General features: G+C 44.3%; 1 protein-coding gene and 2 long non-coding RNA genes across 8 annotated transcripts; 1 reads left to right on the top strand and 2 right to left on the bottom strand.

The window, feature by feature from the left end:
• Positions 1-19398: 19398 nt before the first annotated feature.
• Positions 19399-55877, bottom strand: PDGFA (platelet derived growth factor subunit A). Of its 6 annotated transcripts, XR_015699048.1 has the most exons (8): positions 54936-55877; positions 53653-53749; positions 46148-46252; positions 43800-43987; positions 36141-36267; positions 34424-34506; positions 33320-33433; positions 30002-33207 (listed from the first exon to the last, which is right to left on the bottom strand). XR_015699048.1 is itself a non-coding variant. In XM_087733483.1 (7 exons), exons 1-6 carry the CDS (start codon positions 54996-54998, stop codon positions 28122-28124), a joined length of 714 nt encoding a protein of 237 aa, XP_087589609.1. In that variant the 5' UTR covers positions 54999-55877; the 3' UTR covers positions 19399-21923; positions 28082-28121. The 6 variants fall into 6 exon arrangements, 4 of the variants coding, with proteins under 4 accessions (XP_087589609.1, XP_087589610.1, XP_087589611.1 ...); XM_087733483.1 differs by lacking the exons at positions 30002-33207; positions 33320-33433; positions 34424-34506 and adding exons at positions 19399-21923; positions 28082-28255; XM_087733484.1 differs by lacking the exons at positions 30002-33207; positions 33320-33433; positions 34424-34506 and adding exons at positions 25249-25502; positions 28082-28255.
• An 87-nt stretch (positions 55878-55964) lies between these two features.
• LOC148052032 (uncharacterized) lies at positions 55965-57645 on the top strand. The gene is made up of 2 exons (XR_015699345.1): positions 55965-56057; positions 57334-57645. It is a non-coding gene; the product is annotated as an uncharacterized LOC148052032 (long non-coding RNA).
• Positions 57646-58388: 743 nt separating this feature from the next.
• On the bottom strand, positions 58389-60287 carry LOC148052033 (uncharacterized). The gene is made up of 2 exons (XR_015699058.1): positions 60196-60287; positions 58389-59656 (listed from the first exon to the last, which is right to left on the bottom strand). It is a non-coding gene; the product is annotated as an uncharacterized LOC148052033 (long non-coding RNA).
• Positions 60288-60948: the final 661 nt, after the last annotated feature.

Here is a 60948-nt window from a genome sequence, read left to right on the forward strand (position 1 = left end):
AATCTTGAGAAAATCTCATTTCACAGTTTCCCATAAAACCAGGTGCAAAACAGCTGCTTTGGGCATGGAAGGATTCCTGAAGCACTTCATTGGTATCAGTAGCCAGTGAAAAACCATGAAATTGAAGGGATTTTGATAGGTACATTCACAATCCTCCAAGAAGGTGCCATGGAGGATAGTATGGCTGAGCTAGTGTTTCCCACATTTGGAGGAAGGACATTCACGCGGTCTAGTTTTCCAAACTCTGTGAAATTATGCAGTAATGGCTTCATTCGACTCAGTGTTATTGTTGAAAACACCCTCGGTTTGCTCTGCGGGGATGATATGGGTGGCTGCACTGATATCCCAAAGCTCACTGAGACCATCCACTGGAGAAAGGAACTTTCCAGTCTTTCTTTAATGACCATCGCTAAGATAAATGGCTTTGGCTATCTCGTGTAGCATTCGTGGGTTGTTGCTGCCTTCCCCATACACCTTCCACTGAATCACTTGTTCATATATGTCAACTAAGACCTTAGGTAAGAGGGGGATTTTACCTATAACTGTATCCAAAGCCAATTTAAAGACAAAGTGTCTCCATAATTCATCTTCTCAAGCAGTGCTTTGATTGATCACAAGGTTTCCTTCCACTGATTACCTGTCTTACTATGAGCCTTGCTTTGAAATTGTTCTCTCCAGGCAGGTTCCACAGGAACTGTAATTTAATTTAGCGGTAGTATCAAGAGCCAGGTGATTCAGTCCTAGAAACATTTATCACCTATGCCCCATTCTTTCTCCACCAAACTGAGTTCTGCAGCTTCACGGGAAGATCATTTCAATGAACATGTTTTCATCCACCTGGAGAACGGAGAGGGTGAGATCATGTAATGTAATAAAGCCTGTAAAATTAATCCTAAATCACTGAGGAAGCAAAAGAAGCAGCTGCAGGTTCCAGGTTGCTAGCTGTTGGGTTTTTTTTTTTATTAGAACTCCATTGAATTACTTAGTGTTCAGCACTGATTTAAAAATATGCCGTTCTTAACTACTGGTTAGGCATTTCATTCACTATGTACAGTATTTGAGGAAGACAAAATGATATGTGCTTAAAAGAGTCAAAACAGTGGATCAACTGCTGATATTTGAAGAATGACAGTTCTTTTTTCCAACCCAACTTTAAATTATTATTTTAAAGAAGAACGTTGAGCGAATTACAATGGCTTTAAGAAGACAGGTCACCTACTGGGACAAATTCTGACTCCACTGTATTGTAAAGGATGTTTTCCAGGGCTGGGGGGTAGATGGCCATTCTGGCTATAAGACTGATACCAGTGATATTCCTACTGTGAGGAAAGTATTCAATTTTCATCATTTGCTTAAAAAAGTACCTTTTTGTTTTAACAAATGGGAACATAAATGAAAGATATTTCTGTGTGCTCTGCTTACATGAATATTTCCCAGTGTTTTTATATCTCAGTTCTCTAAGGAATAATGTTTTCCATTTCCTTCAGTCTTGTACTGAAATGTAAAATAAGACCTCTGGGCTTAAGGACTCCATAAACGATAGTTCTTACTCGCTTTCTGTTTAATTAGCGTGCAACAGATCATGTAATCATTCAGGCATAAATCCTGACCTCTCTGGAGGGAGAGGAGAGAAAAGAATAAAGGAATTTTCTTCTCTTGTCAATAGCAAACAAACAAATGCAGAAAATGTATGAGGGTCAACTGGCATATATTGTTCTATCGAAAAGTCAACCTCTAATCGGAGGGGCAGGCTGGCTGGTGAAAGTATCTTATCAGCGGTGATTGGAGAAGGCATTTAAAATACTGTTCCCCATGTTTTGTGCCATTACAAATCTTACTCCGAGTCAACAAGAGTTTTCAACTGCTAAACAAGAGGCATTTACCTTCCACTGGCTACGTTACCAGAATATTCCAAGTTGACTTTTGGTTAAGAAAAGGCCACAGATGATGAAGAACCATTATATAACTATGTCCATAGGCAAGAAGAAACCTTGGCCCAGTGCTCTCAAAACTGCCATTATTTATTGACACTTCTCACAGTTTTCCATTGAGAAACCTACCTCTGGAAAAGCAAGCAGTAATGTTAACACAGCCCATAATTGGTTAGAGACGCACAGCTGAGCTTTCAAACTCACAGGCTCTGGAGACCAGAGCTCAGGGACTAAAACCAGGACATTTTCCATGAGCAATTCTCACATCCAAAGCCGTGTCCCCTACTTTTCCAAGGAGAGGACGAAGTCGGTGACACGGGAGGCTTTCTTCACAGCTTGGGTTAGCCGTGAGCAGATGAGGTTGGAAAGAAGCTTTGAGATGCTGTTGTGTGTAAGGGATTATTTTAAATACTACTATTACACTGCTTATATATCATTTGCTTTAACACTGGATAGCCAGACATCTCTGGATACAGAACAGGTTTAGCTTTGACCGCAAAAAGGAGACTGTTCCTCAAAGTCTCTGCTTTTGCAAGAGCTGCATACTGGTTTTGGTCCAGGGATTTGTTGGATGTTATGAACCTGACCTGCTGTTCTCCTGAACTCCAAATAGCTGTTTGTGCCCATGAAGTGCAAAGCAGGTACAAAGCCAGCCAGCCCGGTGTGCTAGCAGTCTGCATTTATTTTTCCCTGGAGAGACTACTACAGACTATAGATGCAGCAATAAACATCTGAAATGCCAGGAGAGATGGTCTACTAAAATGCACGAGGGTAAGGACATAAATGAGTGGAACAAGCAGGTATTGGAGAAGCAAATTAGACACTTGGCTTCCTGTAGCTAATTTAAATGGGAAATGGGAGTTGTTCCAGGTATTCAGTAAACAGGCTTGCAAATTAGCTTCCCACAGTTTCCTTATGCTGCTGTACATGCATAAGGAACATGTACTGCGGTTCATTGCTTTAACTCACTTTGCTTCAAAAATCAGTGTATTGCTTCATTATTTTCAGTTACTTACTTATGTTACAGAAATGTTTTCATACCTGGTTACAAGCAAATAGGATAGGAGATTACCAAAAGCGAGTGCTGGACTGTTAATAACCAGGTAGCCAGATTCTTTATTTGTGAAATGTTTCTTGAGCCTGGTGTTACTAGGGGATACAAAACCGCTTTGCAGTAGCTGATACCACCCTGTATGAGAGAGAGGCTCAGAACAGCTTCCTATCTTCATCCCCTTCTTTAATTCCATATGGAGGCCAGTTCAGGCTTCAGAGGAGAAGCGCAGAGGGAAGGGGACTGCATGCCAGCACTGAATCTGCTCCTCTTCATGGGGAAAAGGGGTCTGGAAGGATACCCATTATTTAATATGGAAAAAAATGGTATAAACCAACCAATTATTTCAGACTCCAATTTTAGCCCTAAATTAGCTTCAATCCTTACCCCAAGATTAATCTATATGACAAGAGATCTAACTGCCTGTGCTTGCCTTCAAAATATCTGTTCTCTGGCTAAAGACAGCAATGAAGATGGTGTTACTGAGCTGATGATTGTCTTTGGCAAGTAGATACATGTCCCATGAGCTTTAACAAACAGTCCCTTCCTATGTGCTCCCTACCCTTACACGGGATGTAACACAAGAGTGGAGGAGCCCTGTTTCCCTTGCTTTCAAATTGGTCAGGGACTGATACGTTTCAGCAATATGACGTCAAACTTATGGTTCTTGGCTGTTGAAGTACTGGCAAACGGGCCAACAAAGCTCAGAGCAAGATACAAGAACACCAGAACTACACATAAACCGTTTTTGCTGTGAATATTCAATTTGCTACATTGACCATTTAATCTGAATGCTAAAGGCAAAAAAGAAATCAGCATTTCCAGTTCTACTCATTCCTTATATGGCGAAATGTTAGATAACTCGTGTTATTTATAACCTGCACATTTGGTATTTTTTTATAACGGGGGGAGGAGGAGGACATAGCGGGCAAGAAGACTCTGGATTTTTTTCAGTCTAACTGAAGAACTAAGAATTAAACTGTGTCACAAGAGCAATCAACTTTATACCTATGCCTTGTAGAAGGGCAAATCCTGAGCTGGGCAATTAAAGTTGATGTGGTTTATGACTTTAAAAAAGGGACTTACAAGCTTACCACATACAGTATGGTAAGAGGTAATGAACACTAACCCTAAAGCTTTGAGCTATAAGGTGGTCTTTAAATGTTTGTATTTCAAGACTTCCACACTTTCCAACTCAGTAACACTTCTAGCAATAGGTTTTTTGGACTTACAGAGATGGAAGATGTCTCATATAAGCTCCTGACCTTCTCCCTGCCATGACGGTGTTGCATTTTCAATCATGACGAGCTGCCTAACATGGCTGTGCCACTGCTCGTTCCCAGGTAAGGCGCTCTCCATCCCTCTTGTCGCTGCTGTTCGTGCTGTGTTGTGTCATCTGGTCATTTTATTTTTCATCGGTGTCATTGTTCCAATGCTAAATCCTGCCAAACCACACTAAAATTACTATTTCCCCCCCCATGGTGCTTATGTCATGCATAGTGCCGAGCAGACCCATACCGCAGCCCCAGGTTTCACAGACATCACTCACCAGCCCCTCTTCCACACCCCAAGAGGCTTTTGTTTCAGATGTGAAGTGAAGGTCACACCATTACCCCGCCGCTTACCTCGGTCCCCTGATCAGCATGTAATGACATTTCTCTGCCATATTCATGAACTGGACCTTTTTTTAAAATTGGGAAACAGGCAATTTTATTTCACAGAAATCGCTTTAGGACAGATGACCTTTACCTTAATGCATGTGGCACAAAGCTCTTCCAGGCATGCTGCAGGGGTACGTCACAGAAAACTCAGAGGGCACATAAAGCTGCCCTACGTTATCTTCCCAAAATGTCAGTTATTTTCTGCCTAACGGCATTTAACTTGGGGGGGAAACCTCTTTGCATGCAACAGTCTTTGTCCTAACTCTTCCTTCAGGAATAGCAATGATATATGGAAGATCACAGGTTATTTCTAAACTAAGCCTAAAGCAAAGGTAAGTAGGGCATGACATATGTGAATTTAAAGACAGTCTTTAGCTGTGGTTAAAGATTGCTTGCAGATGTTGACTACCGATTTTTTTTTTTTTTGCCTTGCTCTGCCTCTTAGAATATTGTTTTCAATGTCCTCATTGTCTTATTAGCTTTCCCTTCCCCCTGAATCCAGCGACATGCAAAAGGAATGACGGTAGATGTTACTTTTTCCTGCTCCGTGGCAGAGAGGAGTGTAGGGTTTCAGAGATTGTAAACTATTTCTTCTGCACTGAGAGATTGACTGCATGGGTAGAGGCCATTAAATATAGCTATGCTGACAGTATCGCTTCGGAGAGTTCTGTGGGAAAAAATCTGTCTGCACTATGTTGGTACCTCCAGCCAGGCAGAGAGCTGTCTTGATAACTCATTCAGATAATGAATAAAATGTGGAATGAATTCCATGCAGGATCAGCCCTCTGTTGATGTGAGAACTGCTTGCAAAACGTACGACAGGATCCTCCTGTGGCTGTTGTTTTAAGCTTGGCAAATACCGTGGATTGTATATGCTAACGTCAGGATATTATTAAAATAAACCCCCCCAAAACTCCAGAGAGTTAAGATATGATGCGGCCTCCTTTGAGCTCAGGTCCCCTTATCGCTAAGATATGTTGTATGTGAATGCAATTTATATGAAGTTCTTTAAGACTGGAACAGCCTGTTATTTTTCCATGCCCAGGAAAATCAGGAAAGGTATGTAACAGTAATAAATCAATTATTTCTTACAAATTAGACCAAGATAGCATTGCCTAACAGCAGTCTTCCAGATGGTCGGAATGAAAGGTGAACTGGGCTGGAGGGGAAGGGGGGATTTCTAGATAACCAGAATAAATGGGATACAGTTTAGCGGGAGATCTGAAAAGATCCAGAGGAATGACACCTGTGTGCGAGGAAGCAGATATCTGAGAGCTTAGGTTATGTCAGTCGGTTGGCAGAGCAGATTTAAACAAAGACATTTCCTAGATATCATCAAGGAGGCAAATTCTTTACAGTGTTGAGTTAGGAGTAATCATGGGGATAGGAAACGACAGATTTAAATAAAACTGGCGTCATTTATACATATTAGGGGCAAAATATACTTTTCCCTAAGAGAAAAGAAACAGTCAAGGGAGGAGTGGAGGGGCAGGCACTGAAGCAGGCGGTAGGAAACTGAGGAAATGGGAGGGCAGCCCCAAAGCCAGCTGCTCCGCTGTGCAGATATCAGCTGCCGGCCGCCTCCGATGCTGTGTGTTCCTGTGGCCAGGATGAGGATTGAGTGTTTTCACTCGCTCTTCTTGGGCTAATTGCCACTCTGCCATTATGCGTGTGGTGGAAACCATTCCCTTGACACACAGAGAAGCCTGTGATGTGGCGTGTTTGTACTCACCCAGTAACCCTCCCTCAAATCACACAGGGTGCCTTCCAGCTATGGCTAGGGGAGATGAGTCCAACACTTCCTCAGACTGGGATGCTGAAAACAATAGTAATTACCAAAAAAAAAAAAGGTTTTGATACTGCAAGTCTATTACAAACGTAACTCCCAGAAGCAGTAGGCTTTTCAATGGAGCAAAGCCCGTAAGCAAAGAAATCTGATGCTGATTAGCTAGAAATTAATATTAACTCATTAATATATGTATTTTGACATATAAAATATGAAATATATTAATACTAATATATTAATATTAATTATTTTAAAGTTCACCTGTTCCTAATCACGGGAGTAAATCATTACTGTTACTGAAGAATATCTATACATCGGTTCCCAAAAAGCAGCACAGTTCGTTGAGCAACCTTGATTGTCAGCAAAATGGGCGATTACATGAGTCCCTCAAGGATGCGGAGGTTCAAAGCCCAGAAAAGTCCCTCACTACCCACCACAGGTGGCCAAAGGGGGAGTCCAGGTAGCTGAATCCAGCTGCTGAAGTAGTTTTGTATGGTTCCTGTGACAAGTCAAGTGGATAAACAGTATTTTTGCATGTATTTGTCAGTGAGGACTGAGTGGGTCTGGTGAAGCACCGCACAGATGCCGGGCCCACCTCTGAACATCTGGCTGGGAGTAAGAGCGGCTCTGGAGTGTAGGAAAGCTGACTGTGATAAACCAGATAATCCCTGCTAACTCTCTGCGTAACAGGCCAACTTGTCTCTCCCTGCTAAGTCCAAGAGGGAATTAGTCACACAGATGATTTGGGATGAACCTGAAGGAACAGCTTTTCACTCCGTGGGAAGCAAGAAACAACATCATTTTGTTCCTACACCTAAAATACTGGTGAAGAAATATATGTTTTACCAGAGACATGTTTTCTAGTGTCTCTCAAATCCCTGCCACTTTCCCAGCACTCCTAAGACAACTCTTCAACATAATTCTTCCCTCCGTCACTGGGTTTGGTCCAGTCTAACTGCACTTGGGCAGCTGCTGAGAGCATGCAGTGCGAAAGCTATGTAGCTCATGAGGGACACACTCCAAAGGAACAGGGAAAAGACAGACAAAACTTTTATGTCACTTCTACCTTATGTGGATTCTGGCCTGACCTTGGTCCTGGTACAACATGGAATAGCACCGGGTTCTGCTATAATTTAATTACAGCCTCCCCACAGCTGCCTCCAGGATGACGTGAAGATCAAAATCAACTGAGGGCTGTCACCAGGTACTCAGGTCTCACTCTGCACTTTGCGTATGCTCTGCATCAGTTCCACTGTCCTCATCAAAATGGCTATTTTTCTCTTTTCAAAGACAGAAAACACCCACATCTGCTATATTTGGATGCTGGACATCTGAAAAAAGAATCACCCTTGAAAATAGCCTGAATGAACCTGCTGAATGGCAAACCACTGCCAGCTAGACTGAATGATTTTTCTTGCAGAGATGTTTTTGCTATTTTCTCTTCTGAAAGCAACAGAAAAGGATGGGGGAAAGAGCGGGTTTCTTTTCTCATGCATGCACCCATCATCAACAGCTTTGTTAAGTCCAAAGAACAGAATCTCTTTTCCCAGTAATGACGCAATAACTAGCAACCCAAATCCTACATGTATTACTCAGAGCTGGCAGGCAAGAAAATGATTTCTGGGTTGTTTTTCTTGTTCTTAAAACTTGTAAATTCAACAAAGGTATTTCAGATGTTATTGCAAGGTAATAAATATGGAGCCTCCTTACCTCACAGTCCAGAAATTTCAGGGACAGAAGTATTTAACACAGACATGGTGAAACAGAAACATGAATCTCTTTGAGAACAAGGCAAGGGAAAACCAGAGAGCAAGGCAAGAGGACAGAGGATTGTTCTGAGGTCCCCTTTGTAAGTGAAGAGGGTGGGTGCTGCAAGACAAAATCAGGAATTTGACTTCTCAGGACAGATGGATTTGAAAAACAAAAAAAAAAAAATCTACAGGCCAAACTAAAAGTGGTTATCATGGTGAAGTTATGGGCTGTTTCAGGCTGCCAAAACAAATAGCTTGCATCCCAAAGCAGTAAAGGTTATATGGATGGAAACTGGAGCTATCCCTGAGGACTAACTAATGTACTGCAATTATTATTATAATTTTTTCAGAGATCTTTGAGAAAACCAGGGCACATTGAGCTACCCAGTCTGACTGCATCTACAAAAGTCTTAAGAGGAGATGTTCCAGACTAGAAATGTTTTCCTATTCCTGGCTTGGTTAAAATCAGCTAATGCTGTTTGAGAAGCGAAGGCAGTATTACTTCAGCAATTAACAAGAACCATTTGAGGTTACTGATATACTAAAAATGCTTTGAATTTCAATAAGTTTCAAGTTATTTCCTAATACAGCTTGTGCCACTTCTGCAGGAGATATACCCAAGTAAAATGCAATCACTTCTGGAATTTCAGCTAAGTGTGGGTACTACAGGGAAAAAAAAATCCGCACTTCTGACAAGGTTGTATCAATCTCCACTTATCTGCTGTTTTGGTAAGACTGCCAAGGTATTCTGAAAGGCACAGTCTCCAGCCTTGCACTTGTGCTTAATGCAGCCTTTCTGCAGAGTTTACTGCTTATTAGTTATATTATTATATAATTATTATTGATTTATATTAGTTATTATATAAGAACATTGCTTCTTTTTGGAGCAATCTGCACAGTTGTGTGAATTCCCCCATGTCCCATTTTTCTTCTAGGAGAAGTGTAGCCTAATGGTTAGAGGAAAGGACGGGACACTAGGATCTCCTGGGCTTCTTTCCCAGCTGTGCAAACTATTTAGGGGCGGCTTCTCTTCCACAGAAATCAATGAAACTGTACTGAACTTTCCTGGGAACATGATAAAATCCTTAATCTCTCTCCGCCTTCCTACCCTATCCTGCAAGATATCAAGCACACTAGCTCAGCCCGTCCAGCAAAGCCCTTAAGCATATTCATGTTAAGCGCAGAATTGCTGTAGCCAAAGCCCGTGCTTGCGGTAAGCATGTTTCTAAGTGCGCTGCCATTTCCAGAGCCAGGAATGAGTGGGGGGCGATTATATTCATCTACCTCCAAAGGATGTTTCAAACATTAAGTAACAGGATTCTTGGAGACTGGGCACAGGATTCAACAGAGTGAGATTATCATTTCTATCCCTGTTCTTAATACCTATTAATGGAAATAGATGATAGAGTATCTATATCTATACATATACAACATCTCTCCCATCCTGTCAAGGCAGAGCATTATCTGGTAAAGAAGCAGCGGTTTCAGGTTTGAGGAGGGGGAATAAGAAAAAGGAAAAGCTGTTTATAACACATTAAGCAGATACCATTTGGAGGTTTACACTATCATTCTCCCAGGGGAAGCCAGAACCTACCTACAGGGTGTGTTGAGTTAGTTCCTCATTCCTTCTTTCTTTTTTTTTTTTTTGAACTTCTTTTGAAATCACTGAGTGTGGAGCATGCCTTGCCCTGGGGGAACATATTGCTGAGCTGTTACTCACACTATAAAAGGGTGCCACTTCTCGCTCCTCCCTTTCTTTGAGGCCCCCTTTTTGAGGTGAGGAAAGGGCTGACTGGCCAAACCACCAGACCCTGGGGCTTATCAACCCTGGGGCACTCAGGGGGATGCTTTGGGGGGCTCAGCCTTGGCGCCTGCCTCTAGGAGTGCTCCAGCCTGGGGTCATGGTGGGCTTCAAAAGCATAGTCGGGAGGTTTGGTGTAAAAGTTGTTCTAGCCTGGAAGCTGGGATTGGCTTAAGAAAGAGCTTTCTTTGGGCAGAATGGTCTCCTATGAGAGACTGTAGTTTCTCTCTCCTGAATGACTGGCTTTAGACAGGCTGGGGACTAGGAGGGGGAAAAGAAGGGAGTGTCCTCTGAAATTTAAAGCTAAAATCCCTCGCTCTCTGTTTCAGTGGACTCTGTCCCTCTTCTGTTTGCTTTTCCCTCGGCATGTGCCAGAGGTTGGCCCACAGCTAAGACCGACGCAGGGTCACGTTGATGCCCAAGTATCGGCAATCTCAGGCACTTTCCCCTTCCCCTTCAGTGCAGCACACAGGTGAGGCACATCACAGGCCTCAGGGCTGCAAGGAAAAAAATAAATTCTTTACAATTTATAAACTTCATTGAGTTCATACATCCCCATGAACCTGCAGCCTTCCAGCTCCCTAACACACTGCAATCCAAGCTATGTGAATGAGGAGAAAATCATCAATGTAGTTTGCAACCTACCATGAAATTCACTGATTAAATTACTGGATAAATATTTGAGTGGATCTAGCTGACAGGTATGTCATGCATGCAGTCTTAAAATAGGAAGGTAATGGGAAATGAGGGAGAAATGAGCCAAGGAACAGGAACAGGAATGTGATTTCTGGTAATACAGCTTGTGTTCATCAGTGCCTTTTTAGCAATATAGAGGACGTGTGTGGTGAAACTGAGAGCAAGGCACCATCGTTAAAATAAACTGAGAGAAATTGCAGCTATGAGGAAACAGAGCGTTAAGCAGCAGTTCTCCGGGAATAAAGCTGGTGAATGAATTTATGGGGATTTACATCAGCTGAACCTGGCAGGTAGTTCTTAATGTGCTCGCAAGGAGTAGACATAACTATTTCCAGTAAAATCTTGGGAAGTTGTGGCGGGTGTGGGCTGACTGGAGAGGCATGATGCTCACACCGGCCTCTGACGGTGCGGGGCTCGGGGCTCCACGCTGGCTCCACCACCTGCCATCTCCACAAGGGGTTGTTCCTTCTGCAGCCCAAGGATCCTGTGTTTAGTTTAAAAGATGAAAGGAAGAGGTCCTCCTGTTGTACAAATGCATCAGGCCAGCACAGGGCAGCGAGCCAGACTCTGCTCATGAACTGTCAAAACACACACATGCATGACTCCAGGCAGCATCAGCAAGGGCAGGATTAGGCATCACCACATCCATCAGGTCAAGCCCATGAAGGTCTCTAAGGACAGGCTGATCATATTTGTGTCATTCAGAGTAAACAGTCTGGAAAGTAATTGCTTTAAAACACATCTAATTCATTTTTGACCGATTTTGCAAATGTTTCCCCTTTCCTCAATGCGGCATTGACTGGCCCTGCAAACCATTTGGCATTGGCCTGTGTGGTGTGTGCTGTCGCTTTGCTCCTTGATGTTACCTCATCAAAGAGCAGCTGAAAATGATATTTCCAGCCAGACGTTTTTCAAGAGTGGCCGGTGAACTCGCTCTGCCCTGTGCCCTCCAACTCGTGATTAGATAGGTTTCCTGTATGTCAATTCAGCTACAGATCAGTGATAAATTTAAGATTGTGACATGCTGACCAAAAAAAAAAAAAGAAAATCATGACAGGCTATTTTTGGTTTCAAAAGAAACTCCTCTCGCTAGGTCCTTTCAGGCCCTCACCTCCACATACAGCTGCAGCGGATAAGGAAAACAGGATGCAGGGCTGTAGTGTTGGAGGAATGGAGTGTAAATCAAAGGAGACAAGCTGGTCCCTGTGTGTTGCCTGGGTTAGACCTCAACCTTTGAGCAAGGTGAGCAGTTGTCGCTTGCTGGGGACTCTCCCAGTAACAGCATTGCCCAGCTGACAGAGCGTTTATACTGGGCCATAGCCGCATCTCACTTTTTCCTCCCACTGTGTCACCTCCTTCCCTTGTGCTGACAAGTGATTTAGACAGCCTGCACTGCTGGCCCTGCATTTGAAATGTAAATCAAACACATGGGACATAAAGCTGGGTTTCAAAGTTGACTATTAACTAGGGCGGAAGGGGTGGCGTAGCAAAAACAAACAGTTCCAAGTTCAAGTCTGAAACCATAAGAGCAGGCTGAAAAACCTTCCTCCTCTTCCATCACCAGCCAACGTGAGGGCAAGCACTTTCCCTAGGGCAGAACATATTTAGTGGTTCCCTGATTTCCTAACCCAGGTGTTCAGACTCCAAATCAAGCCTGACAACCGACTTCAAATGGAGGAGGATGCCACAGTGCTAAGGCTGGCCTTACACATTAGTATGCAGTGGCTTTAGTCAAGGGTTTCTTGCAGTTCTTGATGTCCTGAAAGCTTTTTGACGTTGAGCTCTGTGATGTGCTTGGGCCAATATGTAACACCTCAGAATGCTAAATTAACCAGTCTCTGGTATGGAAAATCTGGTGTTCAAAAGTAGTGTTTACTCAGCTTCCCCCAAGAGAGTTAATGACCAACCGTACCTCGTAAGACATGGGAGTCTCCTAAACCTGGAAGCCCCCTCTGATGTCCTAATGCTTTCAAAACCAGTGGAAGTTTTGCCCCCAAAAATATTGGAGGCCCAAAGCAAATTGGTATGAACATGGTTTTTATCAAGCAGGAATGTACCTCTACCATTACAGAATGTAGCTTAATATTTCTTTACCTGTCACCCCAAATAATTTTGGGAGGAAAAAAAAAACCTGCAAATCCTATTTTGTTTGAACTAACTTCTAGCATGACGTAGATAATTTATCTTCGATAATTCTATAGTGACACTCACTATTAACGTCTAACTTGGAAATTGGAGACATGAGCAACTGATAATATAGAGAGGTTTGAGTCAGCTCTGCTAAGCCCACCCATTCAGGAGCAAAGCAGTTTCCTGGGTTTGGCCAGGTGAGAAGCAAATCCTGCCTGGATATGAAGCAAGATTTCATTGCTTTCACGGACAATCCTACAGGAAAGAAAATCCTGATCTTTTTCTGAAATCCTTAAAGTAGTACTTTTAATACAAATTTTTTGCCAGTGAGAGATGGTGAGAAGAGCAGCTGTGAGAAGTGCTGTCCTCCAGAGAGTAGCAATGGTCCCAGCGATGCTGGGCACCAAGCTGCCTGAGCAGGGGACGGCTCAAGCCTTCAAACACCTTACTCTGATAAATGGGTCATGGCCCCCAGTAGACGGGGTGGTGTCCTGGGACTCCAGGGAGCACCTTTGACTGTCAACTGGGGCAACCTTGCACACATCGTTGCATCTTTCTGCACCTCAGCCTCCCTGTATGTGGAGTGACAACACTTACACTCTTGAAAATTGATTTTGGGGAGGGAAGCAACGCTGTGGCACTGCTGAGTGATGTTTCCCCATAGACTCAGTTCTGTATTACTGTCCGCAACGCTGTCAGCAATGGGAAGGGCTCCGCTGGCATACGTGTATGCACAGGCAGCTTTTCCGTCTCAGGGATCAGCTCCACCTCGGTGCTCTCTGAAGGCAGAAAGCACTAAGTGCAATTTCACATGAGCTGCTAACCAACATATCTGTTAATAACAGTCCTTTGTTGACAGCTTGGCCCGTTTTCAAACAGGCTTTGTCATCTCCTCCAATATGGGAAAACATTGTCCGAAACCATATAGGATTATAACTATGTAGTAGTCTTCCTGTAAATAATGCGTCATTCTAGTGAAGTAAACTGCTCTGCTCCTCGTTAGGCTGCATCGCAGAGCAAGTGGAAGCCAATTTACTTAGCTGTAGCAGCGAGGATATCATTGCATGATCTTCGTTTCCATTAAACAACTGGATCTGACTCTTTTACTTTTAGGCTAACCATGCTGAGCTTTAAAATTGCCTTGATTATAATGTAGCTTTTAAATGATTTGTCATGGCTGATTGTTTTGCACATGAAAGTTGCTACTAGCCGATTAGGAAAAAAAATCCACCATTGCTTCTTCGATTGCTTAGGAAATTGCAATCCTCAATCTGCAGCTTGAAAAGCATGTTGCCATGGAAATGATGCTTATGCTGTCATAAATAAAAGTATTCTAGGGTCACCGGGGTCTGCAGCATAAACAGGGGCACAAACACTGCCTGGAAAAGTGCCAGAGTGGTTTAAACATATAGGAAGATAATTTCAATGGTATTTCACTTTCAGCATTATCGTCGGAAGGACTGATGAAGGTTAACATGTAGCTGTAACCTTTGCATAAAAACAAAGCAGAAACAGTCTTAGTTATTGGTATTAATATCAGAGTAGAGAAAACAATATCATAGCCCTCCTGACCAGTATTTCTCTGCTCAATTGGATCAGTGTTCCTCTTCGATTGTATTTCTCACACATTCAACAGTGAAATCTAATTGTATATTCATTCAGGGGCAGTTCTATCAAATTCATGAGCACAGCACACGAGAGCTCAGGAAAGCCAGCTGATGTTATACAATGCTGTATCGTGGACTACTGGATCGTGCAGTGAATCTTCCCTGAGTCCCCGGCTACATCCCACCAGCAGCCCAGGAGCACCCATGGGAAATCGGCCTTTCCTTGGAGGGGAAACACTTTTGAACAAGAACCCGTCTGAGGGAAGGAGCCCGTGTGCCTTGTGCTGCTCCTGTGGCAGGGCGATGTGAAACATCTCCACACAGGGCCAAGAGACAGCAGTGGCACTGTTTCAAAGGAGAAATACAGAGGCCAGCGACGGCGAGGGTTTGGGATATGCCGGTTTGTGTGAATTTTCAGGAGGAAAGCAGGCAATTACTGTTTCTGGTGGGTTCTTAATTGTTCAATGGACTGCTCAATGGCATTAAATGGGCCATACCGTGAAGCTGCCTTGGGCAGTATCAGATCAAGGATACAGGCTTTTCTCTTTGTATTTTTAATACCCACACAAGCATTTAAAGCACAGGCAGTCACTTTAAATAAAACTACAGAGATTGCAGATGCCACAGCTTGCTTATTTACTTACTGTCTCTTAGTCTGCCCAAAATGTGGAAATAATAATGGAATTCATGTGCCTGCTGAGGATCCTGGCTCCTGTCCTGGATGATATTGCATATTCAAGGGATGATACGTTCCCTCCTGAGAGGGAGGAAGGACTGTACCAGCTGTACCACCTCTCCCCTGACTGACAGCGTGGTGATGTTTCCACAAGGAAGCCTCGTGCCTCCAGGTTAAGACAGCAATTATGGAACAAACAAAAGAGAAATGAAACGGAGAGTTGATTCACGGGGAGAGAAAACAAAAGAGAACTGGAAAGGTGATGCCAAGCCAGACTGACAACAAAATTTTCATTTGTCTCAGCCCAAAATGTGCATACAGGATTCTGCATTTCTTTCGTCTGTAAATTAACAATGTCCTTTGCGACCTGCATGGGAGGATCCAGGAGGGAGCTGCTCAGCTTCCAGCGCTTTGCCACCCCACTCCTGCGAAAGGGTGGTAAAACCTACAGCCAGCAGCCCTGGGTTAAAGACGAGTTAGACCCTACCCCAATCCCCTTGACTGCTCTGTAAAGTGACTTAAAAGTTCAAGAAATGGGTTTTCCCTTTTGTACTCCAATTTTTAAAAAAAATTTCTTCCCTGCTGGGACAGGACCTGTGTGGGATACAGGGCTGATACCACACGCATTACACACCTCGCCATGGATTTATCACAGAAGGGCTGGCTGAGGCTTTGAAGGCAGCTGACAGCTCCCAGCTGGCTGGGGGCTTGCTCGCGTGTCCTCTGCGGCTTCTTAATGGGAACAGGGTGGAAAAGCTGGGCGCAAAGGTTGCCCAGAATGACCAAGAGAGAAAAAATTCCTCCTGCCACTCCTGTGCTAATCAAAGGGGTGTGGAGAAGAAGTTTTGATCTCTCATGTCCCGCACTGCCAAACAGGAAAAAAAAATGTATATATATTAATTACACAGCCAATTCCTGTATTAAGGAAAAAGCCTCCACGCTATCAAAATCAGTATTGAAATTAATCTTGCCTGTGGTATATGGAAACTGAGCCAGATAGATAGTCCAAGTCCCCTTAAAACATCTTTCAAATACACCTAATCTGTTTACTCCGCGCTTTTACTGCTGGCAGTACCTGGGACTTCGCCTCAGAGATCTCCTACAGTTTGTGATCTTAGCAGGTCAAAGTTTCCAAAGGTGGGGAGAAGAGAGGCAATCCCTTCCCTCCCTGTACGAAAGGTATGTGCCTCTGAGCTACTAATTTAGGACCAATGAATCAGAAATAAGTAACATAAAAACTGTCTAACATTTATGTTTACAGAGCACCTCCTCTAAGCAGACAAAAGCATGTGTCAACAGGGAAACCGCCATGTAGAGCTTGCGTGGCAAGCAGCTCGGCATATTTAAACGGCTTTTGCAAAGATGTTAACATGTTGCTAGGGAAGCAAGAGCCTGCACAGATATAGGTGCCCTCCTGCACCGAGACCCGCCATCCGTACAGTGGGAAAATGGAGCTGCCCCTGTGCTCACAGCTTTCTGTTTTCATCTTTGCAGCCTAAAAAAGGCAGTTCTTCCAGCCGCTGATTAATGGGCCTGCTGCAGAAACTGCATTTTGCGCATATTTAAAAATCTTGGGCTAGATAACACTTTGACCTAAAATATAATAGGTTCTTTCTTTTTTTCTGATAATGTCTGACATTTTTAAGTTTTAATACCTTATTTTTGAAACGAGTCTTTTCTAACTTGAAGAACAAAGGTGGCCAGGCTATGGCTCCGTATGCATGTGCACCCCCCTGCACGCGTGTGGCTGGTGGATGCTCTGAGCACATCGCTAGACCAACTCTGGGACACACAGCCTCATCTCAGACCAAGAGAGACATCCCAGTCTGGCACCAAGAGGACCTCCTGGGCTGTGGAAATATGCCCAGCACAGTTTCCCCTCCCATGGGGTGCGGTCCCTGAGGAAATCAATGTCATCCCCTGCCTGTGAACCATTCCCCAAATTTTCTCTTCCCCTGAGCTCTCCATGTGTGTGATACAAGTCTCGGTTATATTAAGCCCATTGCTCAAAGGACCAGAAACGATGGCTCCCATGGGCACACAGCAACTACACTACAGAAAAAGTGAAAACTTCAGGGAGCAAGTGGCACTGTAATATATCATACCCACCCGGAATGTATCTATCCCTGTACCAATCTCTATAAACACACCCATTTCTCCATATGGGTGGGTATATGTTTATATGTGCCGGTCTCAAAATACCAGTAAGTTTTTATTAGCCCCATTTGCAGATGGGGTAACGATGACAGACAAAAGTCCTGGGATCCCTCCAGGCTGCTCTTTCTCAGGAGGAGAGAGTTTGGGTCTTCTCTCTCTAGGACAGGTAAGAGAGGGAGTTGAGCTTTCCCCAAATCCAAGTAGCTCTTTGGTGCAGGAGTCTTGTTCAGCTCTCACTTTGAATCATGCTGGCAAATAAACATGAAAGTGAAAACGGTATTGTGAGACAGTTACGCAAGAGCGGGCGGATCCCGGGACTGAGCCATTGTTCCAAACGTTTAATTAACATCATGAAAGCTGATTAAAGGAAAATCTTTAACCTCCAGGGAAATCCCATTTTCCCTCACTTCCCATACCTCTGCAATTTTCACAATGTAAGAAGGAAAGTGTTATTTCAAGGCATGATTCCTATCAGCTACAACCTGATCTTTGCCACAGCCATGTCCTGCAGCCTAAATAATCGCTAGCAGTGACACTAGATGGGGACGCTTCTGAGGCAGCATTTCTCCCCCATTATACCATGACCTGAATTGCCATCATAATTTCCAGACTTTGTGTCATCCTGGCACGATGACAAGCGTTCACCCACGCTCAAGAACTAAAAGTTAGTTCGCAAGGACAGCGATACCTTCCCAGACACAGCATCGCAGATACAAAGTGTGAATGACACACCACGGTCCGGCTTTGTAACAGCAGGGGCTGTTTGCTTTGGTCACTGCAGTGAATTCCTTTGAAGGCAGGAGACTGAAGCTCCATCTCCAGCGACTCCCCATCTAACCTTGAGCAAATCACTTACCCTTTCTCTTCTTTCAGAGGTGGGGATAAAGGCAGTGTTACCTCTCTCGAGGGGCACTACAAACATTCACGAATGTAACCAGGCACTGGAGATGCTTAGGTGGAAAGTGCTATTCCAAAGTTATGTTAGTGGAGAGATTTGCTTTCAGCTGCCGTGGGTTTGTGAGCAAGCACAGCCCCCCCACTATTCAGCTGTGTATGGGTTGCATATTGCCTCTCCGCTCTCCTAGGCCTATTTTAATTATATGGCATGGCCAGCCCGTCAGAGACCTAATCCCAGGATCTAATCTTGGAGGCAATGGACAGCTGACTGTCTGCACTGTTTACTCAGAGGAGCGCCCTTGGGGCTGCATTGAGGGCCACGCCGCCGATGGGGAGGGAAGACACGCACCCACCCAGCACGCAGAGCCCAGCTAAGCAGGGACCTGCCCAGGGGCCAGCCAGCACCCTGCTCACCCCACCTGGCCCGGGCACCTCAAGCTCGCCAGCCTCTCTGACACTGGTGGCACATGGGTGGCATCGGGCAGACCCCATAGCCCTGGGTCCTCCCCTGGTTAACAAGGGCCTGGGTGGAGGATGCATCTACAGACACCCAGTTCTAATTCTTGAGAATATACACGGCTTCAGTCCTTCCCAAGCATCAGGCTTACATAAATACATACACATATAAATACATGATATAAATACACACCCTGGCAGCAATAACAATCTCATATGCAGCTCTTCAATAGTTCTTCCCATCTATAGATCTTGCAGGACAAAGACGTCGCAGAACTTCACAGACCATTCTGAAAAGGGGAAAGATTATCTTTTCCCACTGTTGCCTGCATTCGTCTGGTGCAAATACCATTTTAATTATGATATAACAGGATCATCCTCACTACTCTGGCTATGAAGAACAGGCGCCACTTTTGCACACACAGAGACATCAATAAAGTAGAAGCTTTATTTACAGGATGAAATTCCTCCTTCAAAAAGTGCTAGAGATAAACCAAAGGAATATTAATGCAACATCGTGAATACCAAATGCATGAAATTCTGACTCAATAAAAGGCAGACAGCTGAGTACTCTGATAAAAATGGGCCTTTATTTTTTTTAATTCTTCCTTTCATTACCTGGATTCTGTGTTTGTCAGAGCAACAAAATATAGTTTCTTTGATAAGCAGCAAATCTGAAAACAATCCTCCAAGTAGCACAACACAAAAACTCCCACAAAAAAGGGAAAGCTATAAAATTTGAGAGGCGACGAGGCTTTCAGAAGTGCCAGTTTCCCAGTGCAATGGCTGGAAGGGTGGCCTGGCCTGGCGGCAGTTCAATCATTTTGTAAGGAAGGACAAATACTTTCAACATCCTGAGAAAGAGGGCGGGGGGGAAGGGGGGCACGGCTCCCTTGCTTTCCCTCCTCCTGCTATTCTTTCTCCTCCCTCCCCCCACCCCTTGGATTTTCAATAGCTCTTTAGTGTTTCCATCAAAGGCTTTTACCATTCATCCTCCCTTCTGGTGCCTGCCGTCCACCTGTCTATCCATCACAGCCCTAACCCAGGTCCTTTTTTTTTTCCCCTTTGCTATTTTTCATGCGGTGGGATTTGTTTATAAGCTTCTGTATTACCTAAGCTCAAGGGAAGGAGGCTGCTGGAAGGAAAGTGAGAAAGCAGGATTAAGGAGTAATAATTCAGCTCCATTGCATTTCCATCTGAACGGTTATAAAATGTGCAAATCCTGTTCCTGGGAATTTCATGTCAGAGGCCTTCCCTGCCATTGCCCTTCCCGTGCCCCCTCTCTCTCGCCCTCTCACACAAAAACAAGCATCAGGAAAGATGCTTATAACTCCACGGACACCAAAGCCACAACGTGTGCGCCGGCAGGGAGAAGGCTCCGACCAGCGCGTGTGCAGGGCAGACACTTCAGATGTGGCCATACACTACAGACGAGGGGGTGGGAGGCAGCAGGGATTGAATCCAGCAGCACGACAGGAGTAAGCAGGCAAAGGCCGTTTAATACGACAGCTCCCAACACCCCCAGCTATAATTAATTAGCCTGAGTAAAAAATAAAAATAAGGTAACTTTCCAGGCTTGTTCACTCTGTAAGAAAACGATACAGAAATTATATGCGATTCAGACTCCATCAGCTTGAAGAGTTTCTACTATCTCCTTTTTAGCTCATCTACCATCACAAGGCACCAAAACAGACATGGGCTGGCTTTCTAGATCCCAGAGTTCCACCAACAATCCATCTTTGCTCAAACTGCAAGACAGAAGAAGGGCCACTGCCATATACAGGTCAATAAAGCTTTGTCATTGCTTCAAGCAGAGGTCACCGCAGCTGGATGTGGCCTCTGTGCACCCTTGCTACCTGAACAAACGCATCCAGAACAGCAAGTAGTGCTGAAAAAGGGAGTGTCCCTTAACCTGTCCCCAACCCTTGTGAGCCCACAAACCTTGTCTTGGTGGAACTTCATGTCATGTCTGCTGAACCTGGCAACAGCTGGCAGCTTTCTTCCACTTACGGACACATCTTGGAGATACTGAGGATCACCCAACAGGTAGCACATGTCAATATAAGTCCCTTTGATTGATAGTTATTTATTATTTTTAAATAAAATGAGAAGAGATTTAATTGGTTGCCCATCAGCAGCTCAGTTCTTTGTTTGGCAACTTCTTGGACAGTTTGACCATACATATGACAACACAAAATAAATTTCACTTGCTTGCAGTAGCAGTTTGCTATAAACTCAGTCCATCAAGGATTTATAGTGCTAGCAGCAGTGGGATATATGAAATGAGAAGCCCTTTCATCCTTAAACTGCTCTGCAGCCTGGTCGAGATGATGAAAGTCATTGTTTGTAAGGCCAGAGGAGAGCAGGAGTTCATTCAGCCAGTTCAGCTGTGCTAGGAGGAGGCGTGCAAATTGGGTCCAAAGATGAGAGGAGGCCCAGGGAAACAGCAGCCCTTGGTTTTGCAGAACAGTCAAAAAGAAATCCTTAATGATGTTAGCCTTGCTTTGCAGGCTGGAAGGGAGCAGCATTTCCATCAGCTAAATGATCTCAACTCCTTGGCTTCCCTGAGGGCACTGCAACAGGACAGACTGCAATTCCTCACCAGAGTCACTCTCAGATGTTTGTGTTCTTCCCACCCACCAGCAGCCTCGAACCTGAGCATGTCTTTGGCACAGCAGGCGGTATCCTTAATCCCACAGAGGGCCAGCCCCAAGCGAAGATTAGCAGAAGAATTTGTTTTCATTAAAATCCAACCTACCATTACCATCCTATCTGATGGTGTGGGTTTAAAATGCGCATGTCCAGCTATTCTAGCAGCTCTGTTTCTGCAGGGAAAGGGCAGTTCAGCAACCTGCCTCTTCACTTTCTAATGTCTTTCTTTCTTTTAATCGACAAGTAACCAAGACAGACACAGCGAGGAATGTTAAATGCAGCTCCTCCTGGAGAATTTTGCCAGCAAGGTCAATGGAATTGGGATTTCACCTTTATCATGTTTCTTTTGACCATGGAACTGGTCTGATTTTCCTCCCAGAGAAATTTTTTTAATGGGCCCGTGGAAAAAAAAAACAAACAACAAAACAGAAAGAGACATACAAATAAACACTAATACGCGCAGGAAAAATACAAACCTTAGCACCATGCACTCCCCTCATTATTAGACAAAGGTTGGGAAGGGTTCACAAGTGTAAAATGCTCATGTGAATTATGAGATTACTGCTCAGTTTTCTTTCAAGTCGTGGGCTGGAAACAGATGGTGGCTGTAGCATTTATGACGGCACAACATGTTACTGCAAGCCTAGCCATCTCTCTCCTCAAAAATGCAGCTGCAAGGAAAGTTGTGGAAAATCACATTAGTAGTCTCTTCCACCACACAGTTTTCCAGCCCTTCATCCCTGGCCAGCACATGGACAGAGCCATCTCGTATCCCAGTAAGAATACTCTTCTAATCCCTGTCCTGAATAGTTACCACTGACTGGCTTATTTAATGGCTAGTTAAAATGTGGGGTTTGTTAGCATTGTAAAAAAGCCTCCAGAAAGGAGGTCCTTAAGGTCAAAGCAGATGCCATGGGACCCCAAGTGCTCCATAAGGGAAACACTCAGAAAGAAGCCATCAGACTGTCCTTCAGCTGTTTATTATTTAAACATTCAGTTCAGACCAAGCAGGTTGATTTACAGAGAAACAGAAAGACAGATACATTTGCAAAAGCATCTTTGTGACTTAGGAGTCCAACTATCACTTTCAAGCATGAGTAGAAACTTTCGCAAGGGCAAACATCTCTTGATTTTCAGTAAGACAGCCTTCCAGTGACCACAAGTTTAGAAGTATTTGGGTGCCTGAGGACACAAAGAACAACTAACCCAATATTTAAATATCTTGCCTGTATTGAAGAAAAAAATGCTCAAGCTTACCCAGCTGTGTGCTTCAGTCCTAATGGAAACACCTTGCTGCCTAAAATATGTTCCAACATACAGCAAAGCTACCCTTACAATCCGAGTGCAATACAAGAGCTGGCGGGCAGACATATTCCCCCATGGTGGAGAACAGCAAGGTAAGCAGCCTGTGTGCAATACCCTGCACGTGACAGAGGTGCACCCAACACTGGCTGGTGTTAACGTGGGGACAGCGCATCTGGACTTGAAACCATGAGCCTGGGGCACAACCCCTCAACTCTCTAGTCACCATCGAGGGGCCTGCTTACAGCAGGGAACTCTTTAAATAGTAGAAAACTGTTACTTGTCGCCCGTAGGATCTCTGGGTGCTTTACAAATATGACGTATTCTTGTTTCACAACATTTCCGAGAGCATCAACTCACTAACAGTAAATGCAGTAGCTTGAGATTCAGGCCCTTCTCCAAAACCAGGATTTTAGGATTACTTCTTCATTTAAGTTAATTAAGTGTCTGTTAAATATTAATTTTCCAGACAAGTGTCACTGGTAAACCTGAGTATCCATTTTGCTATTCTCACTTTGCTGGTCTCACTACCTGATTGAGAACATCAGCACCAGCTTTACCGTGTTCATCCTTAGTCATTCAAATGTGTTCCTGCTGTCTTCCCTGCAGCTAGACATATGCAATGCAGCATTTCTGCCTCCTAGGGTGCAGAACAGGACAACTGAAAACAAGATAGACTTTTACCGTTCCCTTTATCACTTTTCACAGCTAGACCAGGAAGTTGCTACAGAAACTCAACAGTGTACACACTTGAAACTTTAAAAAGCCTTTTCCCAGAGGTAGAATCTTTCCGGGTGATATGACCATACACATTGACTGCGTACCTATCGTAACGGCAAAAGCACGGAGACCTTTCTTCTAAGATGTAGAAGGTGCCATATTTTTTTTTCTTTTGGAAACCTCATCCTGCAGAATTCATTAGAATCCTATGCAACAATGTACTTCCTGTAAGTAATAAGCTAGAAAGTGTATTAGAAGTTTCCACTTCTGGTTTTATCTTTTCCTGATCTAGCCTGAAAATTCTTTTGAAGTTGCTCAAAGTGTTCTTCATGTATGCTTGTTTTAGGAAATACCAGATCACTATTGGCAAACTTCTCCTTAATTAAGCGAGATAAAGGAATCAAGATGATATAATCTGCTTAATTTCCCACCTTTTTAAGGTACTATTTTAAGATTTTTTTTCACATGCCTTAGAAAAGAAACATGCTGAAGAAAATAAGGAAGGAAAAGACCTTAGAGGCCCAGAGAGGGCAGACATTGCTATGGACTTTCTAGTGGAGCTGAGCTTGCTGGTAGAAAGCCACTGAATAGTTAAAGCTTTCCTCAATGCCATGGAATAGTTTACTGAAAGGCTTCTGAAACTAGCATCACTCCAGGCAATGCATAAGAGGAAAAGACTAAGCTTACACTGTGTTAGCACAGTAGGCTCTTCAGGGCCTCCATTTAACAAGCCAACCCAGATCATGCCTAACTTTAAGCACAAGTAACTTCAAAGGAACACCTCATAGGCCTTAAGTTCAGGTTTTCACTAACTCTCTTGCTGAATCACAACTTAAGGGAATGCAGGGAGCTAATGGGAAACATTTGCACTTGCTAACCCCAGCTGCAAGGTTCCAAAACCCCCATTAGATATGCAGACATAGCCTAACCATTTTGGATCGTCCAGCAGGCTCTTCACAACAAATGGAATCAAGCTGTTTGTTAGGCAAGCTCTTCTGAAGCACATGTAAGAGAATCAGATATCCCTGAAAAAATAGTGACTATTTGATTTTAAAGCAGCATCTGTGGCAATCAGTAAAGTACACAAGATGAGCATTAACCTGCAGGACTCATACATGGCCTGTTAAATAAACCGCTTATCTGTGATAAATTGCTTCTGCCACTTTTGCTGTGGAAACCCACTGCAGTCAAGGGAGAATTCAGATCCTGAAGATGTATTTGAGTAGCTTCCTGGCTCCAAGGAGACCTCTGAGCAGCTTATTTTACTGTGGGTGAGTTTGGGCCAAGAAGGGTCTTCACTCCCCAGTGTATGAGCACAGAGCCCCCAGTCTACATGGGAATCTTGCTACCAAGTAGATACCAGGTCTCTTCAACCACATCATGCAGCATGAGACCCTCCCCTGCATGAGGGACATGTAGGCATCAGGGAAACGAGCCCACAAGGCAAGGGGGAAAAGGAGAAACTGCAGTGCCTGGTGGCAGTCAAGGAGGATGCGTCTTCAGGCAGGACCATTTGAGCACGAGGAGGTATATTTTGGCTTCCCTGAAGTGCTGCAGCATCTCTCCCTCCTTCTCTGGCCCCACACAGCAGGCACAGCTGGGCAACAGGCTCCAGCAGAACAGGGCCCAGAGCAGAAAATCTGGCCTCTTGAAACTTCCCTGGTCTTCAGCTTAAACCAGCACCACCTCTATATAGAAAAGACATGTAAAACCAAAGTGCTAAGGAAAAGGTGAAGCATGGCTGGAGTAAGGAGGACTCCCCATCTAAAATGTCAGGCTGTCCCAGCAGTGAACAGGGCATGCAACAGGCACTTGAAAAGTCACTGCTGGGCAACACCTATACCAAGCAGCAGAAAGCTAACCGGGGGTTTGAATGCCACGACCTAGGAAAGGAAGGCAACACTCACGGTGACATCCCTGGGTCAAAATTAGCCTCTCTGTAGAACACAGACAGAGGGGGTTTGAAGCCAGCTGAGGTTTATTGAAAGTCTTGTAAAAATGAGTTAAAACTGGATGCTCAAATCCCTTAGACTGCTGAAAAAAATCACGGCCAGGGCTGTCCAGCAGTTCTGGAGGGCTCTTGACACTTCACTGAGGTCTACAAGTTTGACTTCATCCCCAAAGGGAGCTGAGGCCGCTCAGCACTTCACCCACAGGCCCTCTGTGAACAGAGTCTTCTTTCTTGTGGTCAAACAGGGGATATCTTGAATTTATGTCTTGCTTCTCCCCTTGTGAGCAAACAAAACAATTTCTATGAGTAATTCTACCCACTAATTGCCAAGGAAAAGTCTGGTAACAAATGCTTTGCATTTTTGACAGGTCAGAGGCTTCCCTAAACAAAGTTGCTGTTTTATGTTTTCTAACAGCACATGTTCACATCCGGGGACCTCGGCAAATTCCAGTGTGGATGAGTCTCTGTGGGAAATTGCTTTTCCAGATTTTCTTGTTTTAACTGCTCCAGGAAATAAGTCTATTTTTACAACAACACTAAACAGCAAAATATGAAACCATTATCTGCTTCGTGCAAGAGTTTCGGGTCACTTCTCAGGTAACTGTCATTTCCAGTGAAGTCAATGGAGTTGTATCTATTTATACAAGTTACTGACCTGGCCAATTATGTAATTGGTTGATCAGTTACTAGAACACAGAGCTACCATTGGCCTAAGGAGTGTCCCATTTTCATACGTCTCAAAGTTCATCCAAGCCCTGATGTATTGATAAGTGAAGTATTCAAGTATTACAGTCTGTAAAGATGATCATTAACTGCTGAAAGATTTAAGCATGAGCATTTTCTATGAATACCTACTTTGTCACTGAATGACCATTATATGTAGTATATTTCCTGGATTCTTTTGTCACCTGCCAAATAAACCAGGGTGGGATTTTCAGAAGTGTTTAAAATGCTTTTCTTCTATTTATTTGTGATTGCTTTCAAGAATCAAGATGTTTTCAAAATCCCCAGGGGATTTCAAGTGCTATGGGCTCAACTGCATCTCTGGGTGCTTCTGATTTTTGCATACCTGATCTTAACAGCTACTCTCAATTTAAAAGATGGACGGTAAAACCAGTTGCCTTCACTATGCAAGATCAAAGATAGTTTGTGAAGGCCAAAACGCCAGTTCTGATCTTGGGAAGATGAGTGTGCAACACTTGTTACAAACCTGGCTCCTTATTTCTCTGTTTGAGGGACTACTCCAGCCTTTGTATGTGGATTTCTTTTCCGTTGAAGCATACAAGTCAGCCTTTCTTTGTGTATTTTTATCTAAGATCCTAGAAGACATTTGGCATGCACAAGTATCAGCCCAAACAGAAATTTTTAGATGCTAAAAACTCAAACAAGTCAGATTTGATGGCCTGCTAATGAGTCAAATATAATAATGACTGGATTCCCTTCTAGGGGAAGAAGTAACACTGGAAGAATGTGACACTGAAACCTTCAGTGACAGAAACTCTATCACCAGGATGCTGCCAGAATTTCCTCTATTGATTATGAACAAGGCTAAGGGTTAGCACTTCCTTAGTTTCAGGTTGGGAACTACGTATTCTTGACTTTATACTTAAGTGAAAAGCTCATCAAACGTCACTGAAGAGACTAGTATACAGAAAACAAACTTAGAGACAATATCTAAGGAAAACAGCGCCTAACCTATGACTTGTTCTTTGATTTACAACTGTGATTGCAGGCCCCACCTCACAGTCATATGCCATAATAGGTAGCAGTTCAACGAGAACCAGCCATAACTTTTCACGTGTTGTAGTGATTCTGAGCTACTTCAGCACATAATTTAGCCTGATGCAGCAAATAATTAAAATGACTAAAGGGACAAGTAACATTCCACAACTGAAAAATGAATGACCAACTTTTTGATCTTGTTCATTTTATTTTCTAATTCCTTTTTTCCCCTAAACTAAAAATTGCCATATTTCACATGAAATTCACTCTCATTATTTTTTCTCATCTCAAATTTGTCTGTTATGGATATGACTCTGAGTTCTCAAATTACATTCTCCGAGGTACCCAAAAAGATAATCTTACATGGGATCACAGGCATTAGTAATCGCAGTCCTGAATCTACCCATGCCAGGAAAGTACTTTCCCAAAAAAGAACAAATATGTATTTCAAAATGGCAACCTCCATGGGAGTGGAAGAGAGTGGAATTCTCCCAGCTGTTTTTCTAGTTGTATATTCTAGCCTTGTTACTTCATCTTTGGGGTTGCTTACAACATAATTCAACACTCTAAGAGCACAAAGACCCCCATCGCACAACTGGGGTCCTGTGTCAGGAAGGCACACCCTACTCAAAAAGAGTAATAAAGCATCAACTCTGCTCCATTTGCCTGAGGTCAATGGGATGTTTGTCCAAAGTTACAAGCATGCTTAGGCACTTGTTTGAAGAAGGGCAAACACAGGCACCTCTTAAAGTGCTTTTCCACGTTAGGGCCTGGGAAAAAAATTCAGGATTGGGCCCATGATAAAAACAGTTCCCTTAGGAAATGTTACCCACACCATAAAAGGAATGAATGACACTGAACTGAAGGGAAGTATAATGAAAATTGTCCACCAATTTTTTGTAAATTCCCATAAAATCTGAGTCTTGATTGGTTCTATGTGCATAATTTTCACTTGAAGTCACGAAAGGTTGACTCCTTAGAGATGCAGGAAATGACTAGCTCATGATAGCATAAAAGGCTGCATAATTGCATGGGCAAAAAGCTGGGTTTTCATCAGTCACTACATTCTCTGATGATATGGCAGTGGTTTTTGATCATGTATCCGATGCACAATAATTAGGCAAAATGACTTACCCTCAATCTTTTCAGTGTTTAGCTCTAAGGGTGCAAGGATTCATTCTTGGAAAGGGAAGATGGTCGTGTGATTTAGGGCACTGGATGAGCACTCAGATCTGAGTCCTATCCCTGGTTCTGCCATAGCCTTGCTGTGTGACCTTGCACAGTCATTTCTCCATGCCTCGGTCTCGCCTAAAATGGGATAACAATAGTTCTTTATTTCAGAGGAGATATGAGTACAAACCAGTTCAAGGCTGTGCCGCAGAGATGCTACAGCAAAGAACGGCACAGAAAAGCTCAGACATGGAATAATACCTTGCTATTAAAATGTGGCAAAACACACAGTAATTAAATGAAATAAGAAATACAAAACATAGGCTGATTTTTGAGGAATGCAACATTGATAGGCTTTTCTCTGTAACCTGAAATTAAAGCAAACTTCAGTGGGATTCTTATCGGTATGAACGATTTTTACCTGACTCTGTTTCTGAGATCTGCTAGTACTAGAAGCTGTGTATTAGAAACACCAAGAAAATTACTTCATTGAAAACCTCCACATTGTTTCTGTTTTAAAGCAACCACGATTTCCAGCCTAAGAGAGCGTCAGATAAATATGCAGGGTAAGATTTTCAAAGCTATGGAAGGGGCCTACAAACATGATTTCCTTCAAATTACAGTAAAATATGAGCATGCAAACCTGAGGTAGCTTTGAAACTTCATCTTTGCTTTTGGGTACACTTTCAAATAAATTATAAATGGGGCCACTGATGTTAATTGAACTGTCAGATGTCTGGAATAGCTTCAATACCCCTATTCCAGAGTTACACTGATGCTGGAATTGGACAGAGCTTTAGCAGGGAGCCTTCAGTAATGAATATTTTTCCAAATGCAAAGATGAATCTTTTTCTGTCCACAAACACGTGGATATATAACAGCATTTGTCTCTCATGTGGGGGTCAGTTATGGGCCTGTAGGATCTCGGGGCACATGCCTAGATAAAGCAATTGATGTGGAGATAAACAGATCAAAGGCTGTTCGGTCAGGCAGGAAGAGAGAGAAGAGAGAGATGATGAGACAGATCCTAGGAAGGGAAAATAATTTTTGAGAGACAGAAACAGAGGGATGGCAAAGTCGGGCAGAGAACAGCTGGAAAGCAGACCACAGAAAGGCAACATGGACCCAAGGAGGACAGCCACAAGAACCTCACAGCTGGAATGCTGAAGCCTGTTGGAGGAGCAGACCTGTGAGATGGTGTTCCAAGCAGAGTAAAAAGCCTAAGCTCAAAGACACAGAAGTGCTGGAGCTGCCTAGGAGCCTCCAGGGCTGGAGAGGAGCCTGTAGTCACCGTCCACTGTCTAATAAAGCAGATGCCAAGCAGGACAGGAGAAAAGGAAAGCAAACTGGCACGCAATCCTTGATTTCACTCAACAAAAGCAACTGAAGGGCAGTTCTGGAAAGATGAAGCACAGAATTAAATGTAATGAATTGACTAGAGAATCAGCGATCATGCACGATATTGTAACACTGAGATTCTTTTTGGGCAGTCCACTACACATATACTTTCTGACCAGGAAAGACCTCAAAAAGGGATGAAATCAGACCAACAACTTCTGAATCTCTGGACAGAGGAAGCGACTGCAGAATGTAAAACAGAAAAACGTTTTACCCCCAAATCTCTACCTAGTATGTGCAAGGACAAAAACGACAAGGTGTTAAAGGATTGCATGGAAACGTGACTTACAACTATCATCTTCAACTCCATCATTAAGTCCCCTACTAGCCTCCCACCCCACAGATAACAGAGATGTCAATCAGATATCTTGCAGCTCCAATTGCTCACACCCTTCCCTGTAACACTCCAAATGTTGCACTTTAAAAGTCCAGATGGAGTCCACCTCCAGTAGACAGCGGAAGAAGATATGACACGGCATTCACAAATGCACAGAGAACTGTTTAATTTACAGCCACAATGGTGAAACAAACCATTTCAGAGCTGGGACATTCAAAGTTAAGTCTGACACTCATTCTTATATTCACTTATTGTGCTTAAGTATTAGAGAACACAGGATTACATTAACAGTACACAACAATCTGAGATCCCTGCAGGACCGAGTAGTGAAAGGGATGAGCAAGAATGAGGGACCAGCCCCTCAAGTGGTGTAAGCTGGTACAGCTCCATCGCAGGCAATGGAGTGATGGTGATTTACACCAGCTGAGGATATGGCCCTTGAAATGTCCAACTTAACTTTGAATTAATGTCTCCTGTGTCACAACCTTTAATGTTACTGTTCCTTCTGGTTGTATCTGCCACCTTGAAGAAGGACTAATACTGTAGCCTGTAATGTTCGAAAGGCTGGCGGGTAGCATCTCAGCTGGACTACAGTAAATGACATTTAGGTCATGACACTACTCCTCGTATTTTAAAAACCATGGACTGGATCCTCATCTGATGTAAATTAGCTTAGGGGCGGCTGAAGTCAAAAATATTTGCCAATTTATACTAGCTGAGAATATAGCCCTGAGATTTTTGTGTTTGCTGCTGCATGCCGTGTAAACACTGTGCTTGAGAACAAAGACGCATGTGCGTTTCATTCCTGGTAACAAAATGAACTCGAGACTGCAAGTCTCAAACAAACAACTACTGGAAAAGACTCCATTCAGTCTTCATTCTCTCCTGGTTTTCTGAATTTGGCATAACACATTTATTTGCTGGCACCAATAAAATGCATGCCTCTCAGTTTGCCCTTTTTTCAAGGCTTTAATATAGGGCCAGACCCACTCGTGATGTAAATCAGCAGAGCTCCATTATACTCAATGGAGTTACTCCAGGGAAGCTGGCCCGCAGACCTGAATGCGACCTTCTTATGCCAGTGCAACCACAGGACTCTCAAGAAGTTGTTTTGCAAATTATTCCACTTAAGTGACTTTGACATCCTTTCATACCTGCACAGTGTCTGAGTGGGTCACATAATGCTTTTCATCTACATGATTTTAATGGATATATGTTTTGTTTTTTTTTTCATTAGATATCTTTTAGACAAAAAAGGAACGGAGCAACATTATTGGCATCCCACTGAAACATAAATATATAAATTACATTTTATACACTTTTTTTAAACGCAGACACATACATTCATGTGCATAACATTGTGAACAGTACACTTAGTGGAAAACAAGCACAGACAATCTTAGTTAAATGTATTTCCAGTTTTGGTGCTCAACAAATACACTGGGAAAATGATCACAAAATAGAACGGTGACTAACTCTATCTCTGCATTAGCATCTGAAGCCAATAATGCCTGTTAGCTAACATTGCTTTGTTTGGTTGAAATTGGACATAGCTACAGGAACGGGAGGGGAATGTTTGAACTATATTTAAAGAAATGGAAGGTTAAAAATCTCTCTTTTGTTATTTTAAGGTTCTGCAGTTCATTCACATTTGAAGTGATTTTCTTACTTGAGTGGAAACACTGTTTTCAAGACACACTTTTTTGTCATTCCAAACTAAGAAAACTCTTTCACCTCTTTGCAGATGTTTCACAAATAGAAGAATCCAGTAGTTCATTTTACATATCCAATGTGATAATCCAACTAAAACAAAGGGTACATAATCCAAACTACTGGGGTGGGGCAGTGATTTTGGCCAAGTGAGTCGCCATGTCATGTCTGGCACAGCCCTAGGTTTCCAAAGCGGTGCAGAAGGATTTAGCCATGTGGCTCCCACTGCAATCCGTGGGGAACTGAACATTTAATCCTTTGGCACTTTGAAAACGCAGGAGCTGGTGCCAGAATATTTTATCTGCCCTGCTATAGTTAAAATAGATTTTGATGTTATTTGGGCTATTCTACTACAAAAATATGACCACAAAATGCTTTTTTTTTCTTTTTTCTTTTTTTTTTTTGGTTCAAGAAAACATAGCAGGCTTTCTCAGGTATATAAAACTGTTAATTTTTAGATAAAAATACAAACTTCACCTTTACAAAAACACATATTTCTGTTGAATACACATAAAGCATAACATTTTACCAAAAATAAAGAATTTTAGGTTTTGTTCAAATATTTGCAGCAAGGTAGTTCCCATGCCACCATGACATTGTACAATGCAGATACAAGAATTTGTACATTTCACACAGCTCCAACTTGTGAAATAAAAGTATCTGTATACTGATAAGAATGACAATTGCTAACACAATATCACTAGTAGGCAACTGGCATAAGTCTTAAAGGAAAAAAAAGGATTTTTGCATGGATATCGTATGATTTGTTTACGCACATCTCTCTTTTTTCTCTTTTTTTTTTCTTTTTATGTAATGCTTTAAATTACGGGGGAGGTTGGGGAACATAAACCAAGAAACGTCTAGAAAATTATGCATAGGTATACCATTTTTATTTTAATACATCTCATTAGTTTGCATCCCACTAGGAGAAATACCATAATGTTTTGTGTTCTGCTTATTGTTATACCAGTCTTTTATATGTGTTATTGGCAAATGTAGTCCAAGAGATAATAAAAAGCTAGGCAAAGAGTAAAAAGAAAACTTAATAATCACTTTATGGTGTAAAAAAAAAAAAAATCCACTTAAGGCTCCCCAGAAGGTTTTTTTGTATAGACTTTTAAAACACCACCAAGCAAGGATGTATTGTTCTATAGTGTTTGCGTGGCATTTGATCATTTCATACATTCCTGCTTTTTTTGTGCCTGAAGTCCATCAGTGTCCATCCATCTTCATCAAGAACGCAGGCACATTTCTTGACGTAAAGCACCGTTGACTGCTCTGACAGAAATCCACTATTCACTTAGATTTTTGTCATGTTTTTGAGTACTTTTGGTATCCTCCATTCATTCAACTGTCTTTTTTTCTTTTCTGTTTTTCTTTCTTTCATTTTTTTTCTTTTTTGGACAGGGAAGCTTCCTATTGTTTCACAGAGTGCTACAATACTTGCTTTGATGTCACATTAAACAAATGTACATTGTCTCTTTGTTCTCATTAAGTGTTCTTTTGAGCCAGTTTTTTCACATAGGAGAACAAATAAAGTATACAGTCAATAAGCACCATACATAGTAGGTTCAGGAATGTAACAAACCATGTACATCCATGTCCCAGAGAGAAGTTTTTTTTCTAGCTTATTTTCACCTTACATCTGCAGGAGAGAAAAAAGATACAATAACTCTATGATTAGAATCAAAGGTCCTATCCTCTAAGTAGATGACTTAAAAAAAAAAAAAAACTGTTCTGCATGAAGAGTCACTAACCTGGGACAAGAAGTTCTAAATGCTGTTTTGATTGAGTTTACATGCTCACTTTTAAAGTTGAATTTTAGAAAATCTTTGCTTCTATCATACTACTCCCAATAAATACCTGTTAATCTGAAACAGGATATCAAGTTTAGCATTCTTTAGAAACGATACATCAGTATAAATGAAAACTGCCATTGGGAGTTTATGTGCAAAAATAGGTGCTTGAAATTAAATTCACCATCATCCAGATGTTAGGCACATACACTGCAAAAACCAAATCATTCCCGCTCCAAATACTAGAATCAATTGCAAGTGCTGCAGTTTACATAATTTCAATTCATTAAGAAATGGAAACTCCATATTTAATTTGGAATACGTATCGCCATAATCATACATTGCTAATATGTTGGCCAAAGGATTTCAGTCATTTTTGCATTGAGAGGGTGTTTTTCACTACACTGAAAACCTCATGAATTTTGATGACTGACTGTCATCATCCTACTGAGACTGAACAGACCAAAAAAAAAAAAAATCTTAATTTTCTGGTGTAAGTAACACAGGGCCCTGCAACACAAAAACATGGTACTTCTAAGCATCTTCCTTGTCAGGTAGGCAGACCATCAGACTGTCTCAGGTGCATGTACAATCAATCCCAGTTCATGCCAAAACATGGGTTTGATGGTCACGCATATAATAGTATTTGCTGTCTGTACACTCAATGTTTTACAGCCAATGACTGGAAACACAAGAATTTATAACCTGGCAATTCATTCATGCATTATTATGTGATGCTTTGACCTCAGAAATCAATAATGAAACAAAAGCAGAGGCAATGGAACTTGAGATTTCAGAAGCTGAAGTATTAGCCCCCTCCAAAAAAAAAGAAACAAAAAAGGCAAGAAAAGGAAGTAGCTCAAGAATGTAAGATGCTGATGGTGATGTGGAGCTTAAAAGAAAAATACCAGCAGGTAGAATTATCAAAGCCAATCAAATCTAATCTCTTTGCAGCCTTGAGGTAGCAAGTGTCAAGATTTTGAACAGTGATTAAGTTGAAGTGATGATATTTGATTAAGTTTTCCAGTACTTGTGCTATTAGGGTGTTCAGCATATAGGTCCTACCTGAGTATCAAATAGTTGCAGTAGGTTTTATGTTGGTTTTAACTTTTTTCGTTTCCGTTTTTTACCTGATTCCCTAGGCCTTCCTGTTAACATAAGGGCAGGGCTGGTAAAAAGCCCTAAGGTAATGCATTTCATTGAACACTGAAGTAATATATACTCAAACCATTTACATTTCAAAGAAATCCCATTATCCTTTGCATTAAAGTAATAACTTTATAACGTCTGATTTGACATTCCGTTTACAAAGTAATTATACAAAAGTAAAGAAATAATAAACGAAGCTGGCATTGCATACGTCATTTCCAAGATCCATCTATAATTACTGTTACCATGCAGTAGTCAACATTTGCTTTCAGCTCTGTAGTTAAGCTATTTTCAGCTCATCATCCACTTGCTGGTGCAAGTTTTGTTCCTATCAGTAATTAAATCCTAGAAATCTATATTCTTCCATGACAAGTCTACCCCATTTTTCACACACACCAAAAAGAAAAGTTTTCATCTTAGAATCTTAACTGCTTAGTCTTTGGCAATTAAAGACATTTTGGAAAACTGAAATTGATCTAATGAAACTTTTTTTCCAGATAGAAGACATATAGAAAAAATATCAAACCATACGCACATAAAAATAACCATTTTAAATTTGGTTTTGTCTACTCATAACTAGTTTCAGCTAAAACACTCCGCTCAGATTATAAATTGATGTCCAATAAAATCACAGCAGAAGCCTAACTTTGCTTTTATACAAATTCTAATTCTTTTGCTCTGTACATAGCAACTGAAGTTTACATTTGCTTCGATCAGACTTATGTCTCCATGCTAGATGGAGACAGTACAGAAAACCCTTCCTTACCAAGCCACCTACAAAATCCATCACCTTTGGGCAGCTTTCCTCCTATATTTACCTGCTCTTCACTGACTCTCATTTTGGGGCTGGGTCTACTGCACCCCTAAATTCCCAGCAGAGGTGAAAGCAAACTTTTGAGGTTGCCTTCAACCAAAATCAGGAGAAAGGGAGGTGTCCTTTCTACTGTAGTGGGTTTCCTGAATATGTGTCAAGTTCTGCAATGATTGCTCCCTAGCAAGAGGATCTGAGCTAACGATTTTAGGTGGTTTTATGAAAGTCACATTGAAAGTAAATATTTTTCCCCATAAATCTTTCCCCATGGTATCTTAATGTTGGCTTGATAAGGCAAACTTACATTTAATGTGACAACTGACAAGAGATTCTTGACTATATGTAAGTAAGAAAACAACAGGAATGGGCAATGTTGTTTCAGAACTCCTTACTCCTGAATATTGAATTTATTCCTAAGTGCTTTACATTCATTTCATTAATATTTTCCCCAAGGTCAAGTAAATCTCAGCCTTAGCCTTGTCTTCACAAAGTCTAAAGAAATTAGGCAACAGAGTTCACCAATAAGCTGCAACACGGCAACCTTTAACTTAGTTAAGCAAGACCTGAATACTGTTGGGCATTTATGTTTATGTAAAGGCTAAGGCTAACCTGATGAGAACTGATACACTTTAAGCTTCAAATGCAAACTCTTTATCCAGCACAAACTGTCCCTAATTTTGCATCTTCAACACACAGAGTAACTGGAAGCTTCTCTACTGAGTTCACTGGAAGCAAAGTTTGCTTTACATTCTTTACTAACACAAAATAGGGTCCATATGAAATCACCATTAATGCAAAGGGAAAAAAAAAAGGAAAACATACCAGTTTCTTCTTCTCTATAATCTGAATTAGTATTTGATGATGTACAGGTACATTCCATATGCTCTTCTAATCTCACCAGAACTTCTTTTAATTTTGGCTTTTTTCTAACATATTCCACTTTTGCCACCTATAAAATACGATGAAGCATGTACTGAGACACATTAACATAGTTATAGTTCAGAACTGAAGACAGATAACTATATACCTCTATTTTTTAATGTAGCCAAACCCATACAAAAAGTTAGCATACTAACGATCTTTTATCTTAATTGTGCATCATGTAACTATTTATTGCACAGACTATTTGTTTATTCATGTTCAGCAGTTTGAAACAATTTTCTTTTCCCCCAAGAGATAAAACAATTTCCCATTCATTTTGGTTTGGAGTTTTAAGCAACTCAGTTTTCACATATATCACAATAAACTTCTATATGGATTCAAATCAGTGGTTGTTCTTGTAGACTGCCACTTTTAGCATGATCTTCTGTACATGTTGACCACTGTTCTTAAGCTGATGGCTAACAGTGAAGGCATTACGTTGGTTTGTAATACATTTTATAATTTACAAATTAGTGTCTCCAGAGCCATTTGAACGTAAAGTGTCCAACTCTTTATACAACCAGGATCTGAATATCAGCTTAGAAAGCAGCAATCTCAATCCTACTCACTTCTTGCAATGACCTGGAACTTGTTTACAGGACTTCTCATGCACTGTTTTTAGGTCCAAGGGAACTACCACTAGCAAACTGGATCCAGCCTTTGGCTTTATGGTGGATAGCTGACAGGTACGCTATTTCTCTCCAGTCCATCCAACTGCTTCCAACTGCACTGCTCCAGTTTGGGCCAAAGCACTGGTATCCTTAAAAAAAAAAGTCTGGAGGGCAAGGTGAGGTTGGAGGAAGGAGCATGCTGGAGAAGCTCTGGCTACATGCAGCTCTCACATCTGAAGGAAACCAATGCAGAAGAGAAGGATGTTGGGGTGGGTGGGATACTGAACGTGAGGACATCCTGACCAACTTGGTGCCAACAGCCAGGAGAGAAGGAACGGCGCAGGGGGCAGGAACACTGCCATGCTGGGGTGCTGAAATGGGTTGAGGAATGCCAGGCACAGACTTGTGCTAAGTGTAACGGGCACGATGGTCATAGTTGTGCAAGGGAATATGGCATAATGTGGGCAAAGAGAGTGCTAGACAGTGCATAAGGGGTCCAATGTTTAGTTTATAATTGTGTTAAACACTGCATGAATAGGTGATCATCATTTGCTTGGAACAGAAATCACTGAAATGAAATCATGGCCTCTCAGTCCGACTAATGATTTATCTACCATTTGACAAAAGGGGGCTGCAATGTGGCTGTCCCAGCAAACAAGAAGACTACATAGTACAGGTATGCACTATAAATAAGATAGATGAGGGAGTGGAAGGACAGGAGAGGCTGGTTGTCCCTACAAAAGTTACATGACAAAGCCATAGAGTCTGATCCAACCAAAAGCTGCAGTTACTACCAAATAAAGCATCCGCAATTACACTACACTCTCCTGGTAATGGTTTACTTGCGTGTTTGGTGGGGATTTAATGCTCCAAATCAATCTTCACACTATGAAAATCATCCCTTCACCCTCCCAAAAGTGGAACAACAGTGTCACAAAATGAGAGTGGTGTCTGGAAAAAAACATCACACTCCCAGTTTACAGAAACATTCTTCTGGCTCTGTGGACACAAACTACCAAGGACCTCTGAATGACAGTAACAGAAGCTAGAGTAAAATCCTGGCCTTATTGAAGTCAATGGGAGATCTGCCATTGCTTTCACAGAGCCAGTTCAGATCCACATTTTAGTCACCGCCTCTTCCGTCAACAGGGTCTGGAGACAATTTTCATTTACCCAGCAAACAAAAGTTGCAGAGAGACAGATGCAGTAACTAAAGTGTCCACATTAAAAGGTATCTTCCAAAACTGTCAGATCTCCATATAAACAGATTAAGAACTGGCCTTGACATACAAGAATGCTTTTGCGGAAAGCCTAACTATGGGTTGAAGCAGCGTGTTTCAAAATCTCCTATCAGAACCCAACTCCACCAAGCCTTTGAACGCAAAGATTTGAAAATGTATGGTACATCTGAGTCATCTGGCATCAAAGGATGACTAATCCTTAAAATTTACAAAAACAAACAGTAATTAAGACACCTCCATCATCAGAGACAAAGAGACCCAGCAATCATGTAACAGCTTTCAGATCTGCCGTGCTTATTACAGCTGTTAGAATAAACCAGTCTTATTGAAAATTACACGCAACAAAAATAAACTGTAATCAAGCTTTTTAACGTCTGCCCTTGTTTTGCTTTGTTTTCTAAACTGAAAGATATATGCAGTTCCTGTGGCTATTTGGTATTAAGCAACAGTAAAAAAAACCCCGATAATTCTTTGAAGAATAGGATCATAATGAATTTATGCAGCAATTTAAAGCTGTTTTTTACTCTACTGTAGTTAAAATACAATCCAGCATATGTTCCACTGCCCTACTTCATGCTACACAAGTTAAAGGAATGTCATTTTGTAAGATGTTGCAAATATTCAAACTGAAGCACGAACCAGATAAATTGCTGTGCTTGTGTCATCAGTTAATACCTGCTGCCACACAGGATCTGTAATTAATGCTTATCTAAAATGATACGGGTTGCAGGTCAGATTTTCAGTGGGTATAAACAGGGATAGCTATGCTAACAGCATGGGACTTGGCCTTGTGTTAACATCTTTTTTCTTCTTTGTATTTTCCTCCCTGGTGTTTATCTTGCGCAGTTACTCTTAGGGGTATTACCAAATGCTTTGAGATGGTCAGTCCTCAACAAACCAACATCAGCTTCTTTTACTCATCTCTAACACAACAAAACTAAAACTCATGACAACCTCAAACCCTCCAAACCCACAAAATATCACTATATAAAAACTCTCTAAGAGAAAGACAGTGAAATATCTGACTAGCTTAGTTAAATGGCCTCTCATCGGTGGCACCATACTTGTATCACTGTAGACTCTAGGTATGGTGTGGTGGCTAAGTAAAAATGAAAATAAAATCTGATACAAATATGCGGCCTAACAGAAACATCATGGGAACACCTTTTCTAGAGCTTCTCCTGAAGAGAAGGGAGCAATAGCAGGAAAAAAACAAGACTGTAAGCAGAAGCGTCCAAAACATGTCGAGCACAAAGCCCAAACTTATCATGGGCAGGAACTTGCAAGAGAAGTCTCAGCGCAGAAAATTCCTCGTAACAGCAAAACTCATGTGGCTGATAGCTAAATACAGGATGGGAAATAAAACCAAAATACAACTGAATGAGGATGCTTTTTGGAAGCATCTGTTTCTTCTGTATTAAAATAAATGCATGGGCAGCGACAGGGAGACCAGCCACCTCACAGCCTGGCAGCCACCCATCCTAAAATACCCATTAAAGACGTTTACAGGGCACGCCTCAGGCAAAATCCCTACCTAAGAAAAGCCTTGTGCAGTTACTTAAGGTGGGGTAGGAAGAGCTTTCCCTGCAGGGAAGCGCGGCCCAGGGCTGCACCGTCCTGTTAGCACACAAGGCAGGGACGGCCCTGACACAGCTCCAGGGACAGGGGGTGGCCCTGTCAGTGCCTGGGGTGGCGGGAAGCCCTGTCACAGCCCCGGGGGGGGGGGGGGGTGTCTGCGGCCGGGCCAGGCCCCGGGGCGGCGGGAAGCCCCCTCACGGCAGCGCGGCACGCCGGGAAACGCAGTCCCCGCGGCGCGGGAAGCTGAGGCGGCCGCGGGTCACGCTGGGAAGGCGTCGGCGGAGCGGGGCAGCAGTGCGAACCCGCGGCGGGAGCCACCTCAGAGGGCGGCTTGGCGGTGTGCCTCAGCGAGGGCACGGGTGGAGGAAGGGTCCGGGGGCAAAACTGGAGGGTGCTGCAACAAAGCCGCTACCCGCCCCGGGGTGAGAAATGGCTGATGGGGGGGTCTCTACATCCTCTCTCTGCAAGCGGGAGGAGCCCAGCCTTGCCCTGTCAGGCAACTTGCGTCGGCAGGGTTCCTCTCACGCTCTGAGGGCACCTCTCTCCGGTTTTCCGTCTTGTCTTCACCTGTATCGGGCTTTCCCCTGTTTCTCTCGTTCTTAAATTGACCTTTGATACCTGTCAGCTGGTCCTGCCTGCAGGTCCCACCGAGTGCCGGCAGTAATCTCCAGTTAAGCCACAGCTAAAATCAAAGTGCTGTTTATTCTAATGATAGAAACAGTCACTGAAGAAAAATGTTCTTAAAACTGCAGACATTACATACAGCCACTTTACCTACACGTGCCATTCGTTCTGCAAGGCCTTTTTAACCTCTTCAGAGGCTGGGCAGCTCTGCTGAACGACTCCTTTTGAATTCCTGCATTTTTTTCCATCTCTCTTCGAAGCCTCTCTGAACAACTCCCAGATGACAGCTGAGGAGCTGCCCCTGCGTTCCTTCCTTTCCAGCTCCTGTTCTCTGCGTCTTTCCCTCATATTAATTTACTGTAAGAACATACTAGGTTAAACTTCCCCAAATCAGCTCAACATTGAATATTCAGGAATGGCTAAAGCTGGTACGGCTATGGCTCAAGGCCAAGCAGAAGGCAAAGCTGAGGTAGATGGACTGATGCAGCTTTTGTTTCTTAGTTTGGAAATGAGTATTGCTGCAAACAGCCGTAATATTCAGCTTGGGTATTCAAAATGAGCAGTATAGGCAGGATTTGCTCTATAATATTAACTGTTTTTTGCTGCCGTGACCAAATATACAAAGAACATCATGCTCAACATTACGAGAAACCTCTTGGGAAGACTCAGTTCAGAAACCCCCCCAAATAAATTATGGTCTGGTACTTGGTAAATACTTGATCTCGCTGTGCAGAAGCAACAGAATCTGCAGATGTTACTGAAATGCTTTTGCAGACAGGAGAGGAAATATATCTGTAATAGAAACCAACACCCCTAACTCACCAGTCCTTGTCACCATTACTCTATCAGGAGAGAAATGCAATTTTTTCCTTCCTATCAAAGAGCAACCCCCAACCAGCCGCTTTATTTCAGTCCGATATTTGCAGTGCTGTACAGGTACAGCTTGCTGAATAGGGATGTCTTTAGGACCAGGAGGCTGTGCTCTCATGGGCTCACTCTGTTATGGTGCAGGGCAAACCTACCTTTTACTAACCCACCCCATGAAAGGGAAACCTTAGAGGACCCATTTTGGGAAAGCTGTGCCACCAACACCCCCGGCTTGGAGCCTCCTTACAGCTGCAATTCCACAAGCCCATTAACGGTACTTCACTGACCAAGGCGCAGTGAAGGCGAAGTAAGGACATCCCCGAACCCTACAGCCTTTGCATGATATTCCCAGGAAAGGAATGCCCCAATATAAGCACCTCCGCTGCTCCTCCCACACTGCCACGGCTGTCTTTTAACCTTGACTACAGTGGCCCTCAGTAAGACAAAGAAAACACCCTTTGCTTTCGCCTGTTGCATGATGCAAACCCACTTGCTGACCTTTCTGGGTGAACATTTTTCTAGTGTGAATGGGCCAGCTATGATCTCACTACCTTGTCAATGAAGAGGAAGTGGGGAAAGCCTTTTCAGTGTTTAATCAAAAGAGGGCTTTTATGCAGTCTGACATCAGGGGAAAACACAAGACGGCTTTCCAACCGCACTGCAGGAACAGCTGAGAAGGCTCTCCAAAACCACTCCCCCTACCTTTCCAGCGACCCTCACTCTGGGCCAGCTACTTAATGGCATGAGCAGACATTCAGCTCTGAACGTAGGATTGGCAAAAGGCTCATAAAACCATCAATTATATCAAAGCTACCGGAGGATCTGACTCTGGAGGGCATAAATATGGATTCTGTTCAGACTTCTGGTGTGACAGTGGGGTCAGCCTACAACCTTTACAATGAACATCCTGTTCCTGCTTGACCTCTTGTCCTTTTTTTCCCTTCTACTTAATGACTGTTTGGAGCAGTCTTGGAGCTTGGAAAAAAAAAAAGTCTCCAAAGCTGGCTGACGTATATTGATATTGCTCGTGGCAATATATTTACACAGCCACAAAAGCAGCTGCTCAGCTAAGCCTACTTTTAGCTTGCGCCCTACTAAAATGAATGCAAATCTAAAAGCACTAAAACCGTATCAGTGGACTGAATGAGAAACTAAGACTTCTTCAATGTGGTGGCCCCAGCAATGACATCCTGCAAAGCTGCTGCCAGAAGTGGAGTTCGCAGCTTCTACGGAACCCTCATGTCCCCAGCAGCAGGGGACTTCGACGGCCAAACCTCTCCCTCTCTCTCTAATCTTCCCCATCACTGCAGGGGTAGGAAACAAGCACAGGGTTGCAATGTCACACACAGGTACCAACAGCAAGTTCACAATACACGGCTCAACTCTTTGCCGGGCCTCTCCAGCCGCTTTATACACATTAGCTGCTACACAAAATTAACTGGAAGCTGTATCAAACCCAAAGGCAACAGCACTAGTTATTTCGCTTCTACTCTGAATTGAATGGCTGAGAATAGTAGTGCTTCAACTTCTCCACTTAGTTCTCAGGCCTCAAAGAATTATTGGTCCCAATTTTTTCCTCATTTTTAATTGTTTCTGCAAAGTGTATCCCCCAAAAGAAAGGCAGCCAGCAAGTGTAAAGTATAATTATTTTTTAAAAGCTGAGGAAACCTGTTGAGGTGTTTCTCCAGCTTATTTGGGTGTGAAAACGTTTTTCAGATGTTCAGGAACAGGAAAGAAAAAGAAATCCTGCTCAGATGTGTGCCTGTGTGTATGAAAAACAATGAACTGGCTTAGATGCCGTATTTTGTGTTTAGGACGTACAGCACTACATGGGTTAACAGTAGCTTTCTTAGTAAGAAATCCATTGCAAGTACAGTGATCAGTATGCTGTGCTGGGCAATTTTATGTTCAAAAATGTGTTGGATTTTTTTGAATTCTGCTCTTAAAATACTGAGGGCAACAAGAACTCAGAGTCTTAATATAAATGCTAAGTGTAAGTCTAATCTACATGCACATGTAAATCAACATTACTTGTTTAAATACTGATAAAAATTAGAACACAGTGAAGCCGAATGAACATAAGAAATATTTCACGTAATATTTACTGGAAAATTGCAACAGGGATTTTCTCTAATGAGTAAATACAGCATGAAGCCGTTGAGTCTTCTGTCCCTGGGGTAAGATAATTTGAAACACATTTTTTCAGATCAAAAGTGTTATGTTGTCAAATATAAAAGCCCAATTTAGGCTGCATAATATTTAATTAAGAAAATAGCATTCCATACTGTGATTTATTTATTTTTTTAAGTCCAATGCCCCTTGAGTCATTTTATCTTCTTAACTTTTAGATTTGTACTGTGCGAGATCATGGGAAAGACACAATCAACTTTATTTTCATTACAAAAGAAAAACCTAAAGGGAATCCTGTGAAAATCAAATCCAAACCCAAGATTTTCCAGTGATCATGTAACTTGAAAAGACCATCTGCTCACTCAAAATGGAGAGGAGTATTGTATCTGACCCTCCAGCTATGAGGATGGATAATAAAGATCCAGGTCATACAGAACAGCCACAGGAATACCTGGAGTTTTTAGACTGAAGAGGACCCTCTTAGGGCTCTGCAGCCACCGTTTGCTCACCTTGACACTTCTGTGATGTATCCGCGATGGCTGGCATTTCACGCTGCTGGTGTTGCAACAGCCAGTGCAACGTTTCACCTCCACGCAGGGTGGCCATATCAGGAAGTTGGCAGAGGTGGGATCGATCTGACTCCGAGGTATCTCGTATATAACCGTCCGTGTTTTGCAAACAGCTGGGATGGCTTCCTCTGCGAACACAGGAAATTCACACTTCCAGGTGAGCCGCTGCTCTCACCTCAGTGCACCCAGATACTTTACACCATCGATTTATGAGCGGCACCCTTAGCTGGCAGGTTGAGATGATGTTCTCAGTTCCCACTGCGTACCGACAAGTCGGTGCTGCGTACTGTTTGCCTACCACTAAACTGTGTGTGCTAGTCTAGAGAGAAGCTTGACTCACTCCCAAGAGCCCAGCCCTAAAATGAGGGTTTACAATGGCCCGGCTCCCAACATAGCTCAGAGCACATACCATTAGGTAAGGCAATTCTGGCTCTTTAGAAGTGACAGCAAGCCAGGGGCTTCTCCGGATTAGATGATCCTCTAATACAGCCTCCTAGCCACTGCGTAACAGCAGCTGTTGTTTTATAACATTGGGGCCATCATTGCACGCACATATTATCACACAAACATGCAATACCTGGCAAATACCACCACAGAAGTTGCATTGATGATATTTATATCACACCCAAATTGGCTGAGCTGGGGAACAACCTGCACCAGCTTGAAACTTCTGAGTCTTGGGTTTCCGCTTCCAAAACCTTAACATCCCCTCATCAGGGAGTCTGGTCCATCTACCATCCCAAAGGGCAACTACCATTTTTTTTGGATGAACTTATCAAAGCTTTGTACGTGCTGGGTTTTATTTAATTTGTTATTTTTTGAATGAGGCAAAACCACAAGAGTAGCATGACTGAAGAACCTGCAATGTAATTTTCAGCTAAACCAGTATCCTGCTGGGCTCAGGTAAGGGAGCTGGTAGACAACAGTTTCAGCCACATGAGGATCAGAAAGAGTAGCTCTGTGCTGCTGCACAATGCTGCCATGAAAAATCCGACCCACGTATCTTTCTCAACCTAAGGACTGCCTAAGAAGTCAAGCTGACAATTCAAAATGGTCCAGAAAATAATAGCAATTGCAGGGACAACTTCTTTGATGGTAAGTTCTCAGAAGGCAGCTTGTATTTTTCTGCCTTACGGTGGAAGCAGTGATAGCTTTGGGTTAGATGTGTCAGGGAACTGGAATACTGCCTGCACTTCTTCAGTTACTTCTGAAGTACAAGAAGTTCAGGCCTGGTCTGTGCCTGTAACATGAAAACCTAGGCCTAGTTTTGAAAGAGATGCATTTCAGTCAGCTAAATAGAGTGAAAATTCTTCTTCTCAATCCCCAATGCCATGAACTCAAGAAAATTAATGGATCCAATACTGCAAGATAGCTGGCAACTCCTACAAGTTATTGAGCATATCCAGTTCCCACTGACTTTTCTGGGGAGGCATTCAACACCTTGCAGAGTAAGGTGCCAAGTGTAGCAGACTGTTTCAGAACCGCTGTTCTCTAGAGGCATTCAATGTGACGAGCGCGCTTGCCAATTCACACTGCAAACCCATGCTGACAGCATGCTGTGCTATCCACTGCGTACCACCGTAGCTTAATGTACAAATATATTGACTCTGAATTACCTATAATAGATAAGATCATGGATCTTTTCCACGGTCAAACGGAATGGTAAAACACTCAGATTTAATCAGATGAACAAGCGTTGCATACAAATCCTATTCTAGAATTCATTAACATCTCTTTAAATTTATATTTGGGCTTTGCTGGATCACCATCATTCTTGTTTAATAAGAAAAAAATCCCCTGTAAACATGCCTGGTGCCCTACGCAATGATGGAAATCAATGCCCCAGCATTTCAGTCAATGGCTTTTAATTTTTTGGATAAACTGTTTTTTTCTTTTGAATAAAGAGTCAAGCTGTTTCCTTTTGTGGAGCTTCTGTACTGAAAACTCTACCAACTGTTGATGTTTTTTAAAGCACACTGCTGTAGTTGTTCCCCACACTATGAATTATACATTGAATATCACAGCATTTTCTAACCAAGGTCTAGCTTTCTAACATGCTGCAACAAGAAAGTGAATGTAAAGAATTCGTGCTTGTCTGTCTCCTATGGACATCCTCCAGAAGACAGCTTCTCAGGCAACGGCTCGTTTTGTGCAAAATGAAAGGCAGAAACTAGAAATGGCCTTTTTCCTTTGTGCGTGTCACATTTTTCCAGTGAAATGTCCCGCTTGGCTGACCAAAAGCACCCCCTCTGTTTTTACTCCCTAAGTACAAATAGCTAGTTTCTTACCAATGCTTCTTTTTCTGCGAATGGGCACAGGACGATTCTCTTGCACATGTTTAGCAGAATGAACACTATAAGATCTCAAGTTTGTTTCTGAAACATCATCATATCCTAAAACAGGAAACAAAATATTAAACCTCAGCTACGTTATTCGCATCATTGTCTCTACAGTGCTGTTCCATACGTATAAATCTGTGCTGTACGTAGGCCGAAGACCAAATCCTGCTGCAATTAGTCTAATGTAACTCCTGTCAATGCAATTGCAAGGGCGTAAGGCAGGGAAGACACAGACGTTAAATGTCATGTATAAGCATGCACAGTTTAGTTCTAATATCCATTTTACTGAAAGCCCTCAGAAACAGTGCACACTCTGTGACACAAAACCATATCTAAAGTAAAACCGTGGCATTTTTATGTGAAAGGCATAATAAAGCTTTTCTTACTGGAGAGGTGTAGAAATAAGAACAATAATATTCCACGTGAAATGTTTCTTACAAGAAGTGTTTTGAAGTTCTGCCATGAGGCTACGGTAGACAACATGGTATTACACACCCAACAGCAACAATGCTGCCTCTGTAAATTTTCTCCTGCTTGGTTTTCAGGACAGTACTAGGACAGAATCAAAAGCAAAAAGTAACTAGCATGGGTTTCCTTTTAGCCTCTCTGTTGCAGAACAAATCCCCTGTGAAGTATCCTAACCTTTGGAGGGGCATCTGAAGCTACTGCAAACTCTGGGACTGCTTCCAGGCTTGTCTTGTTCCCTAAATAAGCCTACCACATGGGTTAAAGGGCCATGAGAAAAAGCAAAGATGGAAAACTTGGCATTTCATTTATCATAAAAAACAACAAAATAACTGCTCCAACTATTTAGTTTTGTTAAGTGAAGCAGTCCAGGTCGCGTCCCATGCAGTGGGGTTCCGAAAACAACAAGCACAATCTGCAAACGGGGGATCAGGAAGATGTAAGCCAACTGGGGACTGCATACAGATTCCAGTACACCACACTAAGATTTTTAGCACTCTGCTGCTTGGGGTGCCCTCTGCAACATCACTGGAGAGTTTCAAGGTTTCACTGCTGGCTCCAAAGAAAACTGTGATGTACACTAAAAAATGTAGATGGTTATTACACAGTACTCAATTACCCTCTCTACACGCTACCAACATTGTGCGCTCCTCTGCCTTCTGCACTGTCACGCTCCCGGCTTCCAGTCTGTTTTGCATCCACAGTTGACTGTGACTCTGGAACTTGTTTTATTCTCAACATTGTTAGTAACACACATCATAAGGGTCTGCTCTACGAACAAACCCACTGCTTTTCTCCTCCCTCCAAGAAATCCTGCCCTAAGAGCACGCAGCTGGTGAAATCACCTGCAGAGTCTGGTGAGACATGAAGACAGTGGTATCTTCAGCATCTTAGAGCTCTGTGCCTCAAGGTCTATCTTCACTCCTTGGAAAATACTGTCGGAGGTAGCTAAGAGAAGATGAAATTGGAGGTCCAAGAAGTAGTGCCAGGATCACCCACGGGCCCTGTCTATTTTCCTGATCAGCCAAACAGATCCTTGTCTGAAGTAAGTCAGTGTGAAATCCAGACTCTCGATTTACCCAAATAAGTTGGCTCCTACTTCCTATGTAGAGTGCTTGTTTCCCATTGGTTTCAATGGGAAATTTTGGACTCTGAGTAGCTGATAGCGAGCCTTATTTGCAGTCCCAGTCCTGTAATGTAACACAGCAATGACTAACAGATTTTATTTCTGCTTTTATTGTACCCCATACTCCAGAAAACTCACCAGTGGGGTAAATAAAACGGCTTGCCTGAGACCCCACAGGAAGTCTGCGACTGAGCTGGGGAGCGGAGCCAGGTCTCCTGCATCCCATTCCAATGGCACCAGGCCATCCACCTGACCCCAAAGGCTGTTATGCAAAATGAGGATCCGTCCTGATGTTCCTCCAGCCCTCTTCCGCTTCCTGATGCTCAGCCACCCAACACCTTAATACTGATCTCCTTGCTGGCAGCTTCGAGTTGTCACAACCTCTCCCTCAATTTGAGGCAACGAAGTGATACTCAAAAGAACGCAGCATGAATTCTGCTCAGTGTAAGATCCAAGCTAGGCTCAGAGCAAGAAGCAGCTCTATCCGCATGCGAACAGCGTTTGAAAAAGATTGAACACAAAACTAATGCCTCTAATCCGAACTGCTTGGTGGGCACAGACATCTTGCTGAAAAGAGAAACCGTCGATGATGCCAGCTGTACAGCAGACCTGAACCACAGGTCCTAATCCCACATTCAACACGCTGGCATAGCTCCCTTCTAACATGACTGATTTCTTGCTGTCTTGTTTAAAGAAACTGGTAAGACTAAAGGAATAGTATGATCAGCTAACCAATATGTTAAGCCATGTGCTTATATATAACTGCTCAACTCAGCTGCAATTAGCCATATTCTATCATCATGTTTATAAAGCAAAATGACATGTCGAGGAGCATGTGTTGCTTATAAGATGATTTCTAAGGTGAAGAAGGCCTCTGGCTCATACTGCATCTCACTGTCTCGCTACATATCTTAGGCATGTATATCATTTCGTAAGTTCATGTCTCACTGTGGGGGTTAAAAAAAGAGATCTACACAGCTAGCACAGCAGACTGCAAAACAAGTTCCAGTCAAACCTCAATGCATTATGCAACACAAATTGTATTATTTCTATCGACACAGCATCAATTTTTTTTTTTTTTAATAAACAGAATTATGGAGCACATGGCTGGTGCCAGAAGACACTATAATGCTAAAGGCACTTGGTGTCCCCCTGATCCTCACAGGCATTTGGAAGGAATTCCATTTCCCAGTGAAGTCAATGGGAAGATCACTGCACTTCAAGCAATCTTTAAGTCAACAGGAGTCCTGCCCGAGCAGGACTGAAAAATCAGAAAGTCAGCTTTGAAACCCACACTTGACTCTGGATGTGTGGCCAGAAGTCTTTCTTTTATTTCATTAAAACAACGATGCTATGGTAATTACAAATAGTACTGTCTCATTTGACTTTAAAGAAGCCTGATACCTAATTTACAATCCAGCAAAAGGATTCCCAAACGAATCACGTCAGAATTTGCATCCATTTTTCCCCCCAAGGTACTGACTTTGGAGCATGAAGTTGCAGGATACGGTGTTTCAGCTCTTAGCGAAGGAAACGGGAGTTTATGGGTGCTTAGCGCCTCACAAAATGAGGCTCAGAGCAGAAAGCTTAGAAACGGTGGTTCTTAGTTTAGCAATTGAACACTGCTTGTCACTAAGCGAAGATGGAGGATGCTGCACAGAGCCAGATTAATGCAGCTCTCTTTTAACATTTTAATAATAAAAAAATGTTTTCATGGCAGCCGATCAAGAAATTTCTCTGTAATCTTTTATGTACTGACAACATATCAACGATGGGTAGACAAACTCTTGCAATTAGCCTTGGTCAATCCATTAGCGTAGCTGAAATTGTTCTTTTTTGTCAAATTGGCATTTTTCCACTGGGTCATGGAGTATAAATCACAGAGTTCCTGTGACATTCTGCCAATATGGGATTACTCGTCTCCCTAAATAAGCATGTGGAAAGTATCCTAAGACTACTGTTATTTTATATTTATCAATTTATACTTTTGCATTGCCATCTCCTTCCCAAACAATTTATGTGAGGTACAGTCTCCAATATATGCAGTCTTAACACAAATCCTTCTAGATGTCACTTTGATGTGCATCCAAAAAGCATAGGTCCAAGCCTTCTAGTACCAACAGCAATCCTCATTATCTCTTTTTTCAGGAATTCAATGTAAGGTACAATAAACCGAAATGGTCTGTCTTACAAATCGGTCCTAGAGCCAGAAAGCCCAAGGCAACGTCAATCTGTTTGTTCGATCTTCTTTCTGGCTGATGCAAAGTATGCCCTTCTGACATCCAGCTGCAGAGATAGATGTCATTAAGTTTTCAACTCTGATCTATTAAAGGAAATATAAGTAGCAGCCTGCGAGATCCTGTTTTGGTTAGGTTTTTTTCCCTTTACCTAGATGGGATCAATCGACTGTAAAGCAGGAGGAGTATTGCCTCTATCTGTCTCAGAGAAAACACAGGCCACACGTGGGAGATGCCGGCCTCTCGTCATGTTTAAGAGGTGCAAGGAAAGCCAACGCGTTGCATGGTAACATCCTTAATTTGAGCGCCACGCCAAAAGCCACAAAGTCAACAGAAGATTTTCCAATAGATTGAGCTCTGCAGCTATCGTAACACTTTTCCATGAAAGTACACTGTTAATTTAGAACATTTCTCCACTTAACAAAAGCTGCTCTGCTAGTTCTTAATCACAGGCCGTTAAATTCACATGGCCTAAGGTGACCCTCTGGTTGATGCCCTTAAACCATGCAAAGAGGCACACTCAGCCCTGCGTTTCCCCACGCAGGAGGATGGCTGGGGGAAAATCTGTTCCCAGCAGGAGGCAAACATAATAGGTCACGAAATGAACTCTACCTCCCACAGGACAGATGGGAGAGGTGAAGCGCGAGGAGAAAAACCACGCTGCTAAGCCAAAGAGAACTTCACAGGCGGAATATAGGAAATGCCCCCGTTTTGGTGATTTAGTCTGTTAGTAGTAAAACTGTACTCTGCACGCTACAGCTGCCTACTTCCTGGGATCGTGCATGCTTTCTGTTTTAAACAGGGTCAGACTCTGCTCTCTGTCACGCCAATGAAACTCCGTCGCTGACTATGGATCCCAGTCACAGCCAGTTCATGTAAGACCCTGTTTTCTGATACAAACAGAGAATTTTCTTGTTGCCTTTACCGAGATTTCTCCTTGAATCGGACATGGCTGCACTGGGCTCTGACAAATTGGCCTGGATTTTCTTTTTTGAATACAATGATAAGCTCCATGTTGGGTAGTGTTTTTCTTTAAGTAATATGCCAGATGGTCTGGGGGTGTGGTTTCTAATTTTATGAAGGGGGTTATCAGTCATCTCTGCGCTACAATATAGAGACCAAATCTGTCAGAATAGAAGAAAAACCTGCCCACTCTGACTTACAAAACTTACTTTTCCAATTAAAAATATATGCTTTGCATTGCAGGAGAGAAAATGACTGTTCTTCCTTCATTTTCCACAGATTCTGCCTTGTTACTCAGGAATATCAGACATTTTCTGCATGCATGCCTGATCCTGCAAACTCTTCCCCTACAAGATCATTCTTAATTCTTGAGTCCACCCACTGAGTTTAAACAGGGCTACTCACATGCAGAAGGACTGGCAATACCATGCACTAAAACGAGGGAGAAAATCATCACTGGAGTGTTTTTATTCTGAGCCTCAGTTTAAATCAGTATCTGCTAGAAAACAGAAATATATCTACTGTACGAGCCCTCACTGAACTAGCCCTCCCCGAGATGCAATTACAGCCCTAAGGAAACACATTTCAGAAGTATCATCTTGACGGTGACAACTAGAAAACAGTCGATTTGCTAATCCAAGCCAATACTAAATATAGTAAACAAGCCCGATCCTGTTTACTGAAGAAAATATGGTAATTTCAATGTTCGATTAGTCACTCTGACAAACCCTTAATAAGAATTACTCATGACAGTAAAGGCTGCGGGACTGTGCCCAGAAAATGTAAATGCGGGTAGTAAAGACCGGTTACTCTCTATGAAGATCCAATCCTGCCTGTGTAGCTCAGAAAAGGAGCATGCAAGCAAGAACAGGGTGAAAGGCCAAATATTTTGGTTTTATTTTTTAATATTGTTTGAGTTCAAGTCTTAAGGCATCACTGTTTCATGTTGAAATAGTAAAATATTTATGTGTCTTGTTTCTCTCATGGTTTCTAAACCGACAAATTGCACGAAAACAGCAGAACGAAATGGTAAACTTGTGGCTGACCTCTTCAATTTTTGGTCATGCATACTCTGGTTAATATTTGCCACGAGTTAAATAATTGTTTTCTGAAATAAATTTCTCTCCTCTGCTACATCTACTAATTTATTCAGCTCCCACCATTGCTCCACTTCTCTGCTTGATTCTCTTGCAATGGAGCCATGTGAACTTTTGCTCTCCTTGTAAGTGGTATTTAAAAATGAAGCATGTGCTTGTTACACTGGGGTATTTGAAAAAATAATGTATTCTGCTAGCCACAGAATACCGACTCAAACGCAGAAGAAGCATGCAGTATTTTAAAATGCTAGCGCTGAGATCCAGCCCTTCTGCAACAGCAGCCAAGCCTTCCACTGAGTTCACTGGGAAACAGATTTTAGCAGTAGTGCACTTGTCTGGTCCAAAGCAGTCTTCAGTGGGGAAATATGTATTGCATACCCCTTCCCTGTTGTGAAAGCTTCTTTAACTGCAGTGATAAGCAATAATGATGAAGCACTGCTCTCCCAAAATATTAAACCGATGCCAACAAATCTGGTAATTAGTAATTAGCCTCTATGGTAAAGTATTGTGCAAGAGAGAAATATTCCCATTTTCAGTGTAATGGGAAACTGTTTGCTCCCTAATCACAGGAAAATTGAAAGCTGTGTCTGTAAAATACGTTCCTGGTGCATTCCTGCTCATTAACGCAGCACTGTGCAAAAAGCAGTGAGTTAAACTCTAGAAGGATCCTGCAACACTGAATGAAGGTGATTGAACCTGGCACAGACTTTACAAAAATACACAGCATATGGTTTAAAAGGAGATGGCCCGGTACCAACGCAAGCAAGAACTCATTCATTTTTCTCCATTTTGCTCTTCAGAGAGATGCACGTTTCCCTTGGGCACATCAAAGGTGCCGGGTTTATTCTCTCTCAACTAAGGGAAGAAATCACCAGGAACAAAGTGCATCAAGTGAAACCAAATGATAAGAAACACAGTAATACAGTGCTTCGAGATCTGATTTACGGCTGCAACGATCTGTTTGAACTGCACGTTCTCACTACACCCATTTGCATGCCTAATGATGCAGAAAATAACCCTGCACTATTTTCTTTTGGAAAAAAGTGTATTTTTAAGGGTAAGCTTCATATGCAGGTTCCTGTTTAAAATCAGCGCGGACGGTTTATTTTCCTTTTAATAAAGCCCAGCACTTGAAGAGACATTACTTCATTCATAAATATTGTTTCAAATATTTTAAATACCTCTAGGACAGTAGTTTAAAGATAACAGAGCAATGCAAGACCAACAACAAACCTTATGGAAATTCTTCTCCGCTGAGAGACGGAGAGGTCTGAAAACACAGAGGGTCACTAGGTCCCTCTCCACCCTGAACCCCCCGAAGTTTTCATTCCCGATCGGCCCCCTGGCCGCCGCCCCCCTTTGAAATAAAGCTCCCCTGCCCGGGGCAGCCTGGCTCCTGAGCCTGGGTCCCTGCACGGGTCTCGTCCCCGAGGCGAGGCTGCCCGGGCCGCGCCGCCGGAGCGGCGAGAGGCGTGCGGGGCGCTGCGCCGCGACCGCCCCCGCTGCCTCCCCCCCGGGGCGGCGGCGGCCGACGGCGCGGAAGGAAGGAGGACGGGACTAATTTACCTACGGAGTCAATCTCCAGGAGGCGCTGCAAGTCGCGGATGCTGTGGATCTCGCTGTGCGCCAGCCGCTCGATGAGCTCCTGCGGGATCTCGGCCTCCTTCAAAGACACACACACCGCGGGTCACCGCGCAGCCCCGCGCAGCGCTGCCCCGCGCCCCTGCAGCACCGGGACCGAGCGCTTCGGGGCTGGGGGGCCGGGGGGGTTTGGGCTTTTATGGAGGGCGCGGGGTGTTTGCTGGACGTGTTTGGACGAAGCAGGGGAAAAATCCGCCTCCCCCCCCCGCTCCACCGGGCGCTGGAGCGCGCCCCGCCGCCCCCGCCTGCGCGCCCGCGGGGGCTGCGCGCCGCCCGCCGCCGGCTGAGCTGCGCCACGGCTCGCCCGGGCGGGCAGCGCCCCAGGGCTCCGGCCCGGCGGGGCGCCTGCCCGGCAGAGCTGCGCCTCCGAGCCCCGAGCCCCGCTCGACGGCTGGAAACCCACCCGCGGCAGCCGGCCGGTGAAGTGTGCCCAAGCGGGCGTGAAGTCCGCGGCGGGCGCGGGCTCCCCCGCTCCGGGGAGGAGGAGGACCGCATCCCACGGGGCCACCGCCACCCTACCAGCGCCCACGTCGCGGCTCCCAGTGCCAAGCAGACCCGGTCCCGGGAAAAGTTAGGAGTCGCCGTGCAGCGCCGAGCACCGCGCTCGCCCCGACCAGGGCCACCTGTAGCAACCCCAGGACGCGGCTCCGCGCCCCCCTCCGCCCCCGAGCAGCCGTGTGCGCGCGGGCCGGGGCCGGACCCTCGCCCACCGTGAGCCCGGGTGAGGGGCGTTTGCGGGGAGGGGGGTATTCAACCAACTTCTGCCCAAGGCAGGAGCGGTGCCCGCGGCCGGCGGCGTGCAGCGCCGTGCGCCGCGGGGGCGGCCGCTGCCAGGCGGCTCCGCGCACCGCTCTGCTTGCAAATAGCCGCAGCACGTTTGCACCCGCGGGGCGTGAATATGTGTATATATAATATATATATATATATATATATATAATTTTTAAGGGCAGCCAGCAGCCCCGGAGCGGAATGCACGGTCATCCCCTTCGCCTCTGGCATGCACGAAATGGCAACTTGCCTTCTGCCGCGGCCCCGCAGGGGCTGGGGCTGGGGCAGGGCGAGCGCTGCCGGCGGGGCCGGGGCGCGGAGATGACCGCCGAGCCCAGGTGGGCGGCCCGCTCCCCCGCGCCCTCCGCCGCCGCCTCGCCCCGACCCCCGGCTGCCGCGGCCCCCGGGGACCGAGAACGCAGAAAGCCGCTCTCACCTACCTCGGAGAAGGTAAAGGACAGGTAGCCAAAACCTATCAGCAAAACGCAAGCCCAGGTCCTCATCGCGGTCTAGTGCACTTTAGACACGGAGGGAAGGCAACGCTGATGGAGAGGAGCTGCAGGCCGGCTCCTGCCGCGCAGAAATTCAGTACCATCCCTCAGGGGAAAGGCAGCGGGGTGGCTCGGGGGTCCTCCGCATCCAGGGTGGGTCGGGGCTGCCTCGGGGCGGCGGTGGCTTAATTACGGCGCTGCCGCTGTTTGTATGTTCCCCTCGCTACGGGAGCGTGGCTGCTCTCCTTTCTGCTGCTCTCGCTCGCTCCTCTTGGCTCTTAGGACTAGACCAGCCGGTACTTCTGCATATTTGCTTAGATCAGACCAAAGTGAAACCCAAGGAGTCGATCCGGAGCGCAGCCGAAACGCCCATCACCTGTCTGGGGCGGCTGGCCCCCCTCGCGGCGGGCGGCGCTGGGGCCCGCCTCCCCCCGCGCCGCGGCCTCCCGCTCCGCTCCGCGCCGGGACGGAGGGATCGCGCTATTTGCCGGCTGCTCCCCCACCCCGCGGGGCTCGCCCTCCACCCGCTCCCCCCGTCTCAAAAAGGGGAGGAAAAAAAAAAAAAGAAAAAAAAAAAAGAAAAAGCTTTATTGATACGGATCGAAATGTTTCTCTTGCTGAGAATGGTCCCGCTTCCCTCCCCGGCTGGGGTGAGGTTAAAAATAATAATTAATTACGAATAATAGCAGTGATAAATCGGAGCAATATTGCAAGATCTCGCGGGCTGCCTTGGTGCAGCTCCTCCACTTTGCACGGGCGAAAAAGAGAGGAGGAGGAAGGAAAAAAAATTTTATATATATATATATATATATATGCAAGAAGGTTTAAATCCCAAGGGGATCGGAGACGAACTGCAACTCCTGGCGGAGGGAGGATTCCCGGGCTCGCTGCGAAGCGATGGCCTGTCTGGAGCGTGGCTCCAGCGAGGAGCAGCATATACGGCTCCCTCCCTGCCATGCGCCTCCCCCGTCCCTCCTCCCGGTACTCCCGGCACCAAACCCACAAACAACAAGTAGTGGGGGTGCCGCCAGCTGCAGCCCCTGCTCGGGGCGAGAGGGGCTCTGCCCACATGTAAGGGGGGGGGGGGGGGGGGGGAAAGGAGCGGGAGGGGGGCGGGGGGCCGGGGGGGGGGGCGGGGCAGCCCGCCGCCACCCCGGCCCTCTGCGGCACTGGGGCGGGGGAGCCGAGGCGCGGGGAAGGGCTGGGCGCTGCTGCGCAGCAGCCGCCGGGGAAGCGTGCGGGATCCACCTTGTGCCCCTGCCTTTCGCAGGCGGCGGGCGAGAGCGCCATGGCCACGGAGGGGTTGGGTGGGTTTTCTTTTTATCGTTGTTATTATTTTTTTTTTCGGGGGGGGGGGCTGCGGCTCGCCTTTTGCAGAAGGGGAGGGGCAGGTTGGCCACGGGTTGTGTGTGGGTTTTTTTTTTTAACGTAGCTTCTTAGCTTGCTGTTGCAGCGCAGCCTTCATTGCAAAGGAGAAAAGCCCCCCCCCCCCTTAAGAAATACAAATGCCCTCCCCCCAAAAAAAAATAAAGAGCCGCTGGGGGTGGCGGGGCGGGCGGGGGGCAGCGGGCGCCCTGCGGCACCTGGCTGCGGCATCCGCGGGTGCGGGGCTCCCCGCCGCGGCCGCGCAGCCACGGCGCCCCGCGCTCCGCCGCAGCCGGCCCCCGGCAGCCCGCCGAGCCCCGCTGCCGGAGCCGGGCGGCGGCAGCTCGCTTTCCTTTCGCATCCTCCCTCCCCGCCGCCCCGGAGAGCAAATGCCCCCTCTTCCCCGGCGCAGATTGGCACAAGGTGCCTGCTGCACCCTGACATCTCCCTGAACTCATTGTGATTTAAATAACAGCCCTTTCTCATCTAAACAAAGCATCTTAATAGCAGATGCAAAGAATTCAGCTCATCTGAAAATCCAATAGCATTTAAGTGGATTAACTGCAATAACACAACTGAGGAGTGATACCATGCTTCATGGAAGACAATAGACTGTAAATGCACAGCCAGGGAGACTTATCCTTTCATCTCTGAATTTCCTTCAGCATTTCAAAAGCGAATGCTTTCTAGAAGCCCTGGAGGGGTTTGCACGCTACTGGCTTGGACATGCTTCTAGGAAACAACCTGTGCTTTAATGGGCACTTTGCAATTGCATAGAAGTTCCCACCAAAACAGAAGTGGCCTTTCAAGTACGTTTAATTCTCTCTCATGATGTCATGTAGGCTTACAGGGTGGTCTCCAGGACCACAAGGGGGGAAAAAAAGGTGGGGGTTGAAAAGAGAGAAAAGGAAAAGAGATGTAAAAGATTTGGAAGCACTTTAAAAAGGAGAATGCTTTTTTTTTTTTTTTTTTTTTTTTTAAGACAGAAAATGCTGAGCCAGTGTGGAGCCATTCTCAAATACCTCCTGATATAAAAAAAAGATGCAAGTGGCACGCTGCAGCAGAAGGCCGCGCTGGCAAGCAGCAGGGCAGGGGGCAGGCAGGCCGGGGCAGGTCATGCCGGTAGCTGCCCTCACTTTCTTACACGGGGGTCAACATGGCAGAAGTAAAAAGTGATGACCTTAATTAAAAAAAAAAAAAAAAGTCTCATCTGCACTTATCATTTGCTGGCGTTAAAGAAACAATTCTTATGGTCTGTGTTGTCATAGTAATAAAAAAAAATAATTACCAAACAGTGAAATAGATTCTGACAGTACCGGCTCGCCGAGCATTTACTTCTCTCCTTCCTTCCTTCCTTCCTTGGCCAATGTGTCTGGGATCAGAAGCGCTGCGTATTTTCGAGTGGCATTCCACTGCGAAAGCCAACATAGCGATAACTCCTACTTTATCTATTGGTAAAAAAAAATCATGCAGTTGTGATTTTTCTTACATTTCCCTCATTTTATGAGAAACATACTGCATCGGCATCTTTTTTAAATCTGTCATTGTGGAGCTCAGATAAGCATCTTTCCTCTGGGTCGAGTTACTCTTGGAGTAGCTTTTAACATTAAGACTGTTGTATGGATCATTGCAAATATTTGATAATAATGCAAAATATGTAAGATCTCAAAAGAGACCAAAGACCAGGGGACGTAAATAAAATTCACACAGATTCTGTGGACAACTTTATACTCGGGTTGTCTGTCTGCTTATGAAATGCGTTTTCTCCTTGGCTGTTGTTTGATCTAAAAATGCATTTGTGCTGTGTGAGTCCTTACAAGCGTGCAAAGATACCTCTGTGTGAAAAGCATCACACACGTGCATCTTTCCTTCAGCATGGCACCTTCCTCCCATCTACGAGTCTCTTAAACATGTGTGCACCGAACGTGAAATACCATCTTTTATGTAATACCTACAAACCACACATGTGGAAGGAGTGACAGGGTGGTATTTGTAGGTTTAAAAGAAAATCAGTACAAAGTACAGAGCACCAGAAAATTAGGTTTTGCACTTCTTTATTTATCTGAGAGCAGCGAGCAAGATACTGCTTTTCTAATTTAAAGCACGTACCGTTAGAAGTCCCTCAAATGTCCGGAATTATAATAGAATTATACTCTGACAGAGTGTTGAGAGGGAGGATTTCCAGGGTTTGCACAGCACTTGGCATGGGGGAAGGGATGCAGAAGCTCCTTGACACAAAATGAAACTACTTCAGTGGCACCAGTGCTTTCCTTTCCGCCGGCGGTGACGCATGAAGCCAGGGTGCCCCAAATCAGGCTCCCAGCACCGGCTACAAAGCTCGTTTAAATCTCCGCTGGCTCAGTTGATAGAAACACAGGTCAAGCTGTGTGACAGGACCAACTCATGTTTCAGAGAAGCGTGCCGGGGCTGCGACGCGCGGGAGCAGCCCGGCGGCTGGAAGGGAGAAGCGTGGTCCGGGGGCGGGCAGCGAGGCAGGCGCTGCGGTGCTCGGGAGGGGGCTGAAGCCACGGAGGGCACTGGGCGGGCTTCAAAATGGTACCTGCAACCCGTGGCAGCTGTTTCAGAGGTCAGGCTGAAATGCTGGTGCTTGCTTGGCCCTCCTGACAAGCCTCGAAGTTGCAGGAGGAATCGTTTCATGGCAATCACGTTCCTGCTGAGGGAGTCTCGGGAAACCTGTCTGGGTCTTTTTCAGACTTGATTTTAGTGGGGATTTTAGGGGATTGATAATCATGTTTAAATTAACAGAACAGAATGAGTTTGGGTAAGGGTTTTGGTTTTTTTTGGAAGGGTGGCCTGCTCCTATTGTCGTGGCTGTTTGGGGCTGGGCAGAGTGGTTCGGCGTGCTCTGCGGGATACATCTCGCCACCGCAGCTGGAAAAGGACCAAGAGCTGAGGGCCCTGGCTCCAGAAAGGGACGATAAGAAATACTCTCAGCGATTTGGACCTGCACCGGTCAGCATCAGTGCCATACGGTATAATACAAAGGATAAAAGTTCGGAACATACAATGCAGAAAGCTAGCCAGGAAGCTCACCCGCTTTGGGTGGTTTCTCTCTGGTTTTGGACGTTTCTTTGGCCTGTAGCTTCAGAGGGGCACATGGCCATGGTGGGGGAAGGTCAGCTTCCCGCTCCGCAGCTCGATTGCTGCCTGCCTACAGAAACAGGCACAAAGCTGTCACGGGTGCAGGTGAAGTACGGGCAGCGGGTTGCAAATGCAGAAAGCGCTGATGGCAGGCAAACCGTTCCCTTTCCTGAAACTTGGCCCACAAAAAGCCACAAGGAAAGCTGCAAGGAGAACAAGCGAGGCAGTTATTATTCCAGCTGGTACACCTACAAACATAATTTTCTCGTTTTTCAGCTCTTCCTTTTGGATCCTTGCACTGGCTCCGTCCTTCTGGCTGAGTTTTGTTTTCTTTGAAACTTTTGTTGGTGCAGCTTTCCAGATGCTTTCACGGTTGATAATTTTCTTAAATAGTCATAAGATGCAAATCTGCTACAAGGTTTCAGCTAAGCAGAGAGATCAGAAGGGGCTCGGAAAAGTTTTATGATGTCCCTGCCCTTGAACACAGAGGGCAGCCGTGGCCCACACCACCTACGGGCATTGACACTTAAAGCCACAATATTTCTGGAGATGCTTTGCCCTCCTGTGAACGGGGCCTGGTGCCATTAGAGCTGATCCTCCCCCCAGAACTGCCCCTTTGGCTTCAGTGGGGGTTAGACCCAGCTCTCCCTGGAGAAATGGTTTAGTTTAATAGCAAAGAAAGATAGTTAGTAACGCTCTTGTTAACGTGCTCTTCTCTCCCCCCTGCCCAGCTGCTTCTTACCCGAGAGGCTGAGCAGCACGGCCGAAAGCGAGGGGCTGTTTGACCTTCCCTGCTGCAGGAGCCACTGCTGAGTGACACACAGTTCACCTTCAGGGCTGGAGTACGAACTGGCAGCCCTGCCAGCCTGGGTAGCAAGATACCATGTTTAGGCATTAAACTAGGGCACTTGCATACCAGCACAGGCCGCTATTTTCGTGGGTATATGAAGTTGCTCCCTGCTCTCCACCCCTATGGGACAACGGAGCTGCTGTGAGCATGGGATATCCTCTGCCTGGTGGATAAAGCTATTAAAAATGGGCTGTGTTTTGTCAGTAATACTTAGTTCATCCAGCTGAATAACTGTAAAAGTACCAGCCCAGCTTAAGGTATACTGATATATGTTGTAAATGAAAGCAATACGCTCAGGGCTCAGCCCCTGGGGTCCTGTGCGCGGTGTGCTCATGTCTCCTCAGCAATGTGGGTGTAAAGCTCTTCTCCTCTGACTCAAATCAAAGCCAGTCGCAGGGATTCTGTGGAGACCATCCAGGATGTAACTCAGCCATGCTAAGTACCATAAAATTGTGATATTATTCTTCATTGTTTGTAGCTTGGAAGCCTGTAGAGGCCTAGCTTGGAGCCGTCCATTTTATTAAGCTCCATCCAAACACAGTGAGATAGTTGTTCTTCCGAAGAATTCGTATTCTCAAAGTGCAAGCCGCCCCGTTTGTGTTCTTGTATCCATGCAACCTTGTTGCTCTTACAACATTACACATT

The sequence above is a fragment of the Nipponia nippon genome, unplaced genomic scaffold (assembly GCF_047370975.1).
Source record: "Nipponia nippon isolate SJK-2023a ecotype South Korea unplaced genomic scaffold, ASM4737097v1 scaffold_5, whole genome shotgun sequence".
NCBI classification, from domain to species: domain Eukaryota; kingdom Metazoa; phylum Chordata; class Aves; order Pelecaniformes; family Threskiornithidae; genus Nipponia; species Nipponia nippon.

What these genes read in the sequence shown, in the direction of transcription:
- PDGFA (XM_087733483.1), bottom strand. Translation starts at nt 54,998, where the DNA reads ATGAGGACCTGGGCTTGCGTTTTGCTGATAGGTTTTGGCTACCTGTCC. An exon ending in TGTCCTTTACCTTCTCCGAG is followed by an intron (nt 53,750 to 54,935) that starts GTAGGTGAGAGC and finishes GTGTCTTTGAAG; the next exon opens with GAGGCCGAGATCCCGCAGGA. An exon ending in TACATCACAGAAGTGTCAAG is followed by an intron (nt 36,268 to 43,799) that starts GTGAGCAAACGG and finishes CGTATTTTATAG; the next exon opens with GTGGCAAAAGTGGAATATGT.